General features: G+C 42.5%; 1 protein-coding gene across 7 annotated transcripts; it reads right to left on the reverse strand.

Annotated features, from left to right (window-relative positions):
• Window positions 1-13,866: 13,866 nt before the first annotated feature.
• LOC148026223 (uncharacterized) lies at window positions 13,867-59,130 on the reverse strand. 7 transcript variants are annotated; one of them, XM_087693502.1, is made up of 4 exons: window positions 58,871-59,130; window positions 57,333-57,446; window positions 14,836-14,888; window positions 13,867-14,446 (listed from the first exon to the last, which is right to left on the reverse strand). In XM_087693502.1, the coding sequence occupies exons 3-4, from the start codon at window positions 14,848-14,850 to the stop codon at window positions 14,138-14,140; spliced, it is 324 nt and encodes a 107-aa protein (XP_087549628.1). In that variant the 5' UTR covers window positions 14,851-14,888; window positions 57,333-57,446; window positions 58,871-59,130; the 3' UTR covers window positions 13,867-14,137. The 7 variants fall into 7 exon arrangements, with proteins under 7 accessions (XP_087549628.1, XP_087549630.1, XP_087549627.1 ...); XM_087693504.1 differs by having other exon boundaries at window positions 13,867-14,365; window positions 58,871-59,125; XM_087693501.1 differs by lacking the exon at window positions 57,333-57,446 and having other exon boundaries at window positions 58,775-59,130.
• Between the last annotated feature and the right edge of the window lie 12,959 nt (window positions 59,131-72,089).

Genomic DNA, 72,089 nt, shown 5'->3' on the forward strand with positions numbered 1-72,089 from the left:
GAGACTATCAAGAAGAAAATTGAATTGTTGATGCCAAAGTACACTATATTTCTTGTCAAGTGAGTTACATGAAACTCATGTTCAGAAAAATCTGAAGTATCTCATAAACTGTTTACATTCAGGTGTATGATGACAATTATAATAGGAAGAAAAATGTTATTCACATCAGCATGCTCATTCTGTAACTTAGCAGTTGCCTGTTCAGCAGAGGATTACAGAAACTCCAGAGGAACATCTCAATAGTGAGGCCAAGACCACCAGTATTTTCTGAAAAGATATCAGCAAGTCTTTACAACTTCCGTCTTTTGTTGACTGGATTCATGGCTAAAGGAGAGGGCAGTGTCACAGCTAAAAGTTCAAGACAACTGTATCCCCTATTTCATACTGTGACTGTGGAAAATAGTTGCTCTTGCTGCAATCTAAGCTCATCGTTCTTTTCCTTTGACTCATTAGCAGAAGATCAATGGCCTGGGACAGAATTCTCTGTAAGTCCAGCTTAAGTTGACCCTTGGACATGCTTACAGTAGCAGCAACATGCTTTATGATATGGGTGAAAGAGACTGCAACCTTGGACATGCTTACAGTAGCAGCAACATGGCCAATAGTGTGTGCCAAACCATCCGGTGCAAGTGCCTTCCAAAAATCAAAATCCACATCAGGAGTTTCCACGATGCGTGTGATCCAAGAGGAGAGCACGATCACAGATCCCGCAGCCAACGAGAGCGTGGATGTCAACCATAAATATTGCCGAAAACAAAGGCCAGATTTGAAATCATTGCACCTATCCAGTCATGTTGAAGTTCAGTTCTGTAAAGGCAGCAAGGCCACAACCCCCAATGTTTCGAGGCCTACTCCGAATGATTTCACAAAGTCTGCGGAACTCAGTGGTCCGCTTGTATTGCAGGCAGAACTAGAATGCTTGATGCGCAGTCATCGCGTACAAAGCATCCAGTTTGGAATTGATTAAGAGTATTTCGAGTTCAGTTCGGTAGGTTTCCCACAGGAATTTGAACCAAGGAGTCACTTTTTCACGAGAGCTTTAGGGCCCAAATCCTCGATCTGCATATCTTGCAGGTTCAGCATCAAACCATCAGAACTTAGCATGACTCTGTTTGCTGAATTGGATATAGTGCCAGCGATTTCTCTGCTAGCCTCAATCTTTCTAAATGTAATGAAAGCAGGATTGTTGGATATAGCTTCTCCAATAAGTTGAGCACTTTTCGCCTCTGTTGGCCTCTTCTCTCGGTCATAACGTTACGATCCTCTTCAAGCAGCCAAGGAGTTCATGCCTGAAGCTAGTTGATACCTCAGTTACTGCATCTTGCCCTTCCGAATCACTATCAATATTTTTCGTGATGTTATCGAGTTGATCATCATCTTGCTAATCTCTATCTTCCCCTCCTTGTGTCGTCGAGCCATGTTGGTCTCATCGTCGTCTCCTTCCCGTTGAGCACCTGCAATTGATTACTCCTTGTCGCCATAGTCGAGCTCGTTGAGCTCCATGGAAAACGGTTGGATGTGTCTCTCATTCGATTCCGTTTTTCCCATCCTGGATAATCTAATTGCACCCTCAGGCGAACAAATTTATCTCCTTTGCCGTTTCATGATGGGTTGTGGTTCTGTTGAATCCAGTTTTGTCATCGTCACATGTTGTTTTCTTTCTGTGTAAAAATTCTCAGTACACAAAGCCTTCAGCATCATTACAACCTTCCCTTCACGGAGAGATTCCCCCCAAAACAACCTGCTTTTCCCTTGCTTTTTCCCTCCAAAAGCGGTTCAAAACCCCAAATTAGTTTTTCCCTCTTCATCCTTGAATAACCTCTTACACCTTTAGCTTTGGCGAGAGTCTTCAGTTCTGCCAATTTGCACTTTGAGGGGTCCAAATGGGGATCAGTGCATGGTTTTAGATCTGAAGATTCAACACCAGATTCATGACTCAACAACTTCTTGCTGTCTGATTTGGGACTTGCTTCTTTCTCTTCTTCCCATGCATTGCCACTTCTCTTTACGGTGTCTCTCATTTCTTTCTATGGGCTAACCTTCAAGGCTCCTTTCACTACTTTTTCTACAGCACCATCCACCTTTGAGCCTTTCTTTTAGGGTATCTTTGGAGTCATCAATTGCCCCATTAACAGACAGCTTTGTGATGGGTGATCTGCGGACAAACTTCGACTTCGGCCTTGAAGATTGGATGGCAAAGTACTCCCTCGATGCTTCACTAGCGCTTTGCTCGCTTCAGAACTTTTGAGAGACTTCCTTCAACTCTATGTCATGGGAACTTTTGAACTTAGTTGATCGCTTCCACAAACCTTCCTTTGATTCCATAATTCCCTGCACTTTTCTTAGAGTTCATCATTGAAATTATCAGCTTGATAATGTCCTTTGGCATCAGTTTTTCATATTTTTCTAACACACACACATCATGCATCCAAACAAAATCATACACATGCACTAAGGGAATATATACATTGGATGCGGATTATCGTAATGCATCACACACACAATGAATCACACGCAGAAAATAACACAAATGCACAACAAAAGAAATGGAGGTGTATACGACTCAGATGTGCAACAGCACGACACCATGACATAACATTTGTAGTGAGAGTTGTGGCATGCTATATGGCTAACCTATAGGCAGCATTAGGATGCCATGAATGGTATCATGATGTACCTTAAGGGTACTGCAAATATGTACATATGTTATGGTGGCCAAGATACAGGAGTCATGGGGCACACTGACTCTGATTTTGCAAGACATTTAAGTGGTAGGAAGCCCATCTTTGACTATATCTTGACCTTTGCTAGAGTTCTATTTCTTTGATATCTAGGGTGTAGAAATGCACAACCCTATCTATTAAAAAGGTAGAGTATCTTGCAACCACCACACTGGAGCTTGCAACGAGGCTCTCTAATTAGGTCATCTAGTCACAGACCTTGGTATTACTGATGTGGTTCCTACATTACATTCAAATTCTATGAGTGCCAATTCAATCGGCCAAGAATCCGTCGATCATCCATACAAAGGCAAAGCACATTGAGGTACACTATCACTTCGTTAGGGAGGTGGTAGAGGACAAGTCTATTGAGCTTGGACTAATGGGAATCTTGTAGATTAGCTTGCTAAAAGTCTCTCAATGAAACATTTTGCATTCCTTAGGAAGATAATGATCATAGAATGAGTTGTACTTTATGTACATTTATACTTTGTCACATTTTTCTTATTCTCTCATTAAGGGCACATTTTTCTTTAAGTGGGAGGTTTTTGGGGGTAAAGGTGCATGTGCCTAACCGCTCGTGTATTCATTACACTAATAGTACCCACACACATGCGTACTATAGGTGGTGAGCACCCATCATTGTCACTTCATTCTCTATTCTTTTAGTGACAGTTGAATAACACATTGTGACTGTTGGAGTTTCCATATACGAGGTCTCTCTCACACTCTCTTGCTCCATCTTCCATAGCTCTTACTTTGCTCTTGCCTCCACTTGTGTGCTTCCACTCGGGCTCTACTTTTCAGAAGCTTGAGGGGGAGTGTTGATATGTCAAGCTCAACATGAGCTAGCACTCATGTATCTGGATGATTGTTTCCACAATCATATCACTAACCTAGTTGGTAGCTACATTGGCATATCATTCTAGTGATATTTTATAGCTAGTCCACCTACTTGAGTTATGGGATATCTATCTAGTCATCTTTTTAGTTAGTGTGTTTACATTATGGACCGCTTATATTATGTATATTGTACTCTATGTCTCTCTCTTTATTCTTGGTAAACTCTTGTAGAAGAGAAGAAGAAGAAGAAAGACTAGGTTTTTCAACTTCCTATCATATGTGCATTCTCTGTGTGTTGTGTGTCTTGCAAGAGTTTAATCTCCCTCTCTCTTCCCCCATCTTTCCACTATCCACCATATCTTGCAATATAAGTGTATAGAATGTTGGTAGTAGTAGGGCCCGTAGGTGAAGTCGGACCATTGCCACTCAATCAATTCCTAGTTTTATATCAAAAAACAAATATGGTGGCCCATCTTCGTATTGTATCATTGTTTGTTACAAAAGCTTGATGAGGCGTCTAAGGTAATTTCAAGTGCTGATAAAAGAGTGATCATGGCAATTGGTAAATTCTTTTGTAAAATAGCCAATTATACGTACCATGTTCATTCTCCTAGTACTCCTAGTCATGCCTCTGTGTGGTGGGTAGGAAGTAGTAGAATGGAGCTAATCATTCTTCTTCCCAAGTCCTCTTGTTATTTTCCAAAATGGAATAGTGCCATTTTGGTAAACTTGGCCATGCTTCTCTAGGGTTTATTTTTAGGTAATTTCCTTTGCTTCCTTGAGCTATGTGAGATTTTAAATAGGCCATGACACCTATGGGATCTAAGCACTTCATTTAATATTTTTAATGGTACATATGAGCATCCCTACTATGAGTAAGGAAAGCTTGCCTTCTAGCTCTTGTAGCTCTCTTCAATAAATTTGAATTTAAATATATGGAAGTGCTAGACTCCTACTTCTCCTAGCTATCTTCCTCTTCCTATGGTAGAAGCTCAAGGGGAACGGGATATGCAACTGAGCTCTCAAGGTATGCATTAAAGTTGTGTAGGCTTCCTTTTGCTTCACGTGTTCCCCTTCTTTTGTAGAGTGCTTTTTTGACTCCCCTGCATCAAATTTTGATAGTTTAAGTATGTCAATAGGAGGAATCATGATAGTGGGTGCCTTTAGAGTGTTGGGAGAGGTTGACGTGAGTGTGTTGAGCTTTATGAGATGTGCAACTTTTGGTTCATGTCCCTCATATTCTTTCTCCCTTAAGTGGCAAAGTAGGTCTTCCTTGTTCTACTCCTCATTCATTAGAGTGATCTCCTTGATTTGCTCCATGCTTTCTAAGAAGGTATTTGTGATCAACCCTAACTAATATTTGATTTATTTTTTGCCATTTATTTGTGGCATACGGGCCATTAGTGTTGCTTCTTTATAGAGCTCCTCTTGGTTGACCATGATAGACTTGTGTGCTTCCAACTACACCTTGTGCTTGCTTTCATTGAATAATGTTGCATCTAGGTCATTGGAGAGTGGTTATTTCATATCATCTTTGTGTTTCATTCTCCACTTGGCCAATAGCTCTTGCTAAGCTAGTAGAGATTGCTTCCTATAATCCCATGTATGCACCCTTCTATTGGCCTTATGCCTATTGATGCTCTAATTTTTGCTTTTCATACAATTTTGTTCTAGCTCTTTCTTGGGTTAACTAAAGGGAAGTCTTTGTCCATTTTTTGTTCATGTCAAGTACTTGCACATTGTTTTCTATGTTTTTCTCCTTGACTTTGAGGGCTTTCATCTTTTTATCAAAGCTCAAATTCTTTCTCTTGCAATTCTAAGTCCTTTTCCTTAGTTTGAGTTTGGATATCCTGCACTTGGTCTTTAAATGATGCAACCAAAAACTTTATGTAAGATTCTTGAATTTCATCCAATATTTTTTATAGATTTTGTCTCATTTTTATGGCTTCAACTTTATCTCCTCTAAGTTTCTCACACATTTATTTAAAAGCTCCCACTTTTCTTGTTGCATTCTATCCTCCTATCGGTGGTTCATGGATGCTTTGGGATGATTCTTCTAGACAATTTGTTATCCTGACTTATTGTTGTGGTTTCTTTTTCTTTAGTGAACTCATCAATTTGTGCCTTCATGCTCCCCAGAGACAAGTCATTAACTCACAAAGAGTTATTACCTCAAATGATAGTGACTCTTATGAGGCTTTTTCTTTTCCCTTCTAGGACTCAAGTGATGAGGTGAGAACCCAAATTATGGATACCAAACTTCCTACTAGTCAACATAATTGAGCATCATATAATGTAACTCTTTATTATGTACTTAACCTACTCAATCAAGTTGCCATGACATGAGCCTCCATGCATAAAGGGAACCTCCAAAATTCCTAATTGAGTAAATGCATCCCTCAAGGGGTAGTCTGTGAAAACCTTGGATGGAGAAGCCCACCATGGATATTATGTAGTACATCATGAAGCTAAGCGCTATAACATTACCTGGACCCTATAGCACACTAAAAGAAATCCCACACTATCGGATGGCCTCTTTGCATGCCTTAGTATCTAAGTCAAGGTCAAAGAAATTAACACCCACAATGCATGGTCAACTAAAAAGTAAAGAAGATAGAGAGAATCTTGATGGAAAGGTAATATCTTGATGTAAAGGCAAAGGCAAAGGCAAAATCTTGATGCAAAAACAACTGACACCCACAAAATCTTGATGCAAAGACAAAGATGAAAGGGGAAGATGGCTCACCAAAAGATAATGACGCAACTTGGCATTGTAACCCAAACATCACATAAGTTTTGGGGGACCTCTAAAGTTGTGATGTCAAGGGGGAAATGTGGAGAAAAACATTGACAACAATGTGTGTGACTATATAAGGGGGTGCATGGTCATGCATGGCATTAGCCTCAAGAGTGCTACCTAGCAAATGGTCAGGTGCAAAAACAAACTTTGTGCACACATGGCACCATGGTGAGCACGCCATGTGTCCCCTCAACTACAATGTATAACATTTGGGTACCACATGGCAAATGGTCAGCCATAAACAATTTCTCAAAAATCATGGCATGAGTATCACATGGCAAATGGTTGAGCACAAAAATTGGATCCATGCACACATAGCTCCATGGAGAGCATGCCATGTGTCTCCTCAACTACAATGCACAACAAATCAGTACCACATGGTAGTCATGCTAACATAGGCCCACATGTGTGAGGTAGAGTTATATATATTTGAGCTCTTCATTCCTTTTGTTTTTTAACAACAATCACCTTCACCCATTGTTTTTCTTCTATCTTATTGCTCTCCTTTCACATGCACAAATATTGTCCACCCCTTCATTTGAGCTTGTCCCTTGATATCCCTACTCCCCTAGGTGTACTTTCCAACTTCATGATCCCTCAACCCATGTTCCAATGTCTCAATAGGCCTCCCCACTCTCGACGGTATGTTTTCTCCACTCCCAAAAGCTTGATTTAGTACTTTGCATCTTTGGGGTACTCAAGACCCATGGCATATAGAGAGGCATTCCAACAATGATGGAATGTGGTATTCCAACAATAATGAAATGCCTCTCTATGAACCATGGAGTTCGGGTATCTAGTTTGAGTCCAGGTATCTAGTTTCATGTTATTTGCTTCCAATGCCCTATTCCTTACTGGTATGTTTGCCCTTCTCATGGTATTATGCATATTCAAAGCTCTATTACGTCCAATGGCAAGCCTAAGATACACAACAAACTTCCAAAGGTCCAAGAGGACAAACCAAAAGGCCAAATCCAATTCTGCCAAGAAGAGGGAAACCTACAACAAGCTGCAAGAGTAGAAAAGGAGACTCAACAAGATCCAAATCCTGAGAGAGATGAGGAAGCATAGGACAGACATGATAATGAAGAGGAGACACATGAGAAAAAAGTAGAGGACCAAGCAACTACATGGGTCATGCCTTCCACACCTGTGAGTTTTGACAAAGGCAAATAAGGGGCCTTTGCCCCTGTTATGTCAAGTGCACAAGTCAAGGCACAAAAATGTACCAAAAATAGAGTGAGTCAATAGTATAATTCATGCAAAAATATCAAAAAGGCACAAAGAGAACTCCATCTCATGATTCCTAAAGCTTCATTTTTTAGGCTAGTAATGGACATTTATGACAAGTATGGAATGAATGTGAGGTTGTAGACAAGTGTATTTGCTTGCCTTCAAAAGTCTATAGAGAATTTCTTAATGTGAGACTTCCTATAAGATAGATCTGTGTTTGCTACCCATGCTCACAAAGTTACTATGATGGATAAGGACATACACACAACGAAGCTTATCAAGTATAGGTTTGGTGAGTTTCATGTGCTAACTCATAAAGTTGACATGAAGGCAAATGAAATCATGAATATTCCCAATAAAACAAGAGCTAGGACATCCAAGGAAAAGGATATAGATATCCACATTGAAAATTGTATAGGTAAGAAAGACGGTACATCTCAAGTAAAAAAGAAAGAGCAAAAATATAAGAAAGAAAATAATGGGAATGTGAAAAAAAAGGAAGATAGTGTAGAGAGGAATGAGGGAAGAAAAAAGGATAAAGAGAGAGAGAATGACGTGCAAAAGGATGAATCACAAACTGTGAGGGATGGAAAGCTAAGAGAAGAAGACATGTTAAACAAGCTTAGAGACCTTGAGAAGGAAAACAAAAGCAAGTTTAATAAAGTGTTCATAATACTTCACGATTTCTCTAGAGGATACCATTTTCCTCTATAAGAACGACAAGGACATCAATGACACAACTATACTAGTTCTCCTAAGGAATGGTCAATTTTCATGTAACATTCCTTTGCATTGTGTTAAGCTCATAAGAAAGATGCAAATGTGGAAATTTAGTTGAGACTTGCCTAAGTTTTTTTTCACATTTTGGTTGCCCATAGCCTATAGAGGCATAAAAAGCAAAAAGTTTGTTTATTTTTGCATCCAAACCCTATGGCACATAGGAAGGCATCCTTGCATGCTACAAGTTCCAAGTAGTAAGGACTTAGTGTTATTTATGCATTTTTAAAAAATAGGCATTATATTCCACCCAATTAATCATGGAATTTGGTTATGGGTTTCTTATTCTTTCATTGCCACCAAACAAGACAAAAAAATGCATGTTATGGATCCCTTGATTTCTGTGAAGGTAAATGCTTCAAGTATAAACTTCTTACAAGGTTTAAGCCCTAATGATCTTCAATATGTTATCAATCCATATGATGAGTAAAATATTTTTATTGTATTTGGATAAGATGTCAAAATTGGAAATATTTTGGATATTTACTATAAATTTTGTTTCGGTGGAGATGACAATGAAGTAGTGTTTGGTTCAAGAAAAATTGTTTGATGAATTCCCTCCATGGTTTTCATAGGGATGTGAGATTGTAAGTGCAAAACTTTGTAAGCTTCTGAATTATTTGAAGCATATAGGCGACATTAACTTAAAATCCTCTCAAAAAGTTTTCAAAAAGAGTATTTTACTTTGAGGAGATGTATCCACCCTTGAAAAGAACACTAGTGTTTTTTTATAGCCTTCAAGTTCCTCACCAACCAGATAGCTCCTCTTGTAGATAGAGAGTAATTGCCAAGATCTAGACATTTTGGAAGGCTAAATTCATGGTTGAAGATAGGAGAATAATTGTAAGTAGTTGATTCACTTGTTTGTCTCACAAAGAGAACACCTTTTAATTTTTTGGTAGCATTTGTCTTCTTTGAAGCAACTGGCTTCTAGGTTGCAATTGGCTTCTTTGTTGTAGCTGTCTTCTTTGCGTTGGCCTCTCTCTGAATCTCTTGAGAGTCTAGACCTAGTGGCATCGCAATATGCTAGTTAAGGAGACTTTTGATTGCTTGTGTCTTGACCCACTAGACATACTTCTCATTGTAGCAATCTTTAGTATACTACAAGAATGAAGACATGAATGCTATGCCACAACAGTGCAAGCCCCTAAAAAAGGAAATGAAAAGAGGACCACTATAGATGAGGAGGATAGAAATAAAAAAACAACCAATAAGAAGCAAAATCAATATAGAAAAAAGGAAATAAAAGACATGGCTTAGGAGAGGAAGCAAGAAGGACAGGAAGCTCTAATGAGAGAAGCCTAAAGGAATAGCTCCACGAAGACAAAAGAAGAGTAGGAAACTCTATTACTGGTAGCCCAAAGGAAGAGCCTAAGGAAGATACCATAGAAGGCCCTAGAAAATACCATAAAGAAGGCCCCAAAAAGACCCCCTCAAAAGAAATTCCCCCAAAAGGAGAGAGAACCCCAAGCCACCCCTAGAAGGACTTCCATGAGGACCCTGATCAAGGAGATAGAGGCTAGGGCTACTTGTAGGACACTCAAATAGGCCCTAGTTGTGGATTTTTGCAATATATATATATATATATATATATATAACATGTCCTTGTATATACATAACATGTTATAGTCAACAAAATTCAACACAAGCTCAACGGTTTTTGTTTATTGCTTTATTTTTTCTCTCTTTCTTTTATGAATTTTTAGTTTTGAGGGTTATATTTGTGTCTATTCTATAAGGCAAATCACCTTTAATATTCTCAAAGGTCATATTGAACATTTTAGGCTATGCAATGAGAATTTTATGTGTCTTACAAAGTTGATAACAATGGTCAATAAAGCACATGAAAATTGACAATAGATGTCAGTTTAAGGCTTTTCAAATCTTACAATGCTCTACTAGGGCAATTCATCGCATGCATAAGCTTCTTCTACCCTCATTTCATTACATTGGATCCTCATCCTCCAAATAGATCGTCATAGTAGTGATCATTATTTTCCTCAAAGTCTAAAGGTGCTCATGCACCCTTAATCTTCTTCCATCTCTTGTACTAGAAAGCTAGATATACGGCTTGTGTCTTGGGATGTTGTATGACAAGGTGATGATGTCCTCTAAACATCTGCAAAGAAAAAAATCACCCTTACGCAATTTCTCCATTGACTTCCAATCTAATCCAAAGATTTTAAAAAATTTGGTGGATGATAGTCTCCTACCCAACCACCTGGTTTTTGTTCTTTGAAAACCTATTTCTTGGAAATATTGATCCAAATACATGAATTGGGATAAGCCAAGATAAAGTGACTCTCCTTGATATTCTCCCAATCTTTATAGATTTTTGGATATCTTTGATGACCTTCAACTTGAAACCTTGGATGGTTCTAGCACAGGAAGTATCCAATTTGTCAATCATTGATATTAGGTGAAGTAAGCTCTTCCAATTTTCCAAATGTGTGTGCATTTGAGGAAACAATGTAAGTTCCAAAGTGAAAAACTAAGTTCTTTTCAGTGAAAAGGATGAAGGATGATCAACGTAATAAGGTTGCCAAATTCATCATACATGATGTCGAATGTACTTATGAGTGACTCTACTATTAGCTATTGTTCCACACTTGTTGATGATGGGAACACATCCACAAAGTTCTCAAAGTTAATTAATAAGCTCAATGGAATGAGGAAAACTAACATACTAAATATGAAACTTTCCTAACATGTAAATTGTATTTACCTACAATGAGGTGGAAAGTATTGTTGCTACATAGAAGACGCCAAGTGAAAATCATTTGTAGAATTCACATGTTGGATATTTGCATAACTTTTTTATGTGTAACTTTAATCCCAAAATCCATCCTTTCTAGTGAAACCTCACATTTTTTCTTTTTTCTTTGTTAATTTTGTAAGAGCCTTTACAAGAGGGAAGCATTGGTATCCAATCTTGGAGTTTACAAGTTGTTGGATACCCCATATCATCCTCTCTTCTATTGTAGCATGTAGAAGCATGTATAGACTTAATGGTCACCTAGAAGTATCATGAAAGAAGTCTATGGTATTGACAAGAAAGGAGGTTGAAATAGAGTAGAGATGATGCACAAAAAGGAGTTTGAAGAAATTGAGGTGCTAAAATAATGAGAACTACAAGAGGAACACGCATAAAAAGGATGCAAACTTTTGAAAATTTGAAATCTCTTAAATCAAGATAAAACACTTTGGATTTTTAATCTTGAGGCAACTTTTAAGTCCCAACCATTTAAAAAGTCACCAAAGTGTTGAATGTAAGAAAAAATGCCAAAAAATAGACATTTCGATTGCCTCATGAGAGTAAGTTTAGGTGCTTCTTCCTTTTTTGCTAGAGATAGATGAGGTTTAGCCAAATTAGTATATATACCAGATCATGAAATGCCTTTCAATGATTTGTACTCAACATAACACAAGTTGAACAAAATCCTAAGATGTTTTTGGATTAAGTAACCTACATTTAACAAACTAGACAAAAGACGTTTTTTCAAAAGGTATTTTAATTTCAAAATCGTTTACATAACTTTCTCAAAAAGAATGAAGGTACCCTAGATTGTGCTTTGATACTTATGAGACTCATCCACACAAGCATTGCAAATATTTTAAAAATGAGTAAAATGTATGAAAGAAGATCTCCCAAATTTTCTATCATGGTCATCAATCTAAGATTTATTAGGATGATTGGAGAAGTCAAGTCGGGATTTTAATCTAAACTAGGAGATCCCCATACCTTTGGCTAAGCATGTTAACTCCATCACATATGAATTCACATCTAGAAAAAGTTGTAACCAAGGAAGGAAAGTTCTTCCAATTCTTGGCACCTTTAAGCTTGAAATCTCTGATATGATGACAAACTAGCATTCACTAGGAACACAAAGTTTCCAGCAATCCACTAGTTTGCCATTTTGTTAGCAAGAACCATAAAATTAGGTAGAACTAAGTCTCATGTGTGCTTTGGCAAGGATAAAATTTCATGTGTAACCTTGTGATCTTTAAAACCATTATATATCCACTCAAAAGATGACTTCTAAACATCATAACCCTCACCACCAATAATGAAATACTAATGGGGTCCACAATAAACTTAACCATCATAACCCTCACCACCAAGTTAAGCTGTAAACCATGCCTATCTCCATTTTTCCATTACATTTTTCCCATGCTCAATTTAATATTGGTTGAAAGTACCACTAAAGCCCGTCTGGGAGTCAAAACTTTTCCCTCCTCAATGATCTTACAACCGGCTGCTACAAAATAGTGTCAACATCTCTACTTGAATGCTAGAAATACCATTATTACAATTATGAGGCACATAAATATAACAAGTATTTTTCAACTTACCAACAAAAACACCTAGTCTCATTAACTTTCCTAATAACAATGTGGCATACAAATTCTCTCTATCAAAAGGCTCTCCAATTCAAAACCAAGAAATGAGATGAATGACATGTTGATAGATTTTAACAAGTATCAAAAACTAGTGTTTTTAACTTTAGGCCCATTTTGGTGTCATGGCTATTTTGGGCATCAATGACAACTAAGAGTTTGAGGTAGAGTCTCAAAAGTAAGGCTCAAAAATATATTATAAGGTGTCTACACGCACGCGCACAATACACATGCATACACAAATATATACATGTAATACAATACCATACAATAGGCCTCCATCTCTCCCTCACACACACACACACACACACACACACAAGTACATGTATGCATGCATATGGATGTATCTAGCATATTTTACAAAATGTTGATCATATATACATTTGAGATCTCACACATTTTTACCTTGATAGTTGGTTCAAATATCTAAATTACAATTATTAACACAAAATTGAAACATCTACATTTGACTGCTCAAATATATCCTTGATAGTTGAGTAAATTGAGATTTCCTTTTAAAAGATTATTGTACTATCTAAATCAAAATAATTAACACAGCCAAAATTCAAATTTTGGAACCTTTAAACATATCAAAGGTATCATGGGTTTTTTAATCATGCCTAACTTTAGGTGTCGAATTTGATACGACTAGATAACTTCAAGCACATGCCAAGAAGCAACACCCCAAGGTCTAGAAATTAGAAGAAATACACATAGAGAAAACAAAGCAAATCTATAGGTACCCTTGTACGATCTATGACCATGGCTTGATTGTGAAAAGGAAAGAAAATGAAGGATTAACTAATCAAATACACAAGAAGGAATTAGCTACAGACATGGTTCCAAGTTGCCTGGCTAGTAGCATTCCAAATGACCACAATACAAGCTTAATAGGTAGAAAGTATCTATGAATATCCATCTACACTGGTAGCCATGCATACATCCTTGTTTATTGGGCATGAGCAAAAGCTTACTTATCAAAATTTACTTGCAACATCCATGAAGATACATTTATCAAACCTTGGCATCACCTATGCTCCGCAAGTAGCAACTAAGCATTGAACTTCTCACACCTAGTAGAACGTACGACTTCCATACAAATTCAAGAAAGGATTACTTAAAGAGGGGCAACAACATGTAGAGTAGATTGGTCTGATAGGTGTGGAGAGAACTAAATTATCTTGATGCATAGGATTGCTTGCTCATAAGCAAAGCATGTGGGAAGTGATGTCATGATTTTGAGTACGGTTGATGCTTAACCCAATATGGGTCAAAAGGACAGTTATAGCATACATGGTGGAGCCCTAATGTATATCTCTTGCATGGTACAAGCCAAAAAAAGAAAAAGAAAACCACGACTGGCGAGTCAAGGCGGAGCAGGAGCAGGGTCTGGATTAGCTACAGGAGAGTAATCAGCACGATTAGCTGCAGGACTGTAATCAATGTCCTGTCCATTTTCAACTAACGCTCTAGATGGTAGCTCTGTCTCCCACATCATTTTCCTGCCTGAAGTATATATTATGAAGTCCGTGTCCACAGATCCCTTACTTGTACCCTTTGGTAATGAGATAGCTTCCTTGATATCGACAAAGACCTGGACAGAAGCATATAAGCAGCTCAGTAAAGACCTGTTTTCGTCCTTGTACCTTTCGAGACATAGCAAAGCATGGCGTACCTGCAGATGCTCAATGGATTGATGAACTCACACCGAGATAAACTACACCTTGGAAAGGCAGAATGCTTGCAAAGAGAGCGAATAGAAGCACAATGATAGACAAACTTCAATCCCAAAGAGTAATAGACTGCAAATGATGATCAATAGGAGACTGAACCGGCATGCTTACATATCACAAGTCATGTATAGGTCTACATAATCACGTCCTTGTACTGTTGCAAGTAGTATGCCTGCGCTTTTTGTCAATGGACCACAGTAGGGATTGCAACACAAAGATATGCGACAAGACAATCCAAGGACCAACTCAAACACTCGGATGCTCGAAAGTTAACAAATGTAGAGAAGCTCAATTAGACTACAAATGATAAACTACCAGGAAACCAAATTACCTTAGACTTGGCCATGTGTTGCCACTTCACCTCTAGCTTGTTCGCATCATGTCCTGCAGCAAAATGTATACCGAGTAAACTTTCTAGCTTTTTGCATTTCAATACATATTAAGGATGAAATTTTCAAGTGAGAAAAAGTTTACTTTTTCATAAACGTTGATGAATTAAAAACTTTGATATGTGCAAAAGGCCTTCTAGCCATACAACTAAATCCCAAAAAAGGTCCACACCCCCCCCCCCAAACCATGTCACAGGCAACCGAAGATCAGCTCACATAAGGATATGCAGCCTTAGCCATGTCGGAGAGACAGTGCCATCAAGCATACTTCCATGGGCCCCATATATGGAGGTGGTTGTTTGACACACTAGTTACACCAGCCATAATGTATGGAGCATCTATATGGACCCCTGTTATGGATGCAGATAGAGAGACTGTAGATTATCATGCTCTCACAGATGATCTGCACAAAACCATCAATACCACATGAGGTCATTGGAACAAAGTTTGCAGTGCCCACCATGATCATGGAGGCCCTTCTTCAAACCATTAGCTTCATACACAGAGTAAGAGGTATGCATCCAGTCAGATTGCCTAGGAGAGCTTTTTAGGCTTCTAGGTAGGTACCACAAGCAAGACATGGGAACTTAAAATACACAGGTGGAGCAATGGCTCGTAGGATATGGGAATCAACATGGACCAGCTCCCTCTCTTCCAATATGATCCTAACTCCCCTCCACACTCCTCTCTCACACTGAGAGGAACCTACTGATGGGACATGATATCTATCAGCTATACATACAGCACACATGGATTATACCCCAGCAGCGTCTCCCCCCAAAGATGTCATACTACAGAGACCACTTTCTCGAGACCATAGCAGATGACTTCATTGAGAGACCTCGGTACCTAGACTTATACACTGCACAAGACGTAAGTAGCCATTGGCCAGATCAAGATCTCCTCGCCAGCTAGAGATCAGGAAAGGGAATCCCTACAGACCAAAGATTTTGCAGACTGTGCCAAGAGGAGATGGAGAGAGAGCAGCAGTACATATGCAAATGCAAGACCTTCAGTATAGATTGATGGAGATGCCCTACACTATTCAGAGGGAACATCTTCCTTAGACTAGTCATGGAGACCCCAAATCAACGGTGCTTGGACCAATTTCTCCTTTAGATTCAGAGGCTTCGCATATCATTACTTTTCTCCAATCAGCACCATGCAAAGGGTGGAGAGATGGTCACAAGTCACTTACTTCTTCCAAAACAATGATTACACGCTATCCCCACATAGAGAGGGGTGACGCTCCAGAGAGCTAAGGAGATCAAAGCTGCATGTTAGCCGAGGTGCAGCGATATCAGATACAAAGATCACATGAGAGATTATAGAGATCACATGAGAGATTATAGAGATTCACTAGCAGCACAAGCAAGACTTGATAGGGGTAAGAAACCAACACAAAGGTTATCCAAACACCATCTTATCACGGATCTATGATATACTACACCCACCACCAATCTTGGGCGGACGGAATCAGATTGGATCGCCCCACATGGTCGTGTCCTTGACACACCATCCACAAATCGGTGGGGTCATAGCAGCAAACAGTCAGTCACACTTGGCAAAGCACGGCACCCTCCATCCCATTGCCATGCTCAACACCCTTATCTTCAGTAGACCCAAGAGCCACCATCGCTCACAATCAAAAATAAGCACCTCCTCTTAGTGGACTTGCTATCCTAGATCACCCTATGTCAATTCTTCTTGCCCAAAGGAAAGCACTGCATTTTTTGAGAGACTCATTAATCATTTTGTACATGATATTAGCCTATGCTTGCACTCCTTAGGTTTGTAAGCATCAACATACTAGTCTCATAGGCCATTCTGGGGCCTACCACTGACAGCTCAATTCACACACAAGTAAAGCAAGGGTGGAAGACAAGCCTACTAGAGAGAAGACCAATCAGTAGCAAATGCTGATGAGTCAAGGGAGCAAGAGAGGGGGTGTTGGAAGCTCAATGGCACATGAAGCACCAAGCCCATGTAGCGTCCATAGCTCTCTCTCTCTCTCTCTCTCTCTCTCTCTCTCTCTCTCTCTCTCTCTCTGTGCACCTAAAACTTTTGTTTCATCTTCTTTCTTCAAGCAATATATCAGCTCATGTGTGAGTCTGTGTGTGCCAGATTGGGCTAGGCACATGTCAAATATATGAGGCATTTTTATTGTGCATTATTTATGTCATTTTAGGGCATTTTGATGCCAATCGGCTAACCAGTTGTTATTTAGGGCATATTCATGGCCTATATATTTTGTGCTCTTCCTCGGTCAGTTTTATCATGTGGAGGTCTTGTTGGAGAGAGGAGGCCGTGTCAGTGCCCACATGACCAATGACTCACTGTTGTATGCGATTGCCGTGTTTGGTATACGGATTCCATTTCCCGAGCATTCTTCTGAGTTCTCTTCTTTTACAATGTTCTTTTGCCTTTTCTTTCCTCAATTCTATCTTGTATTCGGCACTCTATTTCAGCATTCTTTCATGCTTCCATTGCTGCATCCACTCCTAACATGGTATCAAGTTTCAAGATCACTCCTAATGTACTTTTCTTCTGATTTCAGGTCTTCATCAACCCTCTACTGATTTGGCAACTCGTGTCTACTGTCATCGCCCTGTTCCCACCTTCTAGAGGCTGCATTTTCATCTCAGCTGTCTGCACTTCCCATATTATTTTCTTGCTGATTAATCTGTGTTTTCATTGACAGCTGCTGCATTCACAGCATTTAATGCTTCTCAAGACTGGATGACAACATCTTCTGCTATTGTTTGCTGGCTGTATTCCATCTCTTGCAGTCTTTTTTTGTGATCAGCTTATGTCCACTGCTTGTGAACTCCGTTTTTTGTGCAGTCTGTGTTCTTGGATGGCTGTACTCTCTCTCTCCTCTTCTTTTCTTTATTTTCTCTTCCTATCCTCTCTAGATGGCTCCTCTCTATTGTTCCACTAATGACAAATTAGATGGCCTCGATTATCTCACATAGAGCACTGTCATGAAAGCTTGGTTTGTGCAAAAGCTGTTAAGGTACGTTGTATGTGGAGCTTGTGAGCATCCTACCCTTCCTAATCCTCTTCCAACTGATTTTGACTAGGACAATTCTGAAGAGGTTGTGCTCACATAAGATACTCATGATGCCCGTGCATATTCTACCCTTCTTAGCTACATTTCCAAAGAAGTTCTTCTGGTCGTCACCATTTGCAAGACTTCTCTCGAGATTTGGACCAAGCTTCAGATGTTGTATAAGGCTCCTCCACCTATGTGTGCCGTCAGCCTTTATGGACAGCTCCAGCAACTGAAGTTCAAGCTGAAGGACACTATTCAATCTTTCTTACTTCATGTCACACAGGTGCAAGACCAGCTTCCACACATGCAATCTGACATTTTAGAGGCTCATCTTGTGGGGACTATGCTCTACAAGCTCCCTCGGGAGTTTGATGGAGTGGCCAATGCTTTGCAGGCTCACACATCATTGATACCCATCAATTTTCTACAAATGTCCTTGATGCTCCTTAGACATCTTTATGTTTACATAGCGGCTTCCATCACAATCTAGTGGTTCCAATGAAATCTTTACAGTAATGTGCAAGGATTACAAAGAGTTAGTGGCTTCAAGAAAGAAGGAGAAGAAGAAGAAGTAAGATATGGACTCCTCCGTCGAGTCATCCGCCTCCGACGACTCCATGTTGGATCCTCTGGCCAAGGTGCGAACAAGGTCATCTTCTTCTAACTGTGGGATGGGCTTGACAGTCCCTTCTTCTTCTACTTTCTAGTACAAGTGATGCGGTCATCCCTCACAACTCTCCAATACCAAAGAGGAAGTGTGAGAGGGTGGTGAGATGGGGCAGTGAGCCTCCCCTATACAAATATACAGGTGTACAAGTTCTAGAGAGGGACTTCCCTGACACACTGATTAAAGTTTGGCACGTTCAAATCCTAGAGCTAGGATTGACACCTAGATTCATGATGGATTGTTACTTGACAGAGAACAAGATTGGCTCCTAGTTCTAGCTCACATGAGGGAACACTTTGGAGGTTTGGCCAAAGACAAGGAATCCATGGTCACATATGTTCAGAGGCATTTTTGACAAGATGGTCTTGTATTCTACTACAAGACATTAATGATAGACATAGAGAGTTGTTATGTTTCTTCTCTATTTTTAAGAGCTCATACAATCAACATTGACATCAAGTTCTCTTCGAGGCACCTTGGTGGTGGCTTGATCACCCCCTACTTGGATATCAATGGTCCTATTTTGGTGGTCTTTGCTGTATGGCCTATAATGAGTCATTATCATTGTATCATTGTATTGTATCAAATCATCCATGATCTAAGAGAAGGTGTTAGAAATATGTGAGTCTTTGCATGCCATATTGGGTTAGGCACGCATCAAATATTTTAGGCATTTTCATTGTGCATTATTTATGTCATTTTAGGGTATTTTGATGCTAGTAATGGTGGCCGACCAGCTGTTATTTAGGACATATTCATGGCCTATATATTCTATGCTCCTCGTCCTTAGTCAATTATTACCTAGACGTCCTATTAGAGAGAGGAGTTGGTGCCAATGCCCACGCAGCCAATGACTCACTATTGTACCCAACTGTCTTATGTTTGGTATATGGATTCCATTTTCTGAGCATTCTTCTGAGTTCCCTTCTTTCTTTTACAATGTTCAGTTTTCTCTTTCCTCTCTCTTCTGTCTTGTGTTCAACAACCTATTTGAGGACTCTTTCATGCTCCCATTGTTGCATCCACTTCTAACATCACAAAGACAAGATTTCCCTTTGTGCTTTCTGGGCTATTGTGATCAAACAATAAATCCATCCTTAGAGAGGTGTAGGAAGTAGCTCTAGTAAAACTCCATCTTTGATTGTAGATGGAGAGGTGGATGGATCCAAGTCCTCTCTATCTCAACTCTTAGGACATCAGCCCTGATGACTAAATTCAGCTCAAATCAGCTAAGGGGAGTATAGGACAATCCAAGCTATAGTCAAAGGGCAGGAGCCCATGTAAGCCCATCCAAGTTGCCATCTATGAGTATTGACTTTCCTTCCTATCCACCTCTGCTAGCTATCTAAAGGAAGTCAATGTTTATCCGGGGTATCTATGGACAGGAGTTCCCATATCCTTTGTAAGAAAGTCATTGCTCTAAAGAGTGCCTCCATAACCATAGGTGCTACACCTAACTCTGCATTGGTGATAGGGGGTGGAGTGGAGCGTTTACTTTTGATCGTGCGTGATATCATCATTGTCAATGGCCTCTCTATGCAGTCCCAACCATCATAATGGTCTCTCTATGGGCCAATCTAGTCGATGAGTGGGCTCAATCATCTATGGTATAGGTTGCAACGCCAAACCTTAGCTCCATACAGGAGAGTAGGTGTGACTAGAGTGTCAAATAACTTTAGTTTGATGTGAGGTTCCTGAAACTGTATGTGGGCATACTAGCTTTCAAATGACAATGCAGGTTGCTATGGAATAGATGCACACCTCCAAGCAACTGAACATAGAGACAAGTAGATGGACAAATATTCCAGCAAAAGATATGCCAGCTCTATGATAAAGAGCCCAAGGAAGAGGAACACTACATATGTAGATGTACAGTGTACTATGACATGGGGAAGATATCATTGCCTCTTTCCATAAGGGCTTTGGACCTCTCCACTGTGTCATGGAATATGAGGACCATAGATGTCTAGACCTTTTCCTTCTAGATGAGAATTTCCATAAGGGCTTTGGACCCCTCCACAATGTCATGGAATATGAGGACCATAGATGTCTAGGCCTTTTCCTCCTAGAGCTTCAGAGCCGCCCCACAGCATTGCTACAAGACACAAGATCAATCCACCTAGAGGAACCTAGGCAAAGAGCAGTGACGGTTTCTTCCATAGATTAAACCCCATATGCACTACTAGTTCAACAAACACAAATTCATCATGCCAGATTGGAGCTACCCCATATCATGGAGTCACACTAGACACAGCTATTGCACTTTGGCAAGCATGGCAACCTTGACCACCTAATCAATGACTAAGCGATCCACACCATAGTCAAATCAAAGCCATCATTGCAAGGCATAGGAGACTCACCCCTCAACACATTAGCAAAGCGGCCTTGGACCACATCCTAGCTAGGATCATGTGCTAACCTCGAGATATAGAGAGGAGCTATTATACTAGTTTCTAGATTTTGAGATCTTTAGATTTTAGATGTTAGACTATACTAGGATGCATTTTTCTTTCACTTTCATGACGAGATGACATTGGACACAAATGTCCCCTCCTACTATTTCATCGGAGATGTATGATATACTCTACCCACCTATCTTGACTAGGTGGAACTAGATATACGAGTATCATTCAACCACACAACTAGACATTTACTATCTCATTCTCCCATTGTATCCCTATATGAGCACTATTTTGTTCACTGTTATTTTAACAAGGGCAAGGCCAAAGGGCCAAGCAGCTCGTTTTTCCATGTGGAGTCCCTAGTGAAAATGGAAATTTGCCAAATGTCAAGTTTGGATCACTTTTGGACTACATGCAAGTGTTTCTTCCATGTTGGGTTGTTTTTCTCCCATTCTAGGCTGTTTGGGGCAGATCTGAGGGTGGAGAACTCAATTCTGAGTAGGGAGACAGCTGTTGAAGCTTGAGGACAGCAGGACAGCCTGATTTGGAGCAGATTCTGGGGCTGTAAACAGCAGAAAACCCTAAAGGCGAGGTGGTTGATGGTTGCTGGTGCAGAAATTAGGGTTTCAGGCAGTAGCAAAATCCTAAAAACCAGCACGTGACCTGATTTTCTCTCTCTAACACAGGAGGCGATTTCTGTTACAGCACTTTCTTGGCATCAGATTAAAGGTTTCTCTCTCCTCTACTCTCCTCCTTCATCTCAGCAAATCTCAAGATATTCAGCACTGTTTAACCAAATTCAGACCTAATTGCTGCTGTAATTAGGGTTTATCAGCTGTCTTGAGAAGTGCACCATTGAATCTCATCCATTCTTAGTTTTGCTTAGGGATCTGACACAGAAATTGTACAACAAGTTCCTCAAATAGATGGCCTCAGTAGTATTATCACAGAAAGCCTAGTACTTAGCCTCACCTGTAGATACAGACGACTAATCAAAAAATTAGAGTGGAGCCCAAGAAGAAGATGTACCATCAGTGAAATGTCAGGTATCTAGGTATCCAACCTAGTCAAAATCAATGTATCCTTGCAAGCTTAGTCCACTAATTAAAATATAAAACATAAGCACAAGTACACTTGTCAAAATAACAAGTATGCTCTGATACCATGTCAAAATAACTGACAATGTAGAGAGACAATAGGGTTTGCGGGGAGTAACATAGAGTGCGTACAACAAACACTGAGAGAGAAGAGAAACTCAAAAACACAAGAAGTACACGGTGATGATTAATTGAATCACACTATGAGAAGAAAAGTTGATACAGTGGAGCCGAAGCTCAAAAGATAACTACATTGTCCTATCTAAATTAGGCGGAGAACCTGTGCGAAATCTGCATAGTGAAGGGAGCAAAACGCAGTCCTCCAAGTAGTGGGCTATCAAAGTAATCATTGGAAGGTGAAGGACAACTGTTGGGTAGTGGAAGGGGTTGCAAAGAGAAGGGAAGTGATGGTGATCAAAGAAAGTGGTGAAGAATGACTAAAGAGAGAGTGGTGGATAATGATGAAGTGACTGCCTATTTATAAGCATAAGTTGTCTAGGGTAGTGCACCACCTTGTGGGCGCCCACAGAAAAAGCGGCCAAATTGTGGACACCAACCCTTTGTGAGGCTATCGGTGTGAAACCCTAAAATGAAGTGTGTGAACTGAAGAAGTGGCGTGACACACCTTAATATATGTTAACAGAAGATCTAATGAGACAACTTTGGTGCATTAAAGTGTTGATTGAGTATGAAAATTGCGTATGCAATGTTTTGCCTAGTATAAAAATGCCATAGGAGCTTTTCAACTACCGATCATTAGGTATGCTTGTTAAAGGGTTGTGCGTGGGACTGCTTCATGAGCATCACATCTAGAGGTGTGCCTATTGGTCAAATATCTCATGCAAGTAGTGTTGATTCACTAATTAAAGGGCATACTTTTGTTGGGATACAAACATACCCTCACCGTGCTTTTCTTTTGGGAGAAAATGTGGTTAATTATATTGCTCAAAGGATGTTTACAACAAAGCATATGTGCTCAATAGTCTAGATCGAGCCGAAACAGGATCATAAAATAATCAATTATACAAGCCTCTCAAGGCAATCTGGGGAGGTATAAGGGCAAGAAGCCAAGGGGGAGAGTATATCGCCACCTGGGGCTACCTATTTGCATCATGAAGAACAAGTCATGCCGCCCCAAGTGAGCAAGGAATGATGATGGAGCTCCTAGTGAGCTCGAGGATCGCCCTACACCTAGTCCCAATGGCCACGAAGGGAGTGGATGATGAAAGTGCAAAACTCAACCAAGGTCGTGTATGTTGATAAGCACTCAGCACCAAAGATCATCTCACAGCAACATGCCTTCCAAATGTGCCACCCTACAAGGCTCCCAATGACCTCTACACCTCAAAGCACTTTGCATCAGTGTCCAATACCTTGTAACTAAGTAGTGCATCCAAGCCAACCACAACACAATGGCTTGCCTTGATGATAAAAATCGTGTCATGCGGCCCTGACTAACTATCTGCCAACAAAAGGCCTCCCAAGATATGCACCTCGATTGGGTGCCACTTGGTGGAGAATATGGCAAGCTCCTCTCTATGAGAGTGTGCAATGGAAGAGGAACACAAACATAGAGGAAAAGGAGAAGAGGAAGAGAACAGGAATGAAAGAGAAATTTGCATTGAATCTGGCAAGAATGTTGAACGCAATGACAGACTAATCAGCCCCTACACATAGCCCAAAGCATCAATGAGGACACCAAATCAGGCTAGAAAATGATGACAGCACTAGAGACCATGACAATGAGAGGCGGAGTATGCAGCCAGCACTCCTTGCAGGTGACAAAGGACGCCAAACTCGAAGTGTGCACCTGCAAAAGAGGAAGAAGAATGATCTACTCAAAGTGGTGACCGGCTATATATAGCTGAAATGCCCCTATACTAGCCAACCAGCCAGCTGAGCCGCTAAATGTGGCAGTCAGCTAGCTAAATTTGGCCGACCAGCACCAATTAATGCCAAAAATGATGACATGGCAGGGAGAAAATGCCGATAGGGGCGGACGGGCAAATCGCATCCTGTAGGGGTTGCACAAGCTAATAGGCGCCTGGCAAAACCAAGAGATGCACATGTAAACTAACTAAGAAAAGAAACGCATGCTCTAAATAGAGCTGCTTCCGCCATGAAAGCACGAGACAAACATGTCAAAGCTCCCAATGTCCCCATCTAACTCAAACTGAAGCTTATAATGCATGATAAACATGACTACTAACACTCTCCACACTAATTGTGCTGACTCGCATGACCAGAGGCAAAGCTTTAGAGTTTCCGAGGATCACTGTGTGCAGCACTTGCTAACTCCATCCTAGTGCATCTAGGCCAACCAACTCCCAACAACCAAACCTCCGTGGGCAAGAACCCAAAGAAAATATGACACCTTCCATGGCCTCCAACTATTACACAAGCGTCCCCAAAAAGTCCTTCAAAAGGCCACCCTCTTATTATGTTCCGCCCATTGGCCTATTGCACAAGGGCACCCAATCCATGTCCTTCTACATTAGGACATGCCAACTGATCCTAGCTATGTAGGCCAAGAAGTTCTACAACTTCTTGCAATTGTTGTGGCCGGCCAACATCACTCTCTAGGTCCCACTCCTACTCATCTATAGACTCTGGCTCTCCCAAATCTAGAGGTGCCACTCCCATAGCACCACCCAATGTACATAGGGGTCCACCCTAGAAATCTTCCCTTGCAATCCTATAATTTGGATACTTCTCCAAGGGATGGCTAATAGCTTCTCATCCTACTAACCTCTGTCAAGGACCAACTGCCCACCAACCTATGTTGTGAAGAGAACATTGTGATGGGCACGACCTACTCTACTTGCCACTTGCAAGGGGATGCCCATCAATGAGAACCTAGCTGCCCACTTCTCTCTCGGCTACACCAGCTCTTTTACTAGAGGATCAAACCACTACTACAAGATTGTTGCATCAATCTCCCTCCCCCTAGCCTCAGCTCCACACTAACAACCAAATGCCTGTTGTAAAACTGCCTAATCTGCCATCTTGTAAACCTCTCGCCCACACCATAACAATATAAACAGGGTCAACCTCCCAACCAATCCACTATATGTAAGGGCGCTTTCAATCTGAGTTATGTCACGATCTTGGACCTAGGGGTTCCAACCACTGACTGGCAATCTATCTCCTCCTAACACTCTAGGGACCTCTAAACAAGGGCCTTGCATAGGCTTTGCCATACTCAAAGAAAACTATGAAGGAAGGAGAATCTAGATGGCATGATCCAAATTGTCATCATGAAGATCCATCTCAAGGATGGTCTCCACTCCCCGCCTAGCCTTGACCTGCACTCCTAAAAACCCTTGTGGAGAAGGACTTTCCATGTCTAACCACCCAGTCTAAGTCCTCAAACCACTAGTTTGCCCACTAGGGCCAGACTCTGATACTTTGGATCAATGATCCCTAGCCCCCCTTGGAGCAATGTCGGATACTAGTCACCCACACCACCTTGGCCCAACAATCTCTAGACCCATATGAGCTGGCCCAAAGAAAATTCTACACAAGGCAATGTAGCTATCCCATACATGATGAGGAGAAACACCAATAAGAGGCAATGTACCAAGCTATTGCTAGGAAGACTTGGTTGACCACTAGGGAGAGGTGGACCATGCTCCAGTAGATCAGCTTTCTCTTGATGGAGTCAAGTACTGGAAGGAATTGTTGAGCTAGCAAGTCCCACTTGAAAACTAAGATATTGGAGAGTCTATCTCTTGCTCACCCATCAGAAACCCAAGTGGAAGCCCCACTCGGTGCTAGAGTCACAACCCATGAAAAACCAAGTTCTCAACTATCAGATGTCCCAAAAACTCATAAAGAGAGTTGCAACCAAGGTAGCCTAAGCGGAAATGTCAAAGGAGTTCCTCATCTCAAGGATTCTTGACTGTAGCCAAAGAGCAATTGACAATTGGGATAAAAATTGTGTTATGAGACATAGGCCATTAGGCCAAGCTTGTCTTAACATCAAGTACCTCAGTTGTATTGCATATGGAGTATAAAGAGAGAGAGATAGTGAACACAAGATAATGAGCAAGAGTGGACACTAGTCTGACAATGAAAGTTGCAAGTATTGGAATGAATGAAAAGGGAAGTACAATTTACCAACTCAACTAGGATCAAACTAACTCTACAGATAGTGACTTAATTTACTAGTTTAATTGTGTCCATACCACACACTTAAACATTGGGCATAGTGCCCAAAATTAACAAATTCTAACACCCTCGTACAGTGCCAATCTAATGGTGTACAAAGAGAATCAATCACCAAAAGGTATTAAGTTCAAGGATTTTCAAAATTCCTCAAAATTTTCACGTGGGAATGCCTTCATGAAAATATTTGCAACATTCTCTTGTGTAGCAATATAGATCATGCTAATCTCCCCTGCATGTGATCTCTCTCTGACATAGTGATAATGTATCTCAATGTGTTTCGCACAAGCATGAAACAATGGATTCCATGCTATTGCAATAGCACTCTAGCTATTAGAAAAAATAGATGGAGTCCCTCCAAATGAACATGAAGATCAGCCAACAAAGGGTGTAACCAAACACATTCAACTGTCACTATGAAAGCTGCCTTGTACTCGGATTCACAAGATAAGGTAGCCACAATAAGTTGCTTCTTGCTTAGCTAAGAAATGCATGACTGGCCTAGAAAGAAACAATATCCACTAGTAGACTGCCTTGTATTATGATCACCATGTCAGAAGTGAATGTAGTGATGGAAGCGTGGAAAAACTGCTCAACACAAGAGACAAGGAAAGAGAAAAGAAGCACTGCAAAAGAAAAGAACACTACACAAGAAACTCAGAAACAAAGAGATACTTGAGAAATGGAATCTATATACCAAGATATGAGACAATACAAAGCCAATGTGAGTCACTAGCTATGAAGGCACTAGCACCTACTCCTCTCCCTCCACCAAAACCAGTCAAGTGATGAATGATCAATGAATGTGGAGGAGAAGCCTGAATAAATAGGCAAAGATAATGCCATAAATCATGTTAGGTCGGCCAGCATTTAATGCTAGTCAACCAGCAATAAATGCTAAAACGACCATCATAAAATGCCAAGAAAATGTCTAAATAATCAAGATCGTCCCCTAGCCCACTCACATGCACAAACTCAACCATGAACTGGCATATATGCTAACACCCTCTCTTAGATCATGGGTGATCTGATACAATACAATATACAATGATAATGTCCCATCATAGTACAGGCAACAAGGACCCCCAGAGTAGAACCATGGATACCCAAGCAGTGGGTGCACAAGCCACCACTAAGGTGCCTCGAAGAGAACTTGATGTCAATGTCAATCGTATCAGCTCTTGAAGATAAAGAAGAATCATAGCAACTCTCAATATTTGTCAACAATGTCTCGCAGTAGCAAACAAGGCTATCTTGTTAAAAATGCCTCTGAACATATGTGACCATGGATTCCTCACCTTTGGCCAAACCACCAAAGCGTCCCCTCATGTGAACTCAAACTAGGAGCCAATCCCGCTCTCTATCAAATAACCAGCTCATTATAAACCTAGATGTCAATCCCAGCTCTAGGATTTGAACTTGGCAAACTTCGATCGATGCATGAGGGAAACCCCTCTCTAGAACCTATGCACCTGTATACCTATATAGATGAGGTTCACCAACCCCATCTCACCACCCTTACACTCCCTCTCTAGCACTGGAGAGTTGTGAGGGAAGATCCCATCACATGTACTAACAGCTTCGAAGGGAGGTCCCTGCAGCCATTGTCGGGGCCACATAGTTGGAGCCTAAACTTAGACCTAGAGAAGAGGAAGACTCAGCGAGAGAGTCATCACCCTGCGTCACCATCCGCGCTTGCTCCTCTTGTAAAGCTGCTAATGTCCTACAGTCCTTCCAAAGATATCATTTCTTGCCACAAAAAGAATAGTGAGACTTCTGCTTCTGCCATATGGCACCCCTCTCTAAAACCGGAACTCCCATTGTAAAGCTGCTAATGTCCTACACTCCTTCCAAAGATATCCTCTCTTGCCACAAAAAGAACAGTGAGACTTCTGCTTCTGCCATATGGCACCCCTTCTGCCATATGGCACCCCTCTCTAAAACCGGAACCTCTAAAGTACCAAGAGATAGCATCCTCACAAAAACTTGAAGCTAAACACAGAAAGTCTCCAACATAACACTTGTACATGAAGTAATGTCAATATGCTAACCATCAGGAGGAGATGCCAAAAGAGCCATAAGGAGGGAGATATAGAGAAGATGAAGAAAGATAAGGAATCTTCAAGAAGAAAAGTATGCCAAAAATACAAACTTACAAGGATTGCATGAGTTCCAAGCAGTAAAGAAAGCACATAGAGAAAAGATCAACAGTAACGAGAGTGTAGTGATAAGAACACAACAACCAAATGCACATGAACCCTCTCTAAAGCCAAACAATGTACCACAAAGTGAGAAGACAAACCAAAAATAACCAAAACTGGCCTGAAAATACTATCACCCAGCCAAAACACAGGTGCTGATCAGTAAAACGCAGGCAGCCGACACCAAAACGCAAAGTTGAAATGGGTCAAAAACAGGTCCTCAGCCCTGAAACAAGCCCAAAAAGCTGAAAATGAAAATGGCAGACTACAAAAAGCTGAGAAAACAGGCCGAAAATGATCAGAAGATGGTTGCCCAAGCTGTAAATAAGTCGCAGCAGTCAGAACAGGTCCAATCAACCAACGACAAGCCAAAACTCAAACCTGAAACAGTGTAACACAATACCAAGAACAATGATCCTGCAATCTCATACCATGTCAAAAGTGGATGCAGTGATGGAAGAGTGGAAAAACTGCTCTAATAAACTACTAAACACAAGAGACAAAGGAAAGAGAAAGAGAAACGCTACAAAAGAAAAGAACATTATTGCACAAGGAACTCAGAAACAAAGAGATACTCGGGAAATGGAATCCATATATCAAGATATGAGACAATACAAAACCACTGTGAGTCACTGGTTGTGAAGGCAATGGCACCTGCTCCTCTCCCTCCACCAAAACCAATCAAGTGATGAATGATCAATGAATGTGGAGGAGAAGCCTAAATAAACAAGCAAAGATAATGCCATAAATTATGTCACGTCGGTGAGCATTTAATGCTGGTTGGCCAGCAATAAATGCTAAAATGACCATCATAAAATGCCAAGAAAAATGCCTAAATAATCAGGATAATATCCTCCTGATCTAGCTCACTAACATGCACAGACTCGCCTTGAACTGACATATCTGCTAACACACCAACCCAATCTAAATCACTATAAGCGTGCATTTGTAAGTCTTCTCCCTTAGAAATAGCAAACCATATGACTATGTTCCTTGCAAATAATGAAAGATGCACTTAATAGCTTGCCAATGTAGTGTCTACGGACTACACATGTATCTACTCCCCTATGATAGTGCATATTGTCAGAAGTGTAGCATAGGAACACGAGGGAAGGGAAGGTATGAATGAGCTGTAGGGCAAGGGAAACCCTTACCCAACCCACCGTGAGGCTATATAAACAGCCGAGGTCACTCTTAAACGTAGAGAGAGTGTACCAATTGTACTTGTGCACCACTCATTAAGCAAGATTTTCTTCTTGTACTTCAGCTCTCTCTCCCTCTTGTGCACACCTTCTCATACTGTCATTTTGATATTCCAACATGGTATCAGAGCCATGTTGAGCTAAAATATGCATTACTTGTTGATTAGCCTCTTAAACAGCCCCAAAACACACTAAACATGCTCTTTTAGAGTAAAACCCTAAAACGGGGAGCGGTTTGAGAGAGTTCAGTGGAAACCCTAAAACGGGGAGCGGTTCGAGAGAGTTTAGTGAAAACCCTAATTTTTGGGGCACCCTTCCACATCTATAAATAGACAGGCTGCCCCTATTCAGCCATCATCCTTGTTTGCAGGTTACACCAACCCACACACCCTCTGTTGTTGTTGGCGCCCAGTTTCCAACCTGCAGCCCGCCTCCATCTGCTGTCCAGCCATCATCGATTGCAGCCACATCATCTTTAGCCTGTCCATTGCTGTAGGCAATAGCTCTCAGCTGCTGGCGACTGCTCCAAACTGTCCCAAACTGCTGTTCAGCCTGCTGTCCATCATCTCCAGGGTCAGCCTGCTGTCCATCATCTCCAGGGTCAGCCAGCCTGCGTTTTCAGCATTGCAGGCCTTGACACTCTCAAACATTGTTTCAGCCTACTGTTTACAGCAGACTGTGCACAGTTTCCAGCCCCCCATCGGTGGTACATTGCTGCGTTTACCAATTTCCAGCCTCCAAACTGCTGCGTTTTGGCGACAGCTCTCAGCTGCTAGCGACTACTCCAAATTGTTCCAGACTGCTGTTCAGCCTGCTGTCCATCATCTCCAAGGTCAGCCAGCCTGCGTTTTCAGCATTGCAGGCCCTGACACTCTCAGACATTGTTTCAGCCTGCTGTTTACAACAAACTGTGCACAGTTTCCAGCCCCCCATCGGTGGTACACTGCTGCATTTACCAGTTTCCAGCCTCCAAACTGCTGCGTTTTGGTGACCACCCTGCTGCCATTCACCATTCAGCACTCCTACACTCCAACTAGCGGTCACAGACTTGGGATCTGTCTTCGGTGGACGTCACACTCCAACATTGCTCTGCCCTTGAGCACACTGTACACTCTTACATTCATTTACAGCATTCATTCACTTCAGAGTTGTGTTCTCTCTCTCCATTCTTCTGTTTGTGTTTGAGTTTTTGTGTTTGAGTTTTGAGTTTTGCGTTTAGGGTTTGAGTTTTACCCTTTGTGTCTGTGTCTGTGTCTTTTGTTTCTGTCGTGGTCGAACACTCTGTGTGTCCTCGGTGCAAACCCTAGCAGTCTTCTTAACATGGTATCAGAGCCGGTGCTCTTATAAAGAGTATCCTGCGGATATTGTTGAGAGCTAGTCTTTGTGCGAGGCACACAATACAACTCATAACTGAATCACAATGTCCCAGACACCTTCTCCAGTTCCTATGATGTCTTATCAAGCTTCTCCATCATTGGAGGCCCTGAGACGGCATTATGGACTCGGTGAGGAGGACGATACTCCACCTTCACTAGATTTCACTAACATGACAGAGGAGGACTTTGAGGAGTACTATCGCAACAAGTACGGTGATGTTTACACCCCTCCTACCAGTTTTGCTACCACATTCGGACCGGTTAGTGAGGCTGGCCACCTCTCTGATCATGGAGGACATATGGCATTCGGAACATCTGGCGATCCATGTTCATCATCTCCACTAGGTCCAATGTCAAGTTTGTACAATTATTTTGTGTTGCATGAATCAAAACCCTCGCATGTTTCTTCTTTTGAGGTACAAGATCCGGATGGCTTTGCGTATGTGAACTTCAATAGAGGGGAGGGGGCTCACGAAGCAGACGAAATTCAGGTACATCTACAGCTTCTGTTTCATTTGAGCATATCACATACACTTCCCACTTCCCTCCCATCCCACCCTCTTCTATATCACACCTTGATCATCTCTCATCATCTTTCCAAAATCTTGGATTACACTCCACATCTGCATCACACACCCTAGGGGTTGGATCTTCCATCTCCGCTCCTAGCACCTTTTCCTTCTCCACCCCATTCTCTTCCTCTTTGCACCATGGTACTTCGTTAGGGGGAATGCCACCCTTTAACACAATGCCTCTCGCTTTTCAGCAAATGAGCACACCCATCACTCCTGGGTCGACTGTGATGGGCATCCCCCTCACTATCCCCAACTTCACATCTCACATGACCACTCATATACAGGGGTTTCCATCCTTAACTTATGGTGCGTCTTCACACTCTCCTTGGGTTACACTTATGCAGGGATTCCCATCTTCTGCTCACCGTGTTCCGTCCCACCTCCTTGGGTTCCTCGTGTGGCTACCATGCCCATGCCTAGTCAACCCATCCCTACCTATGGATCCACCTTGCACACTGTACGCATGCCTGGCGAGCACTTTGGGGCCCATTCCCAAGTGTACTCCACTCCCCCATCCTATCCACACTACACTTTTTCACACTATCCATCTCCGAGCACTACCACTCCTGTTGCAACGGCCAAGAATGCCTTCACGGATAAGACACGTTTTAACGGGTCAAATTTCACTGCTTGGTCGAATTTCATGCAACAAGTGCTTGAGTCTCAGGGTCTTTGGGACCTCGTCATTGGTCTAGAGCCTATGCTAGACCCTCAATTAGCTCACCCTGACTACATCTGTCAATGGAGAGTCCGCAATGCTACAGCCAATATTGAGCTGATGCAGGGATTGCTTCCTGAGTTTCAGCACTTCCCGCTCGCATCAAAGCGTTGGAGTCACCTTCTCGACCGCTATGCGGCTCTGATTGTATTCGGCACATCAATCTCGACTTTGAGCTTTAAGAGTTCTCTCTTAAGGAAGGGGATGATCTGAAAGTCAAGCTAGCTGACTATAGACGGTTACTTGCCGAGTTCGCCACTACTGGCTCTCCAAAGTCAGATGACGATCAAGTTACATTCTTCTTGAATAAGTTACCCGCAAAATACTTCAATTTCATTCAACACATCATCTTCCAGCCTCGATTGCCAACCTTCTACAAGTTTGAGTGCCAGTTCTTGCGTTACGCAAGGCTGCATAATCAAGTCCACAAGAAATCCTCATCACAGCCTTATTCAGAGCAGAGGGGATTGGTTGCTTCTTCTTCGGAAGAGAAAACCACCAGTGGCAAGAACTCGCTAGATGCGAAGGCAAGTCAATCAAAGGGTGACTCCTCTTCCTCAGATAAAACCAAAGAATCAAAACCTATCTGGCAACAACTCCCTAAGAAAAACCGGTTTTGCACACACTGCCAGAGAGCAGGCCATGTGGACGAGGAGTGTCATTCCAAGGCCCAGGTTTTCCACCTAAAAAGCCTCAGCAGACCGCTACGACTTCACAGTCCAGTGGGGCTACGCCTTCCGCTGCTGCCCCATCTGCTCCTCCAACCTCCACCACGACTGCTGGACATGTGGCACACTGACAGCCTCAGCGGCCATCCTTCACTACTCCTGAAGGATTGGCTGATTGGTCTACAGGTACCGATCTCGTTGCACTTCATGTATCTATCTCACCTTCCTCCCCACCTCATCAAGCGTTCCCTTGGCAAAGCCCTGCTACTGGACATACGCAATGGTGGCCACCTTCTTAGACTAGCATGTCTCTAGGTCCTTTCGGATACCCTAGGTTAGTCTAGCATTCATTTTTCGCACTCTTAGAGTCGAGCCCATAGGATTTTTGTCTTTACATTTTAAGTCTTCTGCTGCATTTACTCACACACACATACACATTTGCATCCTTGCACTTGTTCCTTCAGTTAGCTTTTCATTTTAGTTTGTTTTGTTTTTGGAGCATCTCACTACTGACCTCTGTGATTGCAGACTTTGATCTCCTTTGCAGGTTTTGTTTTCAATATAGGGCTAATATGCACATTTGCCCACTCCTACCTGGGCTGGAGACTTGGGATGTGTGCCGTTCCTTCATGGTTTCATCATCCTTGGAGTTTTGCTCTTCTACCAGCATGGAGGCTTCCCCTCCCGAGGAGGCTCGTACAGCATCTCTCTTGATGCTATCATGGCGGTGCCTTCAACCTAGCTCTTCCAACTAGGATGCTTCCTCCTCATCTTCATTCCTTATGGTTCTCGGCACCACACGAAGACCGACATTAGACTCCTTTTCCTTCTTCCGCATCTACATCCATGTTGAGAGGAGGTTCCTACCCTTCTTGGTATTCTACAGGCTTCAGCACTTTGTCTTTGACATCGACTTCTCCCCCCTCTTGTATCATACCCTTTGCATTGCATGATTTCATCATCTTTGTACTAGGGCGCTTGGGCAAGTGAACAATTTTCCCATGAGGGACACTGTCCAAGTGACACTTGCTGCATGAGCATTCTTCAGCATGTAGCATACTTTGCATCTCATTATGCAGAGCACCACTTGAGCGGATCCTAAACTGTTTCCACCGGCAGCTGTTGTTACCACACCACCATCCTTCTTCATCACATGGATACCTCATCACCTACTTTTTCTCGTCATCGACACCCTAAGTGGATGGTTTAGCTTGTACTGTTTTGTGATGTGTTGGTGTACCCTCCCTACTCCTGTCTTCTGGGTCACTATTACTCAATCGGCCACATCCCATAAAATTTACCACACTTATTCAAAAAAAAAACAAAAACAAAAACAAAAGTTCCATGTAGTTCCATCCGCCTTTGTAGGGCTTGGTAGGCCACTGGGCAGCCAACATGCACCCTTTGTCCGATGCCCTATCCTCTTTGGGGTGACTACTTGGATTCCCTTGGTAAGATAACCATCACCTCTGTAGTCTTGGTAGGCCACTGGGCAGCCGACGTGCACCCGTTGTCTGATGCCCTGGCTGCTTTGGGGTAGGACGCCTTGGGGTAAGTAACCATCACAATGGTTGGCCTAACCTTTCGGCTCAGTTTTGGGCCTGAGAGGGGCTGTTAAGCTAAAATATGCATTACTTAATAATTAGCCTCTTAAACAGTCCCAAAACACACTAAAAATGCTCTTTTAGAGTAAAACCCTAAAACGAGGAGCAGTTCAAGAGAATTCAGTGAAAACCCTAAAACGGGGAACCGTTCGATAAAGTTTAGTGGAAACCCTAATTTTTGGGGCACCCTTCCACATCTATAAATAGAGAGGCTGCCCCCATTCAGCCATCATCCTTGTTTGCAGGTTACACCAGCCCACACACCCTCTGCTGCTGTTGGCGCCCAGTTTCCAGCCTGCAACCCGCCTCCATCTACTGTCCAGCCATCATCGACTGCATCCACATCATCTTCAGCTTGTCCATTGCTGTAGGCGACAGCTCTCAGCTGCTAGCAACTGCTCCAAACTGTCCATCATCTCTAGGGTCAGCCAACCTGCATTTTCATGGCACAATCTGTAGAGATGATGGTCCATCATCTCTAGGGTCAGCCAACCTGCATTTTCAGCATTGCAGGCCCTGACACTCTCAGACACTGTTTCAGCCTGTTATTTACAGCAGACTATTGTCCATCATCTCTAGGGTCAGCCAACCTGCATTTTCAGCATTGCAGGCCCTGACACTCTCAGACACTGTTTCAGCCTGCTATTTACAGCAGACAGTGCACAGTTTCCAGCCCCCCATCGGTGGTACACTGCTGCATTTACCAGTTTCCAGCCTCCAAACTGCTGCGTTTTGGTGACCACCCTGCTGCCATTCACCATTCAGCACTCCTACACTCCAACTGGCAGTCACAGACTTGGGATCTGTCTTCGGTGGACGTCACACTCCAACATTGCTCTGCCCTTGAGCACACTGTACACTCTTACATTCATTTACAGCATTCATTCACTTCAGAGTTGTGTTCTCTCTCTCCCTTCTTCTGTTTGTGTTTGAGTTTTGAGTTTTGCGTTTAGGGTTTAAGTTTTTCCCTCTGTGTCTGTGTCTGTGTCTATGTCTTTGTGTTTCTGTCGTGGACGTACACTCTGTGTGTCCTTAGTGCAAACCCTAGCAGTCTTCTTAACAAGCCATCTCTAATCCAAAAAGCTTCCTTCAACTTCATTTCCCACTAAGTGTACATGAGCATGTCATTTTCTCATCATACCTCTTCACCTCCATAGTTGCCTTCCATACCCACCTCTGTTGGAGGACCTGAGGAGAACAAAAGAAAGCATATCTTACCTAGCTTTCTTCTAGACAATTGCTCCCAACTTAGACAGCAACAGTACATCACATCAAACCCCAACATTGAGCAATGAGGAGGGCGGCATTGCGTGTTTTCCCAGATTAGCACAATTTTGGACAGCGTGGAGATTGAAGTGATGGCACAATCTGTAGATGACACATTCATGGCAGCCACCATATGGCCTTGTTAGTCCCCCTAAGTGGGCTACTCAACCGTAAAAGAGTTTCCTAAAATTTCTTCTCTACTGCTCACACGGAGCAAAACCCTAACTATGTACCTTGCTGATAGCCATAGCCAAAAAGCTTGAAGCTTGGTTTTCTTCAAGTTTCTTCTTACTGAAGTCATGAATAGTGATTTTAATCATTGATTAAGTTCAAGTTCATTGCAAACTTGGAAGCTCAAAACTCAAAGCTTCTTGCCCCAAAGGTAACTCTCAAGCCAACATCCACCAATCAACTCCAATACAAGTACTTCACTAAGCTTGGATACTAGTGTTTTTGAACATGACTGATTAAACCACTAATCATTGTTTGCTAGTTAATCTCTGTAAACTAAAGGCTTTTAGGCCCTAAGCATATTCATTAAGTGCTTAATTGTCATCATCTCTCCTAGAAACTGTAAGGCTATGTGTCAGATATAAACACGCAAACCATTTCCTTCTCTTCATCTAATCTATTTATCCAAGTTCACATCAATTGTTTTCAACTTGATTGTTTTTGCTTATAGTACCAAACTTGTAAAGGAATAGACACTCCCATTGCCATTGTGCAATCAGTAAGACCTTCCTATCATGGCCTTTGTTGATGTAAAACCTCAAATCTGCAAGTTTGAAGAGAGAGACTTCCGCCCATGGCAGGTGTTAGTAAAATATAAAATGATAGAGAGAGGCTACTGGCCATTCATCAAAGGGACACATTGTAAGCAACCGCTAGAAAAAATATCCAAACAAGATGAAGTGTAACAAATGTAAACAAATATCTCGCACACTTCCTGAGGCTACTGCTAAATCCCTAATTTCTACTGCAAATCGGCGTTTACAGCAGAGAAAACTGAAATTTCTCAGCCTTTGGTGATCTAAATGCTGTAATCTTCAAAGTAAGGCAGTAGAAAGGCTAGGAGATGAGAGAGAATGTTAAGGAGAGAAAAAATCCAAACTTTCTTCTCAAAGAATAGAAGAAAATCAGTCCTTTACTGCTGCTGCCCTATCTCAACAGCCTAAAGATGTTGTCACCTACTGTTGGGAACTCTCTCCCTAATGTCACCTGCAATAAATGCTGCCGCCAACAGCCCAAATGCTCTCACCTACAGTTTGGGGGTCCCTAGGAGCTATCATTTGCTGCCAACCTGCTCTTTCTTGCTAGAAAATAGAGGAAAAACAGTCCCCATCAGCTCCAACAGCTCCCCACAATTCACCACAACAGAATGGTCACGTTTTTCCTCTTCTTCAGCCTTCCACCAGCCTTCATAGGCAAGTTTGCTAAATGGCAGCCTTCCCAAATAGTCTTCCCAGCATTATCCATAATGAAATATTAATTTTTAGTCTTTAAATACTGATAATTATTTCAATGCCCAAAAAAACAATCTAATTGATCAATAACTAAATTGGCTAGGCAAATTCCGTTGTCGAGTGTCTATGTGCCATCTTTAACCATCAGATTGGCGTTAGGTACCATTAAACGCCACTTCTCTAGTGTCATCAACTAACACTTATGGCCAAATGAATGACCTAAGCCAACAACTAGCATCAAATACCACCAAGTACATATGCAACATAACTTATAGCAACATTTACATTGGACTTCATGTGATTTCCTCAAGTCCCAAGCTCATAAATTTACTCTAATTCCAATAACATCTCATATATGCAACATTTACTTAACCATGTGATTAAAAATTAATCCACATGTTGAGTAAGGTTTCAAAATTACATATCCTCATGACAACGTACTTCCTAAAGCACAAGTCAAATGCCTTCATTTATTTCAGTACTTGGATACTGCTGGTCCAAACTAAACTAGCCATCATGTGGTACTATAAGGAGTGATTCTGGTAGGGAGTTTACATCCCATGAGTTTTTTGAGTTTCTACAGGAGCAGGCATTGCACACCAGATCACCTCTACCAACTCGCATGCACAAAATGAAGCTATAGAGCGTAGGAATTAGACAGTCATGAATATGGCATGCTCTATGTTGTTCACAACAAAGCTCCTTGAGCACCTTTGGGTTGAGTTTGTTAACACTTCTGTGTACATCCTTAACCAATGTCCGCGACTGCAATTATTCCTAAAAAGACTCCATACAAGGCATTTTTTGGCTCTCAGCCTATTATTTCACTTCAGAATTTTCGGTAGTCATGCTTATATGCACACTCCTAAAGACAAGATTAGGAAAGCTCACCTCTCAAGTAGATCTCTTGATCTTTGTGGGCATTTGTTTGATCCTCAGATGGACAAGGAGATCATTAGAAAGAATGTTATCTTTGATGAGAGGGACATAGTGCAGTCCCCTACACTAGACTCTTCGTCCTCACCTCCGCTCATATCATTTGAGATCGTGCCTACTGAGACAGGTCTACTACCTACTCCTAGTCTTCTTGTAGATACTTCAGCTTCTAGGCCTCCTCTACGGGACCCATTACGCTGCTGGTACCAACAAAGCATGCACGATTCAAGGATCCTCCCACCCGATTTCTCTCTGAAGGGCCCTAGAAAGTCTGCTTGACTCAGCTCCCAAGCTTCATATACATCACTGCTTACAGCTGATTACATTGCACATTTTGAGCCAAATAGTTGGCAAGAGACTCCCCAGGACCCTCTATGGTGTGGTGTAATGCCATGTAAAAGGAATTGAATAGTATTGATCGAAATGAAACTTGAACATTAGTGGATCATCCTCATCACAAACCGGTCATCAGGACAAAGTGGATTTTAGGACCAAGCTAAAGGCTTATGGTATTTTAGATAAATACAAGGCTCGCCTTGTAGTGCAAGGTTTCAAGCAAAAGCATGAGGTTGTATAACCGACACCATTCAAAGACAGCTCTTAATTTCTCTAAGTGTTCGGCCCAACTAGAGTGTACGCATAAGTCGTCTACAAACATCTCTAGTTCGCGCCTAAGCATATCTTTGAAGATAGTGCACATTAAGCGTTGGAAAGTCGCACGCGCATTCATCAGCCCAAAGGGCATGACAATGTAGGCGAATACACCCCATTCCGTGGTGAAGGCACTGTCATCGAGGTGCACTTGCACTTGATTGTAGCCCGAGAAGCCCTCCAAAAAACTGTAGGCCTCTTTACCTGCTACCCTCTCAAGCATATGCTCAGTGTATGGTAAAGGGTAGTTATCCCTCTTTGTAGCGGCATTAACTTACTTGTAATTAACGCATACTCAAATTTTTCCATTCTTCTTCATCACGATCACAATCGGTGATACCCAGTCCGTGTGCTCAATCTCATATATAAATCCCGCCTTCATGAGCTTATCAAACTCCTCTTTTAGGATACCATTTTACCCCCTATGATCCAAATCTATATGTGCATACCATTAGCACAGGGGTCAGCTATATCCTACTATATGTTGATGATATATTACTCACTTGTTTAGATTCTCTGGCTATGACAAAAATTAAGGCATAGCTTTGCTCTACATTCAAGATGATGGACTTAGATTGTTGTCTTATTTCTGTGAGAGTGCGCAGCGGAAGAGAGACACAAACACAGAGGAGCAAAGAGAGAGAGAGAGAGAGAGAGAGAGAGAGAGAGAGAGAGGAAGTAGAAGATGAGGGAAGAATATTGCACTGACTGAAGAAGAATACTGAACAATGATGATGGACTAATCAATCCCTGCATGTAGCCCACAATATTAGTGAGGGCACGAGATCAAGCTGATGATGATGGCAGCACCAGAGATGGAGGAAGATGGAGTTGGAGATGATATATAAATGACTGCCAAGTTGGGAATGGCTATAAATACCACAAAACCCCTAAACTAGCCTACTGAAATCTGAAAGTGCCATAAATGTTGATCGACCAGCATTTAATGTTGATCGTGGCATGATAAATGCCTAAAAAATGCCAAAGGGCCACCCAAAAATCCAACCACTAAGAACAATGTCCGATAAGTGTGGACAACCTGGGAAATACGAAAATTACTTATCATGGAAAATCTACTCAAACCCAACAAACAAAAGAAATGCACCCAGATAGCCACTCTAGAATGAGTAGCCTTCCCAATTGAAACACATGACAAACTTGTCAAAGCTCCAAAAGTTCTCATCTAACTCAGACTAAGACTCACAGGTAGGAGTGACAAGGGATGACAAATATGACTACTAACACCCCCTCTCAAATACTGGATGCGGCAAAAAGCCAAGGAGGAAATGGGATGGCAAGAGGAATGCCAATGTCAATGAAGTTTATCAATAAAGACTGCCGATGAAGAAGCTCCTCATGATCCTAGGAAACCCCCTCTGAAATACTAGGGGCCAGGAAATCCACAGCTACATCACCGAGATTGTCCCCCTCCGAAAGGGATGGGGGTTACAAGGAAACCATCGGAGGAGAGGGTGGGGGATGGGAAGCAACATGTGGAAAAGATGGTGCACGAGTGGAAATGGATGTAGCAATAGACAATTACCTTGGAGGACCCTGCATAAGAGAACGGGAATGGAGCCTGTAAAGCCCACTCTCCTACCAACCTGTCATGATAAGAGCCCTATAGAAGGATCCTCAATACAAGCGGCCTACTCAATGAAGACAACACGAGTACCAAGCCTAGTAAGGCCATAAACTAAGAGGAATGAAAAGCCCAAGTCCAAAACATAAAGGGGCTATGAAAGGGAGCTTGGAGCACTGTCAAGAAATAAAGCATTCTTCTTTAGTTGGTGCAGTATTATTCCCTCATCTTCTACTTCCTCCCTCTCTCTTTCTGCTTCTCTCTATGTTTGTGTTTCTCTTCCACTGTGCACTCTTACATGGTATTATCGTCTAAGTGAGGACACAGTCTAGTGATTTCTTGCAGAAGAGCAAGTTTTCATCGCAGAGGAGCAGCCTAAATTTCCAAAATACAGATTTTCAGCCTGCGTTTACTACATTTATAGCCCAAACAGGTGGTCCACTACCCATTTTCACCCCTAGGCAACCAAGCGACACTCTCTAGGGACCAAGGGGCAACTTTTTTGCATCAAGCGGCATCAACTTTTGCATTTTGCACTAAACGTTTTCGACAAGTATCTACTTTCTAGTACAAGCATCAGCATATTTCTACAAGCGACAGCTTTTTGCTATGGGCGACAGATTTTATGCAAGTGACAGCCTCTTGGTGGCAAGTGACAGTTGTTTCTCTATCCCACGCAACTTTTTGGGAGATTGTGAATTCGAAGATATCTTGTCACCAGTTCTTTGCTCACCAAGGATGAGGTCTCTACTCCTTCCTCTAAGAGACGGAGAGATTTTCATATCAATTCATGCCATGCACAGAGGTCACCTAGCCCATTTGTTTAGGAACCCTCTCCTCCTTGTTCTCTTTGTGTTTCACAAAAGGCCCGTTCGGCCCATTCTATTGGCCTTCATATGCTTTCCATGGCACCCTCTACACAGGTGCTCGCACTCCCTCCTTTATCCAAAGAGGACCGGCTTGATGGTTCAAACTACTCGCTCTGGTCGTGTAAAGTGGAGTATATCCTTGATACCTTCAATCTTTGGAAGTTTGTTACCCACGCTATTCCCTGTTAAGTGGAGGATCCCACAGATGGATCATCAATGGATCGTGCGGTCTTATGGGATCGGCCCAACTCTAGAGCTTGATCTTTCCTCTTTATGAGCTTACGGGATTCTATCCTAGTGCATGTGCGTAAGTTGCAAACAACAACGGAAGTGTAGACAAAGCTTGCTTCTTTGTACCACCAAAAGACATTGACCATCGGAATACTCTCGATAATAAATTACGAATGCTCGTTGTTGATGATTCTCCTTCCATGAAGGATCATATCAACAGGTTGGAGGACATGAGGAATAAGTTTGCATCCCTTGGTAGAATGATCTCTTCAGAGGATATGGCAATGATAATTTTGACTCAACTCCAATCTCCTCACTTTGGTATCTTCTACACCAGCCTTCTTACATCGGGGACCCATGAGAAGCTTATGTAGGAGGAGCTTGCCCCGCTTGTTTTGGAGCATGATGAGCATGGCAAAGAGATAGCCAATGGATCCACCTCCACCAAAGCTTTTATTACAAGTTCAGAAGTGGGGAAAGAAGAAGAAAGGGAAGTCAAAGGCTAAAAGACTGGAGAGTTCTTCAGGCTTTGAGTCGGACTCACAAAAGCCTAAATACCCATACTATGGGAAAGGGACATATCTAGAGAAGAAATGTTGGAAGAAGTACCCTCACATTCGTCCAAGAGTAAAGGATGGAGCTAAAACATCCAAGTCTTCTACCTCTACTCCAGCAGTTAACCGTTACCCATGAGTCAATGTTCCTTCGTATTGTTGACTTGGAGGAGCCTTCTTCAGCGGTTGCCTCATCTTCTTTGCTTTTCCCAACCATGCATCAAGCTCCCTTTCACAGGCCTTGTATGTTCCGGACTTGGGCTCTCCACTCCTCTCGATTTATGGCCTTACTAGGCTTGGTACCCAGGTTGTCTTCACCGAGCAAGTCATTTATGTTGAGGATTCTTCTACAGAGCTATTATCACAACAAGTTAATAGAGAGTGGGCTTTACAGGCTCCATTTTCATGGAGTCGGATGAGCAAAAGCTCCACTATCAACCAGCCAAGGCCTCTCTAAAGATGAGGCAACCACTAAAGAAGGCTCCTCCAAGTCAACAATACGAAGGGACATTGACTCATGGAAAACTATTGGAGTAGAGGTAGAATGTTCGGATATTTTAGCTTCATCCTTCACTCCCAAATGAAGGTGAGGGTACTTCCAACATTTCTCCTCTGGATGTGTCCCCTTTACACAATATGGGCATTTAGGCTTCTCCGAGTTGGAGTCAAAACCTGAAGAACTCTCCTGTCTTTTAGCCTTTGACTTCTGCATATATTTTCACCAAGGCGGTCAACCAACCAGTTCTACAGTATCTTCTACCATGGATCGGCTTGGGTACACCCTCCTCTGCTTCTTCAGATTGACGAGGAGAGGGTGCCTCCCTCTTACTTCTCCTTTCCGTTTAAGAGGGGACGGTTTCCTTCTCTTGATAGTAACATTGATTATGCTTACACTTTTTCACTTTCAGGCACTTATTTAATTTGTATTGTATCGACATTTGTAACTTCATCCGCACTATTAGGATGACATGATTATAAAAGGGCGCTTGGGCAAGTGAACAATTCCCCTATGAGGGTACTATCTAAGTGGCACCCGTTGCATTGCATTCTGCATAAGTATGAAAACTTGCATCTTCCTTTGCATTTTTCCAAGCATCGGCATTTTGTTCATGTAAACATGCATTTGTGTGCATTTATCCCTTTTCAGTCACCCTTGGAGTGGTTGACTCCAAATCCACCATACTCGTAGCATTGCACATGGCAATCTCCAAAGGCTTTTTTTTTTCTATGCTTGCACACTTGCTTTGCTTGTTTTGCTTGCTTACCCATCGTGCTTGTCTCTCCACACATTCTCCATAAGATTGGGAGACACACACAAACCCTTAGGAATCCCTAGGCACTTATCCTAGTAGTGTGTGGAATTATTATGCTTATTTTATAAAGGTCATGGGGCTATCCATCCTTATTTTCCCGTACTTCAGGGCATAACGACTCAATGGAATGAACACTAATTTGAAACCCTTGTTTAATGCTAAATCTTGTGCTACACTCAAACAAAGCCCTAAAAAATAAAAAATAAAAACAAAGCAAAAAGAAGTCCAGTGTTGATTTCATCCACTTTTGCGAGACTTGGTAGACTCCTAAGCAGCCAAGGCGCACCCTTGTTCTAATGCCCTAGCCTCTCTAGGTAATCACTTGGGCCCCCTTGGTAAGATAGCCATCGCCTCTATAATGTTGGTAGGTCATTGGGCAGCCAGCATGCACCCTTTGTGCCTGATGCCTTGGTTGCCTTGGGGTGAAACGCCCTGGGGTAAAAGAAAATAAGCATCAAGGGCTCATTTTTCATGGCTCAATTTTGGGCCTGAGAGAGGGTGTTAAGCTAAAAATGCATTAGCCTAACTTAAACAACCCCAAAACATGCTTAATTAATGAAGAAACCACATTATTTTAAAAAGAAACGTGATCCTAGAGAGTTACTGTGTCCCACATGTAAAAACCATATTTGGGTTTTCCAAACTTTCTATAAATAGACATGCAGCCCACCTCTCTCCCTCAATCTCGTTTTTGCAAGCCTTAAGAGCCGTATCTCTGCTACCCATACCCTATTCATAGAGAAAATTACAGTCAAAGCTTCCCCCACCATCCATCTCGCACCTAATTCCAGCCTTCACCACCTATCTACAACTGTTGCCTGATATCCTAGAGCTATCGCCTACTGCCAGATTGCTGCGTTTACTACTAATGTCATCTTCTGAAGGCTGGGTTTACAATCTGGAGTTGCCACCCTAGCATTCTCTCTCCTCCCCAAGCTACATTTACTGTTTATGGTTGTCGCTCTAACTTTCTTTCTCCCCTATCTATTGCATTGGCATCCAACGGTTGTCGCTCAGCTTTTCCCTCTCCTCAAGTACACGCATTTTCAATCTTTCTCTCTCCTGCACTACCGTCTGCATCAAATCTTGACTTCCTTGGCTACATTTGCTAGTATTCGACACATGTAGCTACTTTGCTATGTTTTCGAAATCCATCAGAGTATAACACACTCTACAACTCATAACCTCTGCCTTGATCCCAGAGATACAGGAGTTGAAGGTTCAATATTCATTGGATAGTGTGTTTGTTGTATGAGCATTGTATATTCAATATTCATTCACTTTATTATTCATTATGTTCACCGTTTGAGTTACCTAACCCTAACCCTAATTGTGTTCTATGTTTATCAATCTGTGCTTTGACATATGATTGTTTTTGTGTTTTCTGCGTATAGAGTATTTCTTCACACCATATTCCATCTACCCTCACTTCACTGCCACTTACCATCCTAGTATATCGTTAGGGGAAATGCCACTCTTTAACACTGTGCCTTCCACATACCCACAAGTGAGGACTTCTTTTCACCCTAGGACGACTGTGATGGGCATTCCCCTCACTACCCTTGAACACTCACATCCCCATTCATCCACCTTTTAGACACAAGTATTTCCATCCTCTACTTATGGTGTGTTGTCACACATTCCTTGGGTCACTTCTATGCGGGGATTTCCATCTTCTACTCCATGTGTTCCTATCCCTCCTCCATAGGCTCCTCATGCCGTTACCATGCCCATACCCAAGCAGCCCATGCCCACATTTGGATCCACTGTGTATACTTCCTACATGTATGGTGGGCACTCTCAGATTAATTCCCAAGTGTACTCCATTCCTGCACCTTATTGTTAGAGATTAGTCGCCTAGTCGGCAGGCTGTACAATCGGACTGTACAGTTGGACTACCACGTGGCAATCCGACCTAGTACAGTACAGTCAGCTGCATTTAATGCAACCGACAGGACAGTTATTTGGCACCCAGTTCTTGGCTATTTATAGCCGTGATTTCCAGCAGTCTCATCCACTCTTCTGCTCGCAGATTATAGACTGGAGGCTCGCGCAGATTCCGTCTCTGTTCGCAGATTTCAAACAGGAGATCGTGCAGACTGCAGCGGACTTCGAGGTGAGCAGCAAGTTGCATCGTCGAGGCGGAGACACGCAGTCCAGCGCACTGCGCCCGTGTATATATCTGCATATCTTTGTATACAACACACTTTATACAGCAGATCTTCATCTTCCACTGTCTCTCTCTCTTCTCTCTGCGTTCTCTCCCTCTCTCAGTCCTACCCTTCCGCACTGCTGCACTCTGACATGGTATCAGAGCAATGTTGAAGGGCTGGCTGAGTGAAGAACCAACTTGAAGAAGAGTTTCCATCGCAACACAAGGCTGCATTTTCAGTGTTTGAGGGCAAGCAGGAGGGCTGCGCCTCGGAACAAGGCTGAAGCGAGCGTGAGCGCGCGGGAAAGGAGTCCAAGTGGTGGATTTGCTATTGTTTACTGCTGTTTGACGAGGAGGAAGTTTGAGTTTTCAGCTTTCAAGTGCAGGTTTTGCTTTTTCATCGCCTCCGGCGGGTGAAGAAGTTTCGAGACGCGGAAGAGCCCTAGTAGGCTGCGTTTTCACAGTCAGAGGGGGCTGCTTTTGCGTTTGTGAAGGCATTACAGGTGAAGATGTCTACAGAGATTGACTTGGAGTTCCAGACGATTATGGACCGGAAGGTGCCTGTCTTACCGGCTCTTCCCGCAGATCAGAAGCTCGATGGCGACAACTACCGCATCTGGCGTGTGATGATGTTAGCCATCCTTAAGTCCTACGATTTGGCGGAGCTTGTACAGGAGGAGATCGACCGGCCCTCGGTGAGAGATGAGTCCAAACTCTCTTCCGATGCTCGTGCGGAGTTGGCCAAGGCACAGTCTCACTGGGACAAACTGAATGCCAGGATTCGTTCCTTTCTTTTTCTATCTTATACTACAGCCGTAATAGTCCACATCAAGCACTTGACGGTGGCTCGGGAGATATAGCTGGAGCTTGATCAAATGTATAACCGGATGACCCTTATGAAGCGGTGGAGGTGCAGATGTGGACCTTGTCCGTGAACAAGTCTTCTTCGTTGCGGGAGCACATCAACAAGCTTAGACAGCTTCAGACGCAGATTCAGAATGCGGGGAAGCCGATTTCCTTCGAAGACATGGCGATCACACTCTTGTCCCAGTTGCCGCTACGATTCGGTGCTTTCTACTCCGTCCTTATTGCTTCGGGGCAAGAGTCCACTCTTCGGTGGGAAGAGTTGGTTCCTATGGTCTTGGACCAAGAGGAACAACTGAAGGGACAGAATGCTTCCAAGTCGGAGGCACTGACAGGTCAAGCCTCTCAGAAGAAGGGAAAGGACCAAAAGAAGAAGAAGGGAGATAACAAGTCAAAGAAGGACAAGGACAAGGACAAAGAATCCACATGCCATATTTGTGAAAAGACCGGCCATTGGAAGAAGGATTGTCCTAACAAAGACAAGAAGGACACCAACAAGAAGGACACGAAGGATTCTTGAGCGGTGGCTACACCCTCATCAGCTGTGTTTCTTCATCTAGCTGTCATTGACGACTCTACACCGAATGCTTCTGATGCTGCGATGACAGCTCCCCAGGCTCGAGAGTGGATCGTTGACAGTGGTGCCTCACGGCATATGACTCCTTCATTAGATGGTGTTGCCCAGTTGCGACCTTCGCGTGGGCAGATTCTCATTGGAGATAGCTCTTCGGTGTCTATTGCAAGACGGGGTGAGATGCAACTTATTCCAGATGGACATGGTGGTACCCATACCTCAGAGGTCTTGCATGTACCAGGTTTAGGGTATCATCTACTGTCAGTTCATAAGATTTGTTCCCTTGGACTTTTGGTGGAGTTTGACAGTGATTCGGTGCGAGTCCTTGATCGTGGGTCAAGGAAGGTTCTCTCATCCGGATATGAGGAGAACGGCATCTACAAATTGAAGTCTTCCACCGCCCTCTCTACTCTTCTTCTTACCTCTCACACACAGTCAGAGCTATGGCATGCTAGGTTTAGTCACCTCAACTATGATTATCTTCGGAGGGTGTCACGTGGACAACTTGTTCGAGGGTTGCCGGACATAGTGGACAACTTGTTCGAGGGTCTACTTCACCGATGGAGCTTGTATCTACGGATCTTTGTGGCCCTATGAGGAACGAGTCCTTACAAGGGAGCTCGTACTTCATGTTGATCGTAGATGACTACAGCAAGATGACATGGGCCTATTTCTTGGCATTGAAGTCAGAAGCTTTCTCCCACTTCAAGGATTGGCTTGTCTTTGAGGAGAACCGATCAGGCCGGAGATTGAAGACCTTGCAATCCGACAAGGGTGGTGAATTTGTTTCTAATGAGTTTGCTCGTTTTTGTACAGATAAAGGTATTCATCAGGAGTTTCCTAATACCAACACTCCTCAAGAAAATGGCATTCTTGAACAGAAGAACCGAAGTGTGATCGAGATGGCGCGCACCATGATGGAGCACCGACAGACACCTCAGTTTCTGTGGGCCGAGACTGTGGCTACTGCAGTCCACATCCTTAACCGATCTCCCACTTCGGCCGTTGATGGGATGACACCTTTTGAGGCCTACTTTGGGACTAAGCCCGATGTTTCTTATTTTAAGGTTTTTGGGTGTGATGCCTATGTTTACATTCCCAAGGCCCATCGTGATAAATTTGAAGCCGCTTCCCAAAGACAGGTGTTTGTTGGCTACAGCTCTCAATCCCAAGGCTATCGTTTGTATAATCCCGTCAAGCGGGATGTGTATACTAGTCAAGATGTGCGGTTCGGGGAGGTTCCGGCCATAACAGCGGGTGAGGAGCATCCCGTTCTTGGAGATCCAAGGGAGAGTTGGGCTCCCGCGACAGTTCCTTTGGAGCCCGTGCCTTTTGATTCTGATTCTGTTTCTGATACAGAGTCTACTATTCCACCAGTCACCCCCGAGGAGTTACCACCGGTGGATATCCCAGAGTCTTCAGCTGATGGAGAGAGACGAGGAGAGGTCCGGCCTCCTCCTCGTTGGGCCTATGACACACTCCGTGATTTAGGGATCGAGGGGGTCCCTGAGGAGTGGGGACCGCAGGATGGTCCGCGGCGGTCACGGAGACACCAGGCACATTCTACGGAGCTTGTTTGCTCTAACTATTGTTTGATGACCCGTGTTATGCAGGATCGAGAGCCCACCTCCGTGAAGGAGGCTTTACAGTCCGCACCATGGAAGAAAGCTATGGAAGCCGAGTTGGAGGCTATTGAGAGGAATGGCACTTGGTCACTCGTGCCACGCCCCCCGAATAAGAAGGTGATTGGCGTCAAATGGGTCTTCAAGACCAAGTACCTTAGTGATGGTTCTTTGGACAAGCACAAGGCTCGCCTTGTTGCTAAAGGTTTTGCACAACACCCAGGGATTGATTGTCATGACACTTTTGCCCCCACTGCTCGTATGGCGACTATTCGAGCTGTTCTTGCCTTGGCTGGCCATAGGAGATGGCCTATCTACCAATTGGATGTGAAGTCGGCCTTCCTCAATGGTGATTTGAAGGAAGAGATCTATGTCAAGCAGCCTCCTGGCTTTGGATCTTCAAATGGAAAAGTCTACAGGTTGAAGAAGGCCTTATATGGCCTCAAGCAGGCTCCACGTGCATGGAACGAGAAGATTGATTCGTTCCTTCAGTCACAGTTGGGATATCGGCGTTTCAAGGCCGATTCACAGCTTCATATACACACTTCCGAGGCTGGTTGTGTGCTTTTTGTGTTGTGTGTTGATGATTTGATTGTCACAGGTGATCATGCACAGAAGGTCAAAGAGACGAAGGCAGCTTTACATCAGACGTTCGAGATGACGGACTTGGGTCTACTCCATTTCTTTTTGGGCCATGAGATTTATCAGTCTCAGAGGGGGATCTTCATCTCTCAATAGAGATATATACAGGAGCTCTTGGTTTCTTTTGCGATGGAGGATTGTCGGACCCTTTCTACTCCTATGGATCCGAACTGGAAGGCCACTTTCCATTCAGCTTCTCCCCTGGCGGATGCATCCCGCTATCGTCAGTTGATTGGATCATTGATTTGGCTCCTCAACACTTGTGTTGATCTTTGTTTTGCTGTTGGGCTCTTGGTGGGGTTCATGAGTGAACCTCAGACGGTGCATTGGCAGGCTGCCCAGAGGATACTTCGGTATTTGAGGGGGACGTCTGATTTAGGAATTCATTATCCAGCAGACACAGGTGGTTCAGATCTTATTCTTGCAGGATGGAGCGACTCGGATTGGGCCGGTGATGTGGACCACAGGCAGTCTACTACAGGTTATTGTTTTACCTTGGGTGCAGGTGTTATATCATGGAGTAGCAAGAAGCAGCCCACGGTAGCCTTTTCGTCTACTGAGGCGAAGTATCGGGCCGCATCTTCCACCACATATAAGGCTGTGTGGCTTCGAAGATTGTTGGAGGAGCTTGGCTGCCCCCAGACTCGTCCTACTTTGCTGCAGTGCGACAATGAGAGTTGCATTGCCTTGGCACGGAATCCTGTTTTTCATGCCCGGACAAAGCACATAGAGATCCAGTACCACTTTATCAGAGAGAAGCTTCTGGATGAGACCATCACCGTGGAGTACTGCAAGACGGAGGACAATCTTGCAGATTTGTTTAGGAAGGCACTTCCCCAGGCTCTACTTCGAAGACATGCCAGATCCCTCAGTCTTTTGCCCCGCCCAGGCTCTGAGAGGGGGTGTTAGAGATCAGTCGCCTGGTTGAACTGTAGCCAGGCTGTACAGTCGGACTGCCACGTGGCAGTCCGACCTGGTACAGTACAGTCGGCTCCGACAGGCAGTTATTTGGCACCCAGTTCTTACGCTATTTATAGCCGTGATTTCCAGCAGTCTCATACACTCTTCTGCTCGCAAATTACAGACTGGAGGCTCGCACAGATTCCGTCTCTGTTCGCAGATTTCAAACAGGAGATCGTGCAGACTGCAGCGGACTTCGAGATGAACAACAGGTTGCATCGTCGAGGTGGAGACACGCAGTCCAGCGCACTGCGCCCGTGTATATATCTGCATATCTTTGTATACAGTACACTTTATACAGAAGATCTTCATCTTCCACTGTCTCTTTTCTCTGCGTTCTCTCTCTCTCTCAATCCTACGCTTCCGCACCGCTGCACTCTAACACTTATCCCCATTACACACCTCATCCATCTCCTAGCATTGCAACTCCTCTTGCAATGTGCAAGAAAACCTTCACAGATAAGACTCGTTTTAACATGTCTATCAAATTTCACTACTTGGTCGAACTTCTTGCAGCAAGTGCTTGAATTTCAAGGATTTTGGAGCCTCATCATTGGTCTAGAGCCTATGTCAAACCCTTAATTAGCTCACTCTAACCACATTCATCAATGGAAAGCTTGCAAAGTCAATGTTGAGTTAAGGGTTGCCTAAGTTCCACTCTCGATTACAGTAATTTCCCCTCACCTCTGAGCGTTGGAGTCATCTCATTGACCGTTATATGGCGTGAGTCACACTCAATGTATCAATCTTGATTTTGAGCTTTCGGAGTTTTCCATTAAGGAAGGGAATGATCTGAAAGTCAAGATCTACGATTACTTGCTGAGTTTGCCACTACTAGCTCTCCGAAGTCAAACGACGATCAGATTACACTCTTTTTGAATAAGCTACTTGAAAAATATTTCCATTTCATTTAGCACATTATCTCATTGCCCCGATCACCAACCTTCTATGAGTTGGAGTGTCAATCCTTGCATTACACAAGGCTACACAATCAAGTCCACAAGAAATCCCCCACATACTTAAAATTCAGAGAGGGGTCTCGTTGCCTCTTTGCAAGGGAAAACCAAAGTTGGCAAGAACCAACAAGATATGAAGGCAAGCCCAAACAAGAGCAACACCCCTTCCTCTAACGAAACCAAAGAAACAAAACCCATCTGATGACAACTCTGGAGTCCCTAAGAAAAATAAGTTTTGCACACACTGCAAGAGATGGGCCATGTGGATGAGTATCATACCAAGACCTAGGGTCTTCTTCATAATCCCAGTAGACCACTACGACTACCTCCACTTCTATAGAACAGTCCAGTGGAGCCATGCCTCTCATTGCTAAACCATCTGCTCCCTCTGCCTCAGTGGCTACTAGACATGTGACACGCGGACAACCTCAACAACCTATATCTTTCAGTACTCCTGAAGGATTAGCAGACTGGTCTGCTAGCTCCCCACACACTGCACTCTTTGCATCCATTCCTAGGTCATCCTCTACAACTTCATCTAGGACCACTTCTCCACCTCATCGGGCATTTCATTGGCAATGACCTACCGATGGACATACACGATGGTGACCCTATCTTTAGATTTTCCTTCTTTAGTCTTCTATTGCATTCACTTCCATATACACACTCATTGCATTATTCTTTCATTTAGCTTACTTTTCCATTTTATTTTACTTTGGAGCATCTCACTACTAACCTTTGTGCTTGCAGATTTCTGATCTCTCTTACAGGGTTTTTGTATTTCAATGTAGAGCTAACATGTAGTTTTGCACCGGTCCTTCCTAGGTTGGAGACATGGGATACACAAAAGCACCAATGGGACTAGCTCCTCCCAAGTGAGTCTCTCCCATCTACAAGAAGTGAGAAGACTGGTATAGAACACATTATATGTCAATGACGGAAGATGTGAGAGAAGTGTCATATCTAGATCCTCTAACAAAATGTTTGTACCAAGGCATGTTAGTTCATCCCGAATCTCCTCTATCCTGTGGACGTGATCCTCATTGTTGGGGATCTGCGACAAAAAGTTTTCATAGCTTCAACTCAAGAGATAATTGATGCCCAAATGTCTAGATCCAGCGTTGCAGATACATTTAACATGTACAAGCACAACAACTGCACAACTCAAAAAGACAAAATGGTAGCCTCTTGCATTCAGCTGATCCCATAACACTACCAAATCCAAGGTCACACCATCACAGGGATCCACGATAGATCAAGGTAGAGGGACAATAACAAAGTCCCAAAGGTCATAGGTGTCAAGAAGTGACTCCATTCAGCACGACCGTAGAGGGCAGTTCATCCCATCTAGCTTGTCGGATGCAAGTAGAGAGTGTACGACTAGCACTTTCTTAAGAGATGCCATCAATGCCCATCCGGGACTGAAAGCCTTGGAAGAATATAGCGGGAAAGAGAGATAGGACGTTGGTCACTCTAAATTACCTTGAACCACATGATCCCCCAAAGCATAGACATCAGCCATAGATGTCCTTCGATAAGTATCTGCAAGAAAACAAAGAAGATGCTTCCACTAGAATGAAAGCAACCAGTTAGAGGTGTCCTCAGAGTAATCGGGGTCCATCAGCCATGGTACAGAGGAAGACTAACTTGGGCAAGGTAAACATGAAGTATTAGATGCTGAAAAGAACACGCAATGCCATTTAGAGAGATGGAGCAATAAAGGTAGAGCAAAACAAGTCTTCAATCTGTAGATTTAGCCAAGGGCTGGTCAAGAACCAGGAGTGCCCAAAAATGGAATCCCTGCAATAAAAGCAAATCCACCCTACTTCTGGCCTGAAAAAGAGGCTGCCCAGACTAAATATGATGTCACCCAAGTCAAAGAAACCTGTCCAGTGTGAAACACAGCAAAGCTGCCCACTTATCCAGCCTGTAAGCTGCCACCCAGGTCTGAAATATGGCCCCGTGGTCCAAATAATGGTTGCCTGGGCTGAAAAGATGGCCACCTATTGAGCTGAGCATCCCTGCAGTAAAACTCAGGTCTGAGAGCAACTGTTCCTGCACAGGAAATACTGCCTAGTGCAGAAGAACACAGATACATCTGGAATGCAGCAAGAACAGGTCAGGACTACATAAAATGCAGCCAGACAGGGGGCTGTCCTTGCAAAATGCAGGATGGGAAGGGCAGTATTAAGGCCACCTAGCATTGATAGGCTTCCCCTGATGCAAGATGCAACCTGTCCCTGCAAAATGCAGGCTGAAATGGTCAGTAAAAAGGCCATCCAACACTGGTCTGCTTTTGGTGGTTAAAAGTAGTTAGTTTTGAGGGATTAAAAAATAGGTACTTTAGGCTTTTGACATATTAGCAATGGTGGTCACTCAAAATATAAGTTTACTAAAGAAACAAGCTTAGATTTCAAAAGCATATGATAAGGAAGCCCACTATGTTTGATTACTAGCATAGGTACCAGCACCGTAATCAGTGCATATTTCACTCACAGCTCTATCTCTCTCTACTCTCCACCCTCAAGCTCTCATGAGTCATTTTAGCATTTTCACCTCTCACTCTCTCTCTCTCTCTCTCTCTCTCTCTCTCTCTCTCTCTCTCTCTCATGTGGCTCTGATACCATCTAAGAGTGTGCAACAGAGAGGAAAGTCATCAAGAAGAGGAGACAAAGAGAGAATGCAAGAGCGAGAAGGAACAATGTGATTGCAATGGCTGAAGGTATAAGGCTGCAACAATCAGCCCCAACACGCAGTTCGACACGTCAATGTGGGCGCCAAATGGTAGCAAGGGGGATGAGAGAATGAGAGCTGGCTAATTATGAAGGATCAATGATAGATAATGAGAGTGGGAGGGCAAGCCACCTATATATAGGCAAACTATGGCCACGATTGGCAATAGAGTGATCACGCCAAAAATGTGGGCACCCAAGACAACCAAAAGTGCCCAAACAAAAATGCATTGATGTGCACTCCATCTAAAGTGCCTAAAGCACATAAAATGACAAACAAATACAATGTCAGAGCTCTTAATGTCCTCGCCTAACTCACACCAACACTCATAGGCAAGGGAGAACCACACAAGGCAAACGACTGCTAATGATAATTGCAACAAAAGAGTTATTGCCATGACCTCTGACGTAATCGCCTTCCTTGCATTCTGAACTTGCATCTACAATAGCCAAAGCTTATTGACATGCTTCCGCATGGAAGTGGACTCAAACAAGTTTAACATCCACATTTGTAACTCCAGGGACACCCACTTCATCATGGTCATCAAATTGTACAACTAATCCAATTCAAGCCATCTCTCCCAAGCAATGATCAAATGCTCAATGTGGGCTATCACTACCGGAGTGTGAGAGAAATAAGAACGATCAAATGTGGGCATTTAATTTGTCCCAATGTGCGTGTACCTTCACCAACTAAGCTTTCTCATCAAAAGAAAACTTTGATACATCACATGCTGTAGGATAGTCTATGGCCTCGATCACGAGCTCTGCCAAATCATAGGACTCCAAGATGGCAAGCATCATTACCCGCTAGATGTGCTAATTCTCCCCATCGAGCTTCTGATCTTGAGGGAGAGCTAGTAACATGGGGACCTTACGGTCCATAACAATTTGAAACTCCACGTCAAGCTCAGAAGACATTGTCACCTAAATAACCTACACAAATACAAGAGTAGCATCCTCTGACTCCAAAAACACAGCCTGCTACGGCTTCCTCCACTCATCCGGAACCTATTTCAATCGCGGGACAAGCAATGAAAACTTAAAATCTACAGCAAGAGGCTGAAAACCAGTCTTTTTACCTTCAGAAACAGCAAAAACCTGCAAAGCATCAGCAACTTTGCTCCTTTGCCATGCTTCTCCGCTCGTCTCAACCTTGTGTCAATGCATAACCCTCCCACTCGCCCTCAAATGTTGAAAACGCAGCCTTTTGTTGGCTAAAATCTCCTCTTTATGTCTGACCACGATCAATCAACCCTTCTACGCTGCTCTAATACCATATCAAAGTGCAACCAATGCAAAAGCATATGACCAAATAGAAAGGAAATAAATAGGAGAGAAGGGGGAGAGAGAAAGAGAGAATGGAACGCAGATATCTATAGTTAATGACTTTTGAATGAAGGAAGCAGATACGTACAATGGGCTATCAAATGTATCTCCACCGAGGATATCTCTCCACCTGCAAAACTCAAGAGGGATTGACCAAGGGCAGGCTAGCCATATATAGACAATTAAAAATAGAAAAAAATGAGCAGGTCATCCAGTAAAAACTGGCCAACTGCTGCATAAAATAATCGCAGAAACAAAAAACAATTTAAAACTGCTACACAAATATGTTGCATGACACATGACAGCCTGCTGTCTGAGCTACTTAGCCTGTATGGCCTGCCCATCTGCCTCGAACTGCTGCAAATCAGTTGGTGACTGCATGAAGATGTCAGACCTCAACGTCAAACCTCAACCAGGAAACGTGTGAATCTGCCCAAGAGTAATAACTTTACTCTACTTGTGCCTATCCAAGGGATGACTAAATCTCTAACGACTTGGAACCACTCAAAGATTGGCAGAGTTATCAGCTTAGGATGGATCTCGCCCAGCTAGACACCACAAGAACATGGTTGGCACTAGTGTAGGAGCCAAAAATGAAGATGGATTTCTATAGAGAGCATCTTCGCCCTACTATAGATGATGGATTTATTTTCCGCCCAAGATATACAGACACCCACCTCTCACATGGGATCATGTGTGCTATTGGTCAACTACATACCTCTTCATACCAAATAGAGATTGAGGTTGGTAGATGATGCAGATCCATACCATGATAGGAGCACTCCGCATATGCCAAATATGTCAGCTAGAGCCAAAGATACAAGAGCACTATATTTACCCTTGCCGAGTTTACTACAAGATTTGACACCATTTCCGCTACTATCTAAAGATTAGTTTGGACCACTATCTAGAGTCATGGATTTTGTTGATTAGCGGTGCCTTGGCCTCTTGCTCCTTGAGATACAACACCTTTCAGGCACGCTCCTCAAAAATACAGCAATTCCAAGACATCGAGACATACCCAAAGGCAGCTCACAAATCTCTGCATGAGCGAGACTCAAGGTTTCAGCGAAATCACAACCTTAGTTATCTACACATATAGGAGGGATATTGATTGATCGAGCCACCCATGGCCTACCTGATCTAGATGTTCTAGACCCTGACACAGGCGCCAATGGCACTTCCATAGGTAGATACAAGAGATTATTGCTACATTTTCATTTACTATTCTTTCCAAATAGTCATACCATCATACAAATGATTGTAACTCATGGTGTCATAGGTCATTTTGGCCTTTCGCAATTGTTGATATATCATCTCTCTTTCTCTCTCTCTTTTTTTTTTCGTAATGGATGTTATATTTATAAAGTATTAAACAACAAAAGAGTTACAAAAGTCATGGCAAAGACGCAGAGGAAATTGCCATATGCTAGGGAAGTAAGTCCTCCCAAGGGAGTAAGTCAAAGTGCCGAAAGAGATCTATTTGCCAATGCAAGAGACCTTTAAGCCTACCAATATGTCCCTGAACATTAGAGGCTGAATAAAAAAGAAAAGCATTCAGAATGGTCCAATTGTGCCAATAGCCCCAGTATCTAAGAAAGTAAAACAAGATCTTCATATGCGACTATGCCGGTGTGGGGTATTTGGGCCGCACAAAAACCCAATCAAAAGGGCTTAGCGAGAAACCAACCACTGCTCGTCAAACCGCTGACAAGAGTGACCAGATTTTCTTAGCGAGAGGGCAAGAAATAAATCGATGACGGGCCGATTCCACACTAGTGGTGCAAAAGAAACAATTGCCATTGGAGATTCGACGCTTGGAAAGGGCTAAAGCAAGAGGAAGACCACCAATCATCACCCTCCAAAGAAAGACCTTGCATTTGAACGGTGTCTTGTTCAACCAGCCCTCCATCACAATTACCTTCCACCATGACTGAGATTTACACAATCCCCATACAGTATTAGCTTTAGTAGCCAACCATTGATGATCTTTAATCAGAAGATGATATACCTGGTTAGCTGAGGCCTTTTCCAAATTCAGCCGGCCTGCAAGGTCCCAGTCCTGCCAAGGACGATTGGAAGCAAGGGCAAGAAAGGGTTGTCTGCTCTGGAGCACCATCAAAAGCTGTGGAGAACCAATTTCCAAGAACATACCAGATTAGCAAGCAGGGATGATGGACTAGAAAACCGAGAGTCTGCATTAAGAACATGCCACCAGGAGCTCCGAATTTGGGTATTACCATGCATAAGCCCGTGATCCTCAAGAAAATAACAGTATATAAAGACCCACGACTGATGATCCAAGCACATGGCACGAAAAAGAGACCAACGGAGTGCCAACATATGAGTTTCGGCATCCAAAATAACCCCACCACCCATGCGTTTGGGGGTACATCTCTCTCTCTCTCTCTCTCTCTCTCTCTCTCTCTCTCTCTCTCTCTCTCTCCATCAAAGACCAGTACCTCCCCTCCCCTTTTTGGACTCCATGTCTTGGACCACCCCATGATAGATTTCCACCCCATGACAAATTTTCTTGCTTCAAGGAGGGTACATTGTTTCTAGAGAGTCATATTGATCAAGGTGGGATCCTTCAAGTCAATAGAAGGATCATCAAGAGATCATTTTCTACACTCTAGTAGACTATACCACAAAGACAAGATAGGAAAAGACAAAGACAGTAAATTGTATGAATTGGGAATGCCCCTCTTAGTGATTGAAAGTAGGAGTGGAAACCTTAGCTTTTGAAACCCTTGTAACTCAAAGTGAACTGAAAAAAGTAAGAGAGTGGTCCAACCTTCTACATCGCGAGAAAGACCTTCTAAATATTGGATTTATCGAGAGAACTTGAGAAACTATGTCAATGCCTATTGTGGATAACTATGCCCAGTTTCAAGAAAAAATTTAGTGGGAGGTTGGAAGGATAGAGATTGTGATCATAGTTAGATTTTCATTATTGTTCTCTAGTCGAGACGACATGGTCAGATATACTCGTTTTTTTGTCTCAAAGGCCATTTTGGCTTCTTTGGAGACGTAAATGCATACACATCTCTCTCGACCTTGAGCTCGACCTCTGAACCTAGCTTACATTTGAAATGACTTAATCTCCAGACTTCACTGGTTTTGAATCATGTAAATAATTTCATTGCTGTGATACAATCTTGACCATCGATAGCCTCATCATATGTAATTTATGCATGCATGTGTCGTACAGGTGCATATAAGTGCACATGCATCTGTGTACAACCGTGCCACATGCATGCCAGAGCCCACACGGTACACTTGAAAACCAGTCGAGTGTACCAACAGAGCATAACCTACCTTCTGCTTATATTATTCGTTGATGCTGAAGATTTGGAATTGTGAAAAACTTGACCTGAAAATCCTAAACATAAGGAGAAACCAGAACATGCGTGCAAACACTGTCGTAAACATCCAAGTGAATCAATCGCTTACCTTAAGCTGCTCAGCTAAGGGGTAAAGTAATATGCTTTTCACCGCCTAGAAACGAAACACTAATGACACGAAGGAGGAACCCAGATAATAACTGACCGAAAATGGAAGGGAGGAATGCGAGAGAGGCCAGGAGCAAAAGCATTGAGAGAGTGGCCGCTGGGGGGGCCGCCATAGCCAGAGCTTCGATCCGTGCTACCATCAGCAGCAAGGAGATAGTTGCAGCTTAGGAGATGATGGTGCCGAATCGCAGATGATGGAGAAGGAGCAAAAGAAGAAGAGGAGAGAGTATGACAGGAAAAGGACAAACAACCATGAATACATGATTGTCTGCAAGAGGGAGTTTGTTTTGGGTGACAGCTTCATGTGGGCTTCCATTATGTGCTTTCTTTTTTGTGTGTGGTCCCACACACAGACCACAGTAAACTCCATCATCAATTATAATAATGCTGATGATGACAATCATAACAGAGCTGGTTGGTCAACCATGAGATCATCATGCTATTGTGCTTGTGACATCATAGGGCTTTTCTTTCTTTATTCTAGCACCAAAACCAATCCTTGTGAACATAAGGAGTGGTAGGATAAAGGAGTGTTGGCCAAAAACCTTTTTCTTATCCAATGGAAAGAAGGAAGAGGTTGAAATAATGTGACTTGTTTCAAGAAAAATAACCAGTTCTACAAAATAAAATATCCAAAAAATAACCGATTTTCATCGAGATAAACTTGACTTTCAAGCATATATATGGAAATCCAATCAAGAAAAATACACTTAAGGATGGTTTTTTTTTAAATGTTGTGCCGCTAAAGTATCCACGTAAGTTTGTGTGGGTCTTGGGTTCAAGCCCGAGAGCACCTCAAGGCAGCCTACCTATATGGGGCATTGCATGGTACCCTAATCATAAAATCAAAAAAAAATTAAAGGAAAAAAAAGTGATTTTTGGTCTAGCAAGCTAAAACATTGCATGCAGCTCTCTTTTGCTCGTGCGAAAGGAAATTGTTGTCTCTCTTAGGTATACCCATGTACATTGCATGGTACCCTAATCACAATGGGATTGTACATTCCATTGTACCATAACCATGTGACCTCCATCACAACAAAAGAATCTTATGGTTTTTGGTATAGGAAGGTTATATGCAATGCACTTGGTTGCCATCTTACTTATAAAAAAACAATATTTTGTATGTTTTGGGTCTACCTGTGGGGCATTGCACGGTACTCTAATCATAGAAACACTTTACAAACAAAAGCATCTTGTTGTTATTGGTTTAGCAAGTCTATCGATTGCATTCGATACTCAATTTTCTTATGAAAGAGGAACCTTTGTCTCTTTGGGTTTTGTAAACAATGGGGATATATGGACATCTGTTTTTTTACATTTGAAGATTTACATCTCACTTGTGCTTGATGTTGGCACAATGGTGATTCCTAGCCACATGTTTTTTATATTTTGAAAATTACATTTATTTTTTGTAATCCAAAGCTTCTAGACTTCCTTTTCTAACACATGAGCTAGACTTGAGTCATTTTTTCCACAAAACTTTAATTAATGACCCTGTTATGGCACATCATCTTGTTATGTAACTAGATAGTATCCATGATGTTGAGCACTAACTTGGCGATAACCAAGATGCTAGCTCTCTCAAAAGACAATCATGAGAACCTCTTGAAGCTTTCTCATTTTCACCCAAAGCAAGCCAGACAACCAAGAGTCAATCAAGAGAACCTCTTGAAGCTTTCTCATATTTTATCCAACACAAGCCAAACAAGCAAGAGTCACACATGTTAGAGGCTACTCAAGTTTGTACCACTTGACTACTTACCTACACTTTAACAATGCAATGTAATCATGGCCCCAAATGAGGAATCGGTACGCACTAGGGTTCTTAGTTTAGAGATTCAAAAGTATGTATAGAAACAAGACTCGATTATAATTGCGTGACTTGATTTTTGAGTAGAGTGGGAAGAATTAGTGAAGATGGTGGAGAAATCACCAATGTGAATTCATTGTATGGTAGGTTAACAAGGGCCTCCTAGGAGGCTCCCATGGGGCCTTAGTTGGAGCTAGGTAGGTGCCCCAAATCGATGATATGTAAGTATTCCTTCACATATTCGATAAGATTACAAAGGTCAATATAGGTAGATTACGATTGGTAGGCCAATTAGTTCAAGTGGAAGATAAGTCCAGTTGGACTAACCAAATGCATCTATGAGGACTAGACAACCTCCAACATTTTATAAACATCTAGTGCCCCCCTCTAAGATATCACAAGTATAGCACTTAACATGTAATCCTCCATCTAGAATATGTCCAAATCACCATCAAAGCTCATAAGAGCACATGAATGGATAGATTGATTAAGCTTAGTTGCATCCATGGTTAAGTAAAACAAAAATTCCTTTTACCTCCTATTCTCTCTCTTGTGCTTGTGTCCATTGTTATATTTTCTTGTGTCATGTTCTTTTTCATTATTGTGGATAGTTGCTCCCCATGTGAACTTTGGAAGTGCCTTGACATAACAAGGAACCAAGGGTTGGAGGTCATTTGCTTTGAGTGATCTATTTATGTTTATATTTATTTGGAAGTGCCTTGACATATCAAGGAACCAAGGGTTGGAGGTCATTTGCTTTGAATGATCTATTTATGTTTATATTTATTTATGAAGTATGCATGTACTAAAAAAATGTCACATCAATATGTAAAGCTCTTCTCTCATATGGCAAGTTTGTGAAGTCTTATTTCTTACCTATTTTAATAGTTCCTTTTTTAGAGGGATTGCTATTTCCAAACTAAAACCTATGAGTTGGTTATCTAGGGTGTATTTAGGTTTATTCTTTTAATATAAAGTGAAAATATTAAAGGTACTATTACTCCAAAAACCATTGCTAGCAAGTAATGTTATACATCTAAATAGCCAAATCTTTGATATTAGTAGCCATTCTAGCTTTCAAAGGTAGCTTATGTAAAACCAAAATATTGTTTCTAGATTGATATGCTGCACCTAGTTTGCAAGATCAAACCAAATAAATGTGTTTGAGTCACATTTTCCCTTCAAATTGTGTGGTTGAATGAGTATCATTGGAACTTTGAATATGAGAGTCATGACAATTTTGAGAATGTAATTCCAAGTACTTTTGCTAGTATAAGTACTTGAGATAGCAATAGCTTACATCGATCTATACTTGATCATGCTTTTTTAAGACATTATTCATGTTTCTTAAAGAATAGATAAAATAAGAGGATGAAAAATTTTAGCTTGGGATTTTTTGCTTGATAAATGCCCATGTCACTCTTTTGGGATTTTGAGTTTGGGGTTTTAGCTTGATTAATGCACATATCAGTCCTAAAGCTAGGTGGGAAATTATCTTATGCAAGCAAATGGTATTATTTCTCTTTCTTTTTACGATTAGAACTACAATGTGTTCGCTAATCATCACTCACACACTCACACACACGCATGCACGCACACCTCTCTCTCTCTCTCTCTCTCTCTCTCTCTCTCTCTCTCTCTCTCTCTCTCTCTCTCTCTCTCTCTCTCTCTCTCTCTTACATGTGTCTCTCTTTGATACATCTAAGAAGATATTATAGGAGCCAAAGCTATAGATGGAGAAGACCTCCCTTGACATAGGGAAAGTCACAAACTATGGGAGATACCTTGTAGATGAAAGGTGAGAAGAATCGAAGCTTGCTTGGAAGAGCTATGGCAGGAGAGCAAGAGCAAGAAAGAGAGAGACACAAAATGGGAACTCCAATAGTCACAATGTGTGACTGGGCCTTCCTTTATTCAAACTGTCACTAAAAGAATAAAGAATAAAGTGACGGTGATGGGCGCTCGCCACTTGCACTGTGCAGTGGCGGGTACTGTCAATGTAGTAATACACAGGCGGCGAGGCAAAGGTGCCTTTACCCCCAACATCCTCCCACTTACAGGCAAATCTACCCCAGTGAGGAGTGAAAAGAAAAAGAAAAAGACTGTACAATGTACACATGTACAACATGATGAGGAAAAACGTCATCTCATCCAACGCCCATCAATCTCTTGAGAAAGGCAAAGCACTCAATAGTGAGGCTTTTCGTGAGAAGATATGCAGGATTTTCGTCAGTGGAGATCTTGATAAGGTCAACAGACTTGTCCTCCATGACCCCATGTATGAAGTGATATCTCACCTCAATGTATTTCGTCTTCACATATGGAAGACCGAATTCTTGGCTAGTTGAATAGCACTCATAGAATTCGAATGCAGCATAGGTATAGCATCAATCCCAAGGTCATGAACCAAATGACCCAACCATATGGCCTCCTTGCAAGCCTTAGTGGCTGCAACATACTCGGCCTCAGTGGTAGATAGAAGCGTATACTTCTAAACCTTGGACATCCAAGAGACAGCACCTCCAACATAGGTGAATACATAGCCAGAAGTGGACTTCCTACTATCTGCATGTCCTGCATAATCGGAATTTGTGTACCCCACAACTCATGTATCTTGGCTGCCATAGCAAATACACATATCTATTGTGCCCTTCAGCTATCTCATGATACCCTTCACGACATCACAATGCTTCTTGCCAGGTGTAGCCATATAGTGTGCCACAACACCAACTGCAAAGGCAATATCTGGACGAGTGGCTATCATGGCATACATCAAACTGCCCATGGCTAATGCATAAGGGATCTTGGCCATCTTGGCCCTCTACTCATCTGTATGCAGAAAATTGGCATGTGAAGCCTTCACATAAGAAGGTAATCGATAGCCAATAGGCTTTACGTCCTGCATGCGAAAACGCTTAAGGACTTTATGAATGTACTCTCCCTATGAGAGGTAGAGTAGTCATTGATGCCTATCGCGCTTAATGCACATACCAAGAATGTGAGAGGCATGTCCCAAATCCTTCATCTCAAAGCTCTTCTTCAGTTGAGATTTAAGAGGATCAAGCTCATAATGAGCTTTCCCTGTTATCAACATATCATCCACATAAAGTACTAAAATAAGCAATGAGTCATCACGAGCTTTCTTTATGTAAAGACATGGATCCATAGCACTCCTATTGTAGCCCTCTGACTACATAAAGGCATCAAACTTATGATACCACTCCCAATGTGCTTGTTTCAAGCCATAAAGACTTTTCTTCAATTTGCACACTAGGTGCTCCCTACTAGGTTCTACAAAGCCCTTAGGCTACTCCATGTATATCTCATCATGCAAATCCCCATGCAAGAATGCAGTCTTGACATCCATCTGATACATGTCCAAGTCAAGTTGCGCGACTAAGGCCAAAACCAAGCGTAGAGTGGTCATCTTGACCACTAGAGAAAAGACTTCATCAAAGTCAACTCCATGCTCATGTTTAAAACCCTTAGCAACAAGTCTTGCCTTATAAGCCAGTTTGGGGTTTCTAGGGGTACTTTTCAACTTATACACCCATTTGCATAGCAAAGTTTTCTTGCCCTTAGGCAATGCAACCAAATCTCAAGTCATACTCTTGTGCAGGGAGTCCATCTCAGATTGCATAGCCCTCTCCCAGAAGTGACTGTCACCCTTGCGCATAGCCTCATCATAGGTGAGAGGCTTTTTTGCATTTGTAACCAAGACATAATGCATCAAGGGCTCAAATATATCAGGCGGACGTCTATCTCTAGTAGACCATCTCATTGCAGGCTTTGCTGCCTGTCCAACACCCTGGCCAAATGTACCAACCGGTGCTGCAGCTGTCCCACTGGTTGTGCAGGAGCACGTGGCTCCTCCTGGAATATAACCCTACGTATCTCTACCACCTTCTCAGGTTGCTTATGTATCTTGTCTTCATGGAAGACTACATCATGGCTGCGGATGACTTTTCGCATGTGGATCCCATAGACGGTAACCCATCTCTCCTGCATCTCCATAGCCAATGAAAATGCATTTGGCACTCTTAGGATCCAGCTTACTACTCTTGTCCTTGGGCACATGGCAGTATGCCTCACATCCAAAGACACGTAGATGCGCATAAGACGGAGGTTTCCTAGTCTATACCTCCTCTGAAACCTAGAAATCTAAACCACTGGAAGGTGATCTGTTTATGATATGCACAACTGTACTGACTGCCTCAGCCCAAAAGCTATGTGGTAGGCTTGCATGGCTAAGCATACTACGTACACGCTCCTAGATGGTTCTATTCATCCGCTCAACCAAACCATTCTAGGGTGGGGTATAGAGGGTGGTCAACTGACGCTTAATACCCCTCTCATCACATAGCTACTCAAAGACACGTGACACATATTCTCCCCCATTGTCAGTCCTAAGGCATTTCAGCCTATGCCTACTCTGGTTCTCAACCAATGCAAGCCATCTCTGAAACATAACCAAGACATATGACTTAAGCTTAATGGGGTAAGCCCTGACTTTGTATGCGAAAAATCGTTAATGAACGTCACAAAATACTTTGCACCACCCATACTGATAGGGCATGGGCCCACACAGACATCCGAATGTACCAATGCTAGGGGCTCACTCATGCATGTCCTACCAAACTTCTTATGTGTACAGCATTTTCATTCCCTTCAAGGATATATGGCCCAAACGGGCATGCCAAAGAGATATGTGTGGGATGGAACCGATTGACAAAACATGGTCAACAGAGGACCCATCAACTACAAGAGGATAGAGACTACCAGCCTTGCCACCTCTAGCATGCACAAGTTTGCCACGGGTGATCTTCCAGGCAGAATCCCCAAATGAAACATGAAACCTAGCATCATTAAGCTACCCTGCAGACATAAGACTATGTGTAAACGCAGGTACATGACATACATCCTGTAATAGAAAAGTAATGCCAGTAGAGAACTGTAGCCGTACATCCCCAATGCCAACAATAGCAAGTGACATGGCATCACCCAAGCAAACTGAACCAGAGACAGTGCGGTAGGAGTGAAACCACCCACGGCATGGTGTAACATGAAATGAAGCACTAGAATCCAAAAGCCAACACTGCGCATACATAGAGTGAACCTTGGTCAACTGCATAGCATCACAAGAACTAGCTGCAAGTATGCACTCCCCATCGGAGTCATCAGTCTGTATGACATTTATCTCCTCGATTTTCACACTGGATTTTGCAGGTACCATGATGCAATCAAAGGAATTTTTCTGTATTTTGTCTTTCCCCTTCTCTTTGCGCTTCTCATTGTGCAACTCATGACCCTGTGGGCGTATATGACCCTTCTTGCCACAATGATGACATGTCACATTAGCATTTCTTCCACGATACTTGCTACACGACTTAGACCTAGACTTCTGCAAGTCTTTGCCATGGTCATTCTTTCCACCAGTACCACTCTGCCTCTAACAATCAAATCATGTAACACATGAGAAGCATCCAAGTTCTTACAATTAATCTCTTCTTGCAAAAGAGCACTCTCTACATTAGGCAAGTTCAAAATAGTAGTAGGAGCGCATAAGGCAGTGCAGAATACATCCCATGACTCACTGAGAGTCCCAAGCAAAAACAATGGAGTAACCTCATCATTGAAAGTAATGCCCTGTGAAGTCAAGTTCTTGAGAATAGCATGGAATTGGCTCAAATGAGCAGATATCATCATATTTCCCTTCATGCGCAGGTCCATAAGTTGCTTCAGCCAATACATCTGACTTACTAGACTTTTTTTGTCATAGAGATTATCGATTTTATCCCAAAGCTGCCAAGCACTCCATGCTTCCTCAACCACATTGTAATGCACCTGTTCAGTGAGAGACAAGATGAGGGTGGACTTGTATAACTCATCAAGCTCATCCCATTCTTCATTAGTCATAGTTAGAAGGAAGATTTAAATTAGGACTTTTTTTGTTTCTTGATACCCTTGTAACTATTGATGGTTCTATATGAGTTATTGACCTTATTCTGTTTCCTAGAGATATTTTCTTCTTTTTTTAATTATTATTTTTTTCAATTATTATAGATGAAATTTCTGGATCTGAATCACTTTCTGAACTACCCTCCTCAGTTTCATCTTCTTCTTCCTCACTATCACTTTATATTTAAAGGCAATCATGGATTGTCAATGCAAAACCAACATCAAACGAGCATAAAGAAGCATGTAACAACTAGACTGACATGAGCCAACACCCAAGCATGTCAAAGAAAGTCCATCAGTAAAGTCGATACACTCCCTAATCAATAGGGCAAAATGTACATACCACTGCCAAGGCCTGCAGTGTTTGCTCAGTGAATACAAAGCCAAATCAGCCCAAGTACATCTACACAGACCAAGGTATATCAACCATACATCATCCACGAGGAGATCCTAGTCTCAAAGATCCAAAATCTCAATATGCATAACCTGCACTGCTCAATGTCTGATAAGCGCACTGGCACAAAAGCAGTAAGTGTTAAGCAAACAAGCTCAAACAAAGCATGTAAGAGCACCAATGGCGGAGTATCCAAGATCATACATTAGTAAGACATCCAAAGCATATGAGCAGTCAAGTATCCAATGATAGCATCCAATGTCATGAAGATAATATCAATCAATCTCTAATGAGCCAAAGCAAGACCAAAATAAGCTCCAAAATATCCAAAGTCAAGCCTAAACAAAGTTCCAATAGCATTCAAGTCCAAACAATGTAACTAGCATGTGTAGGTAACATAATCATCAAGCATGTACCAACGGGTCATACATAGACCATAGGTATAACCTCTTTCACAAAGCATGACAATGTAGACCAATGTCAAGTAAATGCCAACCAATAGGAACTCAAAAAAGGCTCAAAATACATTCTGAAACCACCCAAAGCATTTTCCAACCTTCATTTGCATCCCAATAGTCATATGAAACACCCGGGAAGCACCTGTTGACTAGTAGTCAAAGCATAAAGTGACTAAACAAGCTTCAGACCTGGAGTGTACAGTAGTGATTTATTGTGTAAAATTGAGTATTTCAAGCCACTAAATCAGCTCCAAATGATGGCCAATCAATAGGCATACATTCCCCAAACATTCGGGGACCACTCGGACCAACTGGGTATAATCGAGCATCAAATGACCATGTAGCATAAGTATAAAGTGTAATGATAGGGGGCTGCCCTATTTTGGGCTACCTGTGGACTGTGTAAAATGGTCAATGGTTGAGCAAATTCAGCCCCAAAAGCATCCCACATCATAGGTATACATTCCCCTAGCATTCGGGGAGCATTTGGGACCAACCATGCATTAAATGGCAATGCCAACCAATCATAAACATAAAGTGTTGACGTAATACTGTTTATGGCTGCCTGTGGACTATAGAAAATAGTCCTAGACTGAGGTAAATTAGTCCACGAATCAATGCCAATGATAACCACCAATGCCGAGCATCAAGAGGGTGTTCCCAAGTGCCAAATGAAGTGTTTTCAAGCTACTAATGAGTGCCAAGGGAGGGCTAAAGTAAAAAATGATCTTTTTTTTTTTTGCAAACCCTTCTTATTGTACCTTGCAAACTGAAATAAACACTCAAAATAATGCTTCAATACCTCTAAAGGAATGCCCTAAGGGTGCCCAAATGGGCTGGTCGGGAAGCCAGGGAGTGACGAGAGCTCGAGAGAGTCAACTATGGCTACCGGGAAGGAGACCCAATGAGTGTAGGTAATCAATAGGAAGCTGAAGGAGTCATGGACCAAGCTCAAATGATCAAGTAACCACGCTCTAATACCAGTTGGAAAGGTGAGAAGGATCAAAGCTTGCTTGGAAGAGCTATGGCGGGAGAGCAAGAGCAAGAAAGAGAGAGACACAAAATGGAAACTCCAACAGCCACAATGTGTGACCGAGCCTTCCTTTATTCAAACTGTCACTAAAAGAATAAAGAATAAAGTGACGGTGACGGGCACATGCCACCTGTAATGTGTAGTGGCATGTACTGTGAGTGTAGTAATACATGGGCGGCTAGATAGAGGTGCCTTTACCCCCAACAATAGAGATGGGCATAACACATGGACTAGCCATCCTTGATGGCCTAGCTAGGTACCTCTTATCAAGCTCCTTCACATGCTACCCATATTGACATGGTGCCGACACAGTAGCTTATGTACTTGCTCCACCGATGCTTACACCTCATATCTAAGAACTCTTAATCTCACCATGCCTATTTGAAGTTGCAAGGATTACACTTATTTATGATTCACTATAGATCTCCAATTTACTAATGTGCAGACCCATCATGTGGCACATTGACATCCAATATACTTCTTCTCCAAAGAGACAAAGGATATGTACAATGTGATTATATTTTTATTGTTATATGATGTAGATCTTGGCATTTATGTTAAGATATGGCCCTTCTAACTAGTCATATAAATCCTCCTCTATTTAATGAAAAAGTGGAGATGTATTTGATCCATGTGAGAGATATAATAACACTCATGTGAGGTGCTAGTTGGACTCTCATGTGACTACGAGGAGGTGACCTATGATTATTGAATGATTGGCTACAAAAGGGCAAAAGCAACTTGTATATGCCTATAAAAGAGACCCTATCCCACATTGTAACAAGCACTCCGACTCTCTATCAATATGAAAATCATTTTATTTTTCATCAAGCTTGTGCCTTACTTTCTCTTTTTCTCTCCTCACACACATTCTCCCTTACACATATACACACACACATCATGAGCACTTTAAGGTATCATGGTCCATAGCTCACTCTTATGCTCATGGACATGTGTGGGCCCAAAAATCAAGGATTCCCCTGCAATAGCTCACCCAAGAGTTCAATGAGGCTCTACAAAACACAACAACCACACTCGTGGCCTACATAGAGAGGCTCCACCTAGGTGATACCTCAAAACAACTAGTATGATGATGAGTCTCATGAAACTAGAGGTCACCTATAGAGAGAGTAACATTGGGATCCACTATCCACACATAGACACAATTATTGATTAGATGCCTCATGTGGTTGAAGAAGAAAACATTCTTAGTCAAGTTGGAGATAGACCTATATTAGTTGTTCTTGAGCTAGGATTTTAAAGAGGCCTAGATGCATTTTAGAGAGCATTGTCTAGCCATACCCATTACATCCCTTGACACATAGGAGCAATATGTAGCTAGTCTCCACACAATGGCAAGTGGTCCTCCTTCTCTCGATCCACTAGGGCCTTGCACAGAGACCACCACCTTCTTATAGAGAGTAGGATCTAAGATGATATTGATAGAATCAACAAAGGCAAAGCCCAAGATCATGATGGATTGGTAGTCAAGCACTTGATTCATGCTTGGGACTTGGTGATAGGACTACTAGCTCACATGTTAAATAGAGCCACGTGGAAAGGCCTCCAAGAGAGTTGGAGCACAAACACTATTATACCTATCCTTGAGTCAAGGGAACCTACTCTACCTAGTAATTATCGAGCTATTATGGTTGGTGGACATACATAGGCCAATTTATATGATCCATTCTTGAGCACGAGTTGAGCAATTGGACGGAGATGTGGGGTCTTAGAGCACAAGGATGCTGGCTTTATGAGAGGTTTCTCTACAACATTGGATCACATTCTCACACTTAGAGTGATTATTGAAGAGGTCAAAGCTCATGGCCGACGACGGATCTATTGCTACTTTGTGGATTTTCACAAAGCCTTTGACACAGTGTTGAGAGACAAGTCGATACATTGACTACACGCTATGGGAGTGCCTAAGAAGCTCAATTGGGGGATTTTATGACAATATGAGAGTGTTGTTGGCTTTGAGCTACAATCCTAGGTCCTATCATTAATTTAGGATGCAAGCTATCACTATCCCTCTTCTGATGAGTACATCAAGGTTTGATTACCCATATTTATTGTATTTCTATCATGCATCTCTACTTTCCAATGTTTCTTGCATGTGGCTTATCATCTCATGAGAATTGGTATGAGAGCTTGCATGTTTGATCTAATATGATAGTTTATAATCTAGTTAGACAACATTGTCACTAATTTGCTGTACATGAAGATTAGCTCTTCCATCCACCATAGCCCAGGGTGTATACGAGCTCCACCATGTTCGGGGTGTATTCTCAATCCCCATAGCTTCAAGTGTGTTTGAGCTACAATCCTAGGTCCTATCATTGATTCAAGGAGCATGCTACCATAGTGCCTCTTCTCATGAGGACATACATTAAGGTTTGATCACCATATCCATTGTATTTCTATCATGCACGTGTGTGTTCTAAGGTTTCTTTCATATGGTTTATCACCTTGTGATGACAACCCACCAATCTGCATAAGGAATTGTACCCCTAAATTAGATGAGATCTTCATTGTGAGGTGTTACCCTATAGCAAGCTAAGGCTCACCACAAGCCAATACACCCTATAGCCCCTCAAAGATGACCACGTTGCCCATTGATAGATCCAAGGCCATCATCTACCACCGTATAAAGTGCCCAATGAGACACCTTACCCATGACATGGTAAAGTAGATACTATAGCAACCCATGAGATGGATATAAGAGGTTAGTATAGCCTTGTGATGCCACAGTTTTAGTCCTTGATAGTTCTTACAATCTTTATACTCATTACTTATTAATTTTCTTCATAGGCTTAGTTTCCAATATTATTTCATTTTCAAAATCCTAGTCCACACAATTTCATAATGCCCTTTAGACATAAACAATTTATGTTGAGAGCTCATCACATTCATATTACATGCTTGGGTCTCATAGGCCATCTTGGCCTTTTGCAAACACTAATCTAACTTTCTTTCTTTCTTAGGTTTGTGTGTGTGTGTGTGTGTGTGTGTGTGTGTGTGTGTGTGTGTGTGTGTGTGTGTGTGTGTGTGTGTGTGTGTGTGTGTGTGTGTGTGTGTGTGTGTGTGTGTGTGTGTGTGTGTGTGTGTGTGTGTGTGTGTGTGTGTGTGTGTGTGTGTGTGTGTGTGTGTGTGTGTGTGTGTGTGTGTGTGTGTGTGTGTGTGTGTGTGTGTGTGTGTGTGTGTGTGTGTGTGTGTGTGTGTGTGTGTGTGTGTGTGTGTAGCTTAGTGGCTAGCCTAGTGGCCTATGTGGCAAAGCCTAATTTTTAATCCTTGCTATGACTCTTCCATTTTCCTTCGCTTTAGATGATGATCATAAGATTTGAAGTCAATACCTCGTGGAAAACATGGAAACAACTTTCTATGAGTTAATTTGCCATCTTCTCTCTCTCTCTCTCTCTCTCTCTCTCTCTCTCTCTCTCTCTCTCTCTCTCTCTCTCTCTCTCTCTCTCTCTCTCTCTCTCTCTCTCTCTCTCTCGTCCATATGATCGCATGATGCATCATCCATGTGTTTTAAAAAGGCTAAGGATGTTCATGCAAGTGTTTCTTAATATTTTCCATGCTCAACCTCTCTACCCCAAAGGG

Source organism: Lygodium microphyllum, chromosome 14 (genome assembly GCF_053477565.2).
Source record: "Lygodium microphyllum isolate KBCC chromosome 14, Lygodium_microphyllum_v1.1.10, whole genome shotgun sequence".
NCBI lineage: Eukaryota > Viridiplantae > Streptophyta > Polypodiopsida > Schizaeales > Lygodiaceae > Lygodium > Lygodium microphyllum.

Coding starts and splice junctions, on each gene's coding strand:
- LOC148026223 (XM_087693499.1), bottom strand. CDS start 58,973: ATGGTAGCACGGATCGAAGCTCTGGCTATGGCGGCCCCCCCAGCGGCC. Junction 14,889..58,870: donor ATTCCTCCCTTCCATTTTCG/GTCAGTTATTAT, acceptor ATTTTGCTGCAG/GACATGATGCGAACAAGCTA. Junction 14,447..14,835: donor AACACATGGCCAAGTCTAAG/GTAATTTGGTTT, acceptor GAGCATCTGCAG/GTACGCCATGCTTTGCTATG.